Genomic DNA, 72089 nt, shown 5'->3' on the forward strand with positions numbered 1-72089 from the left:
GATAAAGATGCTACAAGATATGAAAATTACAGACCAATCTCTCTAATGAACATAGATGCAAAAATTCTCAATAAACTATTTGCAAATCAAATCTAATAGCATATCAAAAGACTTAAATATCATGACCAAGTGGGATTTATTCCTGGTATGCAAGGTTGGTTCAACATAAGAAAAATCAATCAACTTAATACGACACATTAACAAATTGAAGGGAAAAAACCATATGATCATCTCAATAGATGCAGAAAAAGCACTCAGCAAAATCCAGCATCCTTTCTTAAAAAAAAAAACACTTCAAAAGATAAAATAATGCATTTACAGCAATATCAATGAATATAAATGGGTTAAACTCCCCAGTCAAAAGATAGCTGACAAAATGGGTTTAAAAAAAAGATGAGACATCCATATGCTGCCTACAAGAGACTCTCCTTAGACCCATGGATACAAATCAGCTGATAGTGAAAAATTGGAAAAAAGATACTCCATGCAAACAATAACCAAAAAAGAGCAAGCATAGCTATACTAATATTGGACAAAGCAGACTTTAAATAAAAAATGTTACAAGGGATACAGAGGGCCTTCATATATTAATAAAAGGGACAATCCACCAGGAAGAAATAATAGTCATAAATATCTAAGCAACTAACCAGGGGCTCCAAAATACATGAGACAAACTTTGGCAAAACTGAAGGGAGAAATAGACATCTCTACAATAATAGCTGGAAACTTAAACACACCACCCACACCATTAGATAAAACAACTCGACAGAAGATCAACAAGGAAACAACAAGGAAAAACAAGCTAGATCTAACAGACATACACAGAATGTTGCATCCCAAACTCAGTGGGTTATACATTCTTCTCAAGTGCTTATGGATCTTTCTCCAGGATAGACCACATGTTAGGTCACAAGGCAGTTCTCAATAAATATAAAAAGATCGAAATTATACAAAGAATCTTCTCAGATCATAATGGAATGAAACTGGAGATCAATAATAGACAGGAAAGGAGGAAATTCACAAATGTGGAGGCTGAACAACATACTCCTAAACAATCAGTGGGCCAAAGAAGAAACTGTAAGAGAAATCAGTAAATATATTGAGATGAATGAAAACAAGAACACAACTTATCAAACACATGGGATGCAGCGAAGGCAGTGCTGAGAGGGAAATTTATATCCCTAAACGTCTGTATTAAAAAAGAAGAAAGAGCTAAAATCAAAGATTTAATTAAACAAAGGGACAAACTAGTTAAAGCACAGCAAACCATTCCCAAAGCAAGGAGCAGGAATTAATAATAATGATTAGAGCAGAAATAAATGAAATTGGGAACAAAAACAAACAAAAACAATAGAGAAAACCCACAAAACCAAAATCTGGTTCTTTGAGAACATCAATAAAATTGAAAATGCTTAGCTAGACTAACAAAGAAAAAAGGAGAGAAGATACAAATAAATAAAATCAGAAGTGAAAGAGGTCCTGACAGAAATAAAAAGGTCATAAGAGGATATTTGAAAAAGTGTATGCCAACAAACTAGACAACCTAGATGAAATGGTCAAATTCCTAAAAATGCAGAAACAACCTATCCTGACTCTACAAGAAATACAAGAACTTAACAAACCACATTTAAAGAGATCGAATCTGTCATCAAAAATATCCCAACAAAGAAAAATACAGGACCAGATGGCTTCACAGGGGAATTCTACCAAGCATTTTGAGAAGAATTAACACCAATCCTGTTTAAACTCTTCCAAACATTGAAGAGAAGGGGGAAGCAGATGTGGCTCAGGCAACTGGGCTCCTGCCTACCACACAGGAGGTTGCTGATTTGGATCCTGGTGCCCCCTAAAGAAGACAGCGAGCTGGTGCAACAGGCAGGTGTGGCAAGCCAACACAACAAGAGACACAAGAAGAAAAAAAGCATGGTGAGAGACACAACAAAGCAGGGAGCAGAGGTTCCTGGTGCCTCCGAAAGAAGACAGCAGGCAGACATGGTGAGCTAACACAACAAGATGATTCAACAAAAGACCTAGGGAGGAAAAACAGAATAAGAGACACAACAAAGCAGGGGGCACAGATATCTCAAATGGTTAGGCATCTCTCTCCCACATCAGAGGTCCTGGGTTGGGCTCCTGGTGCCTCCTAAAGAAGCAAGGAAGACAAACAGACACAGCACGTGAAAAACAACAAGGGGGTGGGGAGAAATAAATAAAATAAATCTTTTAAAAATTTGAAGAGAAGGGAAATTACCAAACGTGTTTTATGAAGCCAACATCACTCTAATACCAAAGCCAGATAGATACTACAAGAAAAGAAAATCACAGACCAACCTCTCTAATGAACACAGATGCAAAATTTCTCAACAAAATACTTGCAAATAGAGTTCAACAGCATATCAGGGTAGTGGACTTGGCCCAGTGGTTAGGGCGTCCGTCTACCACATGGGAGGTCTGTGGTTCAAACCCTGGGCCTCCTTGACCCGTGTGGAGCTGGCCCATGCGCAGCGCTGATGGACGCAAAGAGTGCCGTGCCACGCAACCGTGTCCCCCGCATAGGGAAGCCCCACGCGCAAGGAGTGCGCCCCGTAAGGAGAGCCGCCCAGCGTGAAAGAAAGTGCAGCCTGCCGAGGAATGGTGCCGCACACACGGAGAGCTGACACAACAAGATGACACAACAAAAAGAAACACAGATTCCTGTGCTGCTGACAACAACAGAAGCGGACAAAGAATAAGACGCAGCAAATAGACACAGAAAACAGACAACTAGGGTGGGGGTGAAGGGGAGAGAAATAAATAAATAAATCTTTTAAAAACAAACAAAACAAAAACAAAAACAAAAAATAAAAAAACCCCAGCATATCAAAGGAATTATACACTAGGATGAAGTGGGATTTACTTGAAATACCTGCAAGGGTATTTCAACATAAAAAAATCAATTAAAGTAATACAAAGTAACACAAATTGAAGGGAAAAAAAAAACCCCACATGATCATCTCAATTGATGCAGAAAAGGCTTTTGACAATATCCAGCATTATTTCTCAATACCACTGGGCCAAGTCCGCTTCCTGGTGTGATATATTTATTAAATAATACACAGTATAGTGTATTACTAGTAACGGGTCTGTGGTTTTCACCTGCCTGGCAAAGGGGCCCATAAAAAAAAAAAGGTTGGTGGTGGACTTGGTCCAGTGGTTAGGGCGTCCGTCTACCACATGGGAGGTCCGCGGTTCAAACCCCGGGCCTCCTTGACCCGTGTGGAGCTGGCCCATGCGCAGTGCTGATGCGCGCAAGGAGTGCCCTGCCACGCAGGGGTGTCCCCTGCATGGGGGAGCCCCACGCGCAAGGAGTGCGCCCCGTAAGGAGAGCCGCCCAGCGGGAAAGAAAGTGAAGCCTGCCCAGGAATGGTGTCACACACACGGAGAACTGACACAAGATGATGTAACAAAAAGAAACACAGATTCCCGTGCCGCTGACAACAGAAGCGCACAAAGAACACCCAGCAAAGAGACACAGAGAACAGACAACCTGGGTGAGTGGGGGGGAGGGGAAATAAATAAATAAATAAATCTTAAAAAAAAAAAAAGGTTAAGAACCCCTGGTTTAGAGGCATCTTCATTACCACCTCTATGACTTTAGGTGAGTTTTTAAAATTTCCTCACCTGGAAATGGTGATGATACTAACATTTTATTTTTAAAAAGTTCATGGGAATCATCTTGAATGACATTACAACAGATACAGGTCATTATATATCCTGCCATATCCTACAGAATCGAATGGGGGAAGAGTGTAAACTACAATCCATGCTTAGTGGCAATGCTTCAAAATGGATTTATCAATTGTAGTGCATGTACCACACTGACGCTAATGTGGGGAAATGTGGGAGGTGTGGGGAGCGAGGCATATGGAAATCCTCTATATACTCTCTGTACCATTTATGTAATTGAAATATGTTTTAAAACATTTTTTAAAAGTGAAAAGATTCATCCATGTTTAAAAAAAGTTTACAGGTTAAAACGTGAACTACTGAACTCAGAACAGTTCTTTCCTCCCTTGATTTTATAAATTTGATACAACTCGATGAGCCAGTACCCCACCACCACCACCACCACAAGTCTATGCTTAGCATAAACAATTTAATTTCCAAACCAGGACCATTTAGAGTGAGAGGGGGTCTATTAATAATTATACCAAGGCAAGGCACATAAACAGGGGCAATCACAGGTAAATGGGTATTCATGCTGTATAGATGTAGAATTATGCTGTACAGTCTGTAAATTTACAGAGCCTGCAAATTTGCCTTCCCCTGCTGAGCCTCTGAGACTAGATAAGATGATCATCTGGTGTGTCTTGGGCTGGCCGGCCCCCACTCCCTCCTGGGTGCATATTTTTACTTCAAGTCACATGTTTCTGCTTTTTGGCTGAGATCTACAAAAACCAGGTTATCCTTTGGTAGAAAAGATGTGTTTCCCAAAACCATATTTTGAGGGGTGGGATAAATCGTTACTCTCCTGGGCAGAGTGTCTTCTATCTAATGGCGACTTGCCCTGCTCCCAATTGGATTCCGATCTAGAGGAAAGAAAATGGCTTTGAGAGAAGTGTTGGATTCTGCTCAACTTGCTTTCTACCCAGCTAGGACTCCTCTCTTCTTATGTGGTTGGCTCAGACTCTCCCTATGCCCATTACTGAGGCTCTGTGTGTCTCCTGAGGATCTGTATTGTTCTTTGCACTCTTGTTCCCAAACAGGGGACTCACTTAATATCACCCCACATTTTCTTGACCACATCCTCCTGGCCAGTGCCTGAGGAAAATCATAAATTACATCATCTCTTATTTCCTTTTCTGCTTATTGATGTAGGAAATCTACATGGAAGTATTAAATGTTCAAGGAGTACAAATTGTGCAAACTGCTCTCAAATGTTCAGAAGATAGATAAATATATAATAGATGAATGGTGGGATTATTTCAAAATAAAATGTTAAAAATAAATAGGTAGAATAATGCATTAAAACCATTAAAAATAGGAATCTGTGAGTCCTTACTGATACTAAATAAAGGAGGGGAGGGATAGAGGAAGGAAGGGGAGGGAGGGAAGAACATTGGTGGAGAAGGGAGGACTTTTGCCCAGAATAGAATGCTGAATGCTGACCTGTAAATGTGAAAGGACTGTTTCCTCTTTTGGAAAATAATCATTTTGCAACTACTATGATAAATATCAGATCAGGCAAGAATTATCAATGGATCCTAAGTCTTGGGGGGAAATTTGATAAGGAGAATATGTGCATGGTCTTAAAATTTCCACCCACAGGCTTTATTTGTTGCAAGGGAAAAAAAGTAGTAATTAGACAGTGGAGAAATACACATTGATGTCTTTAGCATAAAGTTGCATGGAACTTACCCTTGAATGATTTGGGATAGATATATAATAGGTAAATAGGTAGACAGATAGATAGGTATGTAAATAGAACAACTGATAAAGTAAGTGAGGTAAAATGTTCACAATAGGTGAATCTGATTAAAGGGTATGTGGCATTCCTTGTATTATTCTTATTCCTGCAACTTTTCTGTAAAATTGGAACGACTCGTAAATAAAAAGTTAAAATGTTGCCCAAATCTCTGGAAACAGAATCTTGACACTTAATGCAAGCTATACATTCAAATTAATTTGAGGTGGACAATAGTTTAAATGTAAAATCTAAAACATTAAAGCTTCTACAAAAAAATGGAAAATCAATTTATAATCTTGGGGCAAAAATGATTTTGTAGACAGGACCCAAAAGGCAGTAATAGTTTTTAAAAATTGATGTACTAGACTTTATCAAAATGAAAAAAAAAGCCTTATAGACAAGTAAAAAGGAGAACCACAGACTGTGAGGAAATATCCAGAAAGCATATTTCTGAAAAGGACTTGTATCTAGCATATGTAAAGAGCTTTTTTACATAAATATAAACTGCAAAAAATAGAATGAAATACTTGAACAGACACATTAGAAGATGTGTTTACGTCATTATCTCTTTGGTTGTTCTCTTTTTAAATTGTGGAAACATATACACATTTTCCCATACCTCTAGGGAATTTTTCTGTGGTTGTGGTTTTCAACTCTGTTTGGTTCATTTTCGTAATTTCCATATTTCAGTTGATCTTCTCTTTTTGTTCATGTATCATTTTTCTGATTTCTTTTAGCTCTTTATGCATATTCAGGGCCATTTTTAAAAAAGCCTTTGTCTGGAATGGGCTGGGTCTTATCCTCCTCACTGAAGGTTTCTAATGCTTTAATCTTCTCCTATGCCTTGGCCATTGCCTCATGTCTTTGTAGGTTTTGTAATCTTTTTTTGAAACTGGATATTCTGATGTTTTAGTGTATCATTGAAATTTAGAATCTGAGGTGTGTGCCCCTTAAGATCATACCCAGCTAGTATTATGACCAAGATTTCCTTGACTGCCAGGAGCTAACAAAAGGAAAAGAAAAAATAAATAACCTTTCCCAGTCTTTGTAGATAGACTTATATGTAAGTGTTCTCCTTCAGGGAATATTCATACAATGGGTGGTATGAGAACAGATCCAGGCCAAAGTATAGGGGCTTCCCTGATTCTTTCTGTACAGGTCTGGGTCATGTGCATTTAGCCCTTGTTACAAATATCTCCTCTCCCTGGGAAAGTTTTTTCAGGGTCCTGGGCTCTGCACTTTATGTTCAACAGCCAGCAATCCCTTTCCCCAGGCATCCACTTGACTTCTCTCCCACAGCGTTCTATAGGAGAGCTCTGTGAGCTGCCTCCTATATACAGGGCAAGGTCTGGGATGGCAAGTCCCTCAGGCCACCACCTGACAAACTGGGCCAGACACCAGCTCTGCCCGAAGCTGGTGTGAGGTCAGGGAAGGGTCAGCCAGGGCGTTATGAGATCCTATCACTTTTAAGAAGACTTTTCTTGATTTGGCTCTTGCCCTGTTACTGCAGTCCTTTAACTATTTTCTGGAGCCTTGAAAGATATTTCTGCCAGTTCTGGCTGGTTGCTCAAAGCTTCTGTTGGGGCAGAGAACCTTGAAGCTTCTCACTCACCATTTTTGTTGGGGTAGAACCTCTCTCCCTGTCACTATAGCTTTAAATAACATATGTAGAGGTATTTGAAACTTCTAAATCATTTTGGCTAAGTTTCAGAAAGTGATGTTTATTAAGGATTTTTCCCTTTTCATCTAACTGGCAATTTTGTTGCCATAAAGTTGTTCATGATATCCCATCAACATTTTAATGATTGTAGAGTTTACAGTGATGTGCCCTCTTTCATTCCTGATGTTGGTCATTTGTGTTATCTCTTATTTATATTAATCAGTTTTGTTAGGTTTTATTAATTTTATTAATCTTTTCAATGTTTAAATTTTGCTTTGTTGATATTGTTTCTCTGTTCTTTGTTCTTTTTATTATTACTATTATCTCCTTCATTGACTATTTAACTATACCACTTTTTAAAAAATTAGCGTTTACTCTGGGATGATATGTACTCTAATTATCACATTCTACCTTAATATTACTCAACATCATCTGCGTAAACATTATAGCAGACAAAATTCCATTTACTCCCTCTAGTTCCATATGCCATTGTTTTGATGTATTTTACTTCTAAATATACATTAATATCCAAATTTATGTATTTCTTAAAGCATGTCCTGGATTTTTTGTTCTTTTATTATTGAATACTTTCACCAAGGTTTTTTTTAAAGATTTATTTTTCCCTCCTCCTCATTGTTTCGCACTGCTTGCTCTCTGTGTCCATCTGCTGCATGTTCTTCTGTGTCCGCTTGTCTTTTCTCTAGGCAGCACTCGGAAATGATCCTGGGACGTTTTGGAGTAGGAAAGAGGCGCTCACTCTCTTGCGCCACCTCAGCTCCCTGGTCTGCTGTGTCTTGTCTTTCTTCTGGGTCTCTTTTTGTTGCATCATCTTGCTGTGCCAGCTCTCATGTGGGCCAGCATTCCACATGGGCCAGCACACTACATGGGCCAGCTCTCCATTCAGGCCAGCTTGCCTTCACCAGGAGGCCCTGGGAATCAAACCCTGGGCTCCCATATGGTAGACAGGAGCCCAATCACTGCTTCCCTCACCAAGATTTTGAAAGTGAATTTTGTGAGGTGAACTCTGAAAAAATACCTGCCTGAAAAATATATTATGTTCCACTCCTATTTAAAATAAAATTTTGTTTAGACATAAGATTCTATATTTCACACTTGCTCTTTAATTTTTAAAAAATTAATCCTTTGAGGGTTTTTTGGTGTCATTGCTGTTTTTCTTTTTTTATTCATTCATACATTCATTCATTTACTTTAGAGAAATAGGTTTACGGAAGGATCATGCAGAAAATACAGTTCCCATCTGCCCCCATTTTTTTTTTTTATCCTTTTATTATTATTTTTTAACAAACGGCCCCAGGGAGAGGGGACCAGGAGAAGGGAGAGGAGGGGAAGCAAGGCCCCAGCCCCACAACCCCTCCCTACCCACCCCTTTCCCCCTTATATATTTATAGTCTATATACAAGCCCCGGGGGAGGGGGCAAGGGATCTCCCTCAGCGGGGCGGGGGCAGCCCAGGTTCCTTGTCCCCTCGGGATCCAGGCTCCTCTGCCCGTCGAGAGGATCCTTCTCGAGAGGGTGGCCCTGCCCACTCCCAAGGCTTCGGTATACAGCGCAGAGCATCTGGTGGGGAGGCCTGGTGGCAGGTACATGCCAAAGAGTAAGTCATATCAGAAGAACGGGGATGGAGGACTCGGGGCAAACAACTTCAGGCAGCAACTCTTGGATTTAGACTTGGGGCCACAGGGATTTCTCCTTCACCTGTTGGCAGAGGTCAATGCGCTGAGGATGGAAGACTCCGCCATAGGTGGAAGGTGGGGCCTTGAGACGAGAACTGAGGCCAGACAAGGACCTTCCAGCTGGGGGAGTACGCGATGACCCAGGCCCCCCAAGGTTGCTGCTCAGTTTTCGATAATCCTGGAACGGCTTTAGTTCCACCGGGTGCAACTCTGCTCGCCCCAAGCTAGGGGGGAAGGGCCTGGCGGGTGAAGGCAGCACCCGAGTAGCAGCAGCAGGTGGGGGTCGCACTGCCAGGCTGGGGGGCTGCAGAGCAGGGCCCACAGGTAACAGAGAGGGGGGGGTGGGGCAGGAGGCGGTGCTGGAGGCAGGGAGCCAAAGTTCACCATGGGCAGCTGTGAGTCCACCATGGGTAGAAGCATCTGCTGGCATCTGCCCCCATTATTAACATTATCATTATTAACATTTTGTACTAGTGTGGTTTCTTTTATTTTACAATTGATGAGAGAATATTATTATAATTGCACTGTTAACTATAGTCCATATTTTCCATTAGGCTTCACTGTGCTGTGCAGTCCTATCTTAGTTTGCCACAGGACTGCCAATGCAATATACCAGAAATGTGTTAGCTTTTATAAAGGGAATTTATTTGGGAAAAATCTTACAGTTCTGAGGCCATGGAATGCCCAAATGAAGGCATCATCAGTGATACTGTATTAGTCAGTCAAAGGGGTGCTGATGCAAAATATCAGAAATCTGTTGGCTTTTATAAAGGGCTTTTTTTCTTTTTTTTTGGTAGAAGCCCACAGTTACTGGGCCATAAAGCATAAGTTACTTCCCTCAGCAAAGTCTGTTGCTACGTGTTGGAGCAAGATGGCTGCCAATGTCTGCAAGGGTTCAGGCTTCCTGGGTGCCTCTCTTCCCTGGCCCTCTGCTGTATCCAATCGAGCCCTCTCTTCTTCCTCATACATCTGCTTCTCTAGGTGTTTACTTCCCATGCTCCAAGATAAAAAATCCAAACTCCCTTCTCTGTGGTGTGGTTTCACTGGGAGTCCCCTCCCCCTTGGTGGCCCAATCAAAGCCTCAATCATTATAGAAGTGAAACCTCTGAATCCAATATAATCTAATATGCCTAGAGGAACAAACCAGTTTAGAAACATAATCCAGTATCTATTTCTGGAATTCGTAAACGATATCAAACTGCTACACTCCACTCTCTGAATTCCAAAAAGACAATAAAATATTTAAAAAAACCAAAACCCTTAAATCAGTACAATGCTAAATACAGAATCATATCTCAATCAGTTTAAAGAAATACAGTTTGTCTTGAGGCAAAGTCCCATCTGGCTGTAGACTTCTGAAACTTACAGAACAATTTATCTGCTTCCAATACACAAATGGTCAAAGGAAAAATATTTTCATTAAAATAAGGAGAAACTGGGAGGGAAATATGAGTCATGAGTCCTCTACAGTTCCATAAACCCACAGGGCATCCTCCTTCATAAACAATATCAAACTGCTACAGATGCCTTCTCACCAAAGTCTGTTGATCCTGGTTTCCTGTCATGTGGTAAGGCGAGATGACGGCAGCTAATCTCTGCTGAGGTTCCTGCCTTCCCCTCCAGGCCCACCATCTCCCAGAGCTCAGCTGTAGGTTTTCAGGCATAGGGCTTGCCCTTTCCAAGCCTCTTCTCTTAACTTAGACTGTCCTGCTTTCTGTCCGAGCTCAGCTCTGGGCAATTGGGCAAATGACTTGTGTCTTCCAGGGCCTGTCTCTTTCAGCCTTTCCACTGATTCCAGTCTCTGGCCTCTCTCTCTCAGCCTCCAGGATTTCCCTTCCTCTCACATGACAAGGCCAAATGGTGACTCTTTCTTTGTGTCTCTGCTTTCAGTTCTCAGTTTATAGAAGATCCCAGCAAGAGGGTGGAAACACAACCTGGGTCATGCCTCACCAACACAGTCCAATCAAAGGGCCCCACACCCACAGGAATGTATTAGTGCCAGAACATAATCTTTTCTGGGACTCACCAAATTCAAACTGTCACAAGTCCTGATTAAGAAAAATTTTTTTTTTGTTCTAGTAAAATATATACCCCCTAAAATTTCCCCTTTCAACCACATTCAGATATATAATTCAGTGGTATTAATTACATCCACAATGTTGTGTTACCATTACCAAAACTTTTCTATCACTCCAAACAGGAACTTTACACCAATCAAGAATTAATTCCCCATTCCCTACCTGCCCTCTCCGGCCCTTGGTAGTCATTGTATGCTAGCTTCTGACTCTATGAATTTGCTTATTCTAATTTTTTTTGTATCAGTGAGGGCATACAATATTTGTCCTTTTCTATCTAGCTTATTACATTCACAATGTCATCAAGGTTCATTCATTATGTCACATGTATCGGAACTTTGTTTCTTTTCATGGCTAAATAATATTCCATTATATGTATATACCACAATTCCCATTTATCTGTGATGAACACTTGAGTTACTTCCATCTTTTGGCAATTGTGAATAATGATGCAATGAACATCAGTATGTAAATGTCTGTTCAAATCCCTGCTTTCAATTCTTTCAGTATATACCTAGAAATAGGATTGGCAGGTTATATAATACTTAACTTTCTGAGGAGCCACCAAACTATTTTCCACAGCAGCTGCACCATTTTATTAATATATCCCCACCAACAATGAATAAGTGTTCCTATTTCTCCACATCCTCTTCAACCCTTGTTATTTTTAGTTTTTTAAAAATAGTAGCCACTCTAGTGGGTGCAAAGTGGTATCTCATGGTCATTTTGATTTGCATTTCCCTAGTGGCTAATGATGCTGAGCATCTTTTCATGTGCTTTTTGGTCATTTGCATATCTTCTTTCAAGAAATATCTATTCACGTCTTTTGCCCATTAAAAAATTTTTTTTTTGGCTTTTTGTTCAGTTGAAGTTTTTCTTTATATATTCCAGATATTAAACCTTTATCAGATATGCTTCCCAAATATTAATGATTTCTCCCATTGTGTAGGTTGTCATTTACTTTCAGGATGAAGTCTTTTAATGCACAAAAGTTTTTATGTTGATGAGGTCCCATTAATCCATTTTTTATTTTGTTGCTCATGCTTTTGGTGTAAAGTCTAAGAAACCATTGTCTAACACGAGGTCCTGAAGATGCTTCCCTACATTTTTTTTCCAGGAGTTTTATATTTCTGGCTTTTATTTAGGTCTTTAATCCATTTTGAGTTGAAGGTAGGGGTACAGTTTCATTCTTTTGCATGTGGACATCTGGTTTTACCAGCACAATTTTTTAAAAAAGATTTTATTTATTTCTTCCCACTCTAATTGTTTGCATTTGCTGTGTCTGTTTGTTCTGTGCTGGTCTTCTTTTCAGGAGGCACTGGGAACCAAACCCAAGACTTTCAATGTGGAAGCGCTTAACTACCTGAGCCACCTCCACTCCCTGCTTTCTTGTGAATATGTTTTCCTCATGTCTTTTTTTTTTAAGATTTTAAAATTTATTTCATCCCCTTCCCCCTCCCCATTGTCTGCTCTGTGTCCATTCGCTGTGTGTTCTGTGACCGCTTCTATCCTTATCAGTGGCACCGGGAATCTTGTGTTTTCTTTTTGTTGTGTCATCTTATGTCAGCTCTCCATGTGTGGCGCCATTCCTGGGCAGGTTGCTCTTTCTTTCGTACTGGGTGGCTCTCCCTACGCGGCACACTCCTTGTGCATGGGACTCCTCTATACAGGGGACAAGCCTGTGTGGCACAGCACTCCTTGCGTGCATCAGCACTGCACATGGGCCAGCTCCACACGGGTCAAGGAGGCCCGGGGTTTGAACTGCAGACCTCCCATGTGGTAGGCAGATGCCCTATCCATTGGGCCAAGTCTGCTTCCCTCCTCATGTCTTTTGTTGCATTATCTTGTTGCATCAGCTCGCTGTGCCTGCCCATTGTGTCAACTTGCTGTCTTGCTCATCTTCTCCAGGAGACACTGGGAACCAAACCTGAAACCTCCCATGTGGTAGGTGGGAGCTCAATTGCTTGAGTCACATCTGCTTCCCAATCAGTACCAATTTTTGACAAGACTATTCTTTCACTATTGAATAGACTGGGGAGGAGTGGATGTGGCTCAAGCAGTTGAGTGCCTACTTCCTACATGGGGGGTCCTGGGTTTGGTTCCCACGTGCCTCCTAAAAACAAAACAAAACAAAACAAAAAAACAACAAAAAACCCAAACAAGCAAATGAAAAAACCAACTCAGGGAAGCTGAATGTGGCTCAATGGTTGAGCACTGGTTTCCCACTTATGAGGTGCCAGGTTCAATCCCTGGCCCCAGTATCTAAAAAAAAAAAATCAATTGGTCATAGATGTAAGGATCGTTTCTGAACTCTCAATTTGATTCCATTGATCTATAAGTTTTTCCTTGTGCCAGAATCTTGCTGTTTTGATCACTACAGCTTCATATTAAGTTTTATAATTGGGAAGTTGAGTCCTTCCAAGTCATTCTTTTTTTTTTTTTAACTGTTTGATTTATTTTGAAAATCTAGAGAAACCAAACTTCATTTTAGAGTGACAAGAACAGATCTGTGGTTGCCTAAATCACAAAGGAATATTTTGGGGTAAAGAAAATATTCTAAACCTTGATTGTAGTGGTGTATAAATTTGTCAACTATACACTTAAAATTGATACATTTTATTGCATGTAAAGTGTATCTCACTAAAATTGATTTTCAGATTTCATTATTTTTATTCCCTCATGACACTAGTTAGAACTTTTAAGGCAAAATTTAATATAATATTGAGAGTTATTTCCTTGTTGTTGTTTTTTTTTAAAGATTTATTTATTTATTTAATTTCCCCCCCTCCCCTGGTTGTCTGTTCTCGGTGTCTATTTGTTGCGTCTAGTTTCTTTGTCTGCTTCTTTGTCCGCTTCTGTTGTCGTCAGCGGCACGGGAAGTGTGGGCGGCGCCATTCCTGGGCAGGCTGCACTTTCTTTTCACGCTGGGCGGCTTTCCTCATGGGCGCACTCCTTGCGCGTGGGGGCTCCCCCACGCGGGGGACACCCTTGCGTGGCACGGCTCTCCTTGCGCGCATCAGCACTGCGCATGGCCAGCTCCACACGGGTCGAGGAGGCCCGGGGTTTGAACCGCGGACCTCCCATATTATTTCCTTGTTTTGACTTTCAGAATAATGCTTTTAATATTTTACCAGTATGGATATAATTTACTAAAATTGATTATAACTTTCATTTTTTATTTTTTGTCTTTTTTTAATGTTACATTAAAAAAAATGAGGTACCCATATACCCCCACCCCTTCACCCCCACTCCTCCCATAATAACAACCTCCTCCATCATCATGGGACATTCACTGTGCTTGGTGAATACATCTCTGAGCACTGCTGCATCACATGGTCATCATTTTTCTTTTTGAAGATGGTTTTGGCTATTTGGGACCCCTTACCCTCCATATAAATTTGATGATTGGCTTTTCCATTTCTTCAAAAAGGCTGTTGGAATTTTTATTGGGATTGCATTGACTCTGTAAGTTACTTTGGGTAGAACTGACATCTTGACAATATTTAATCTTCCAATCCACAAGATGGAATTTCCTTCCATTTATTTAGGTCCCCTTTGATTTCTTTTAGCAATGTTTTGTAGTTTTCCATCAATGTTCTTGAGCAATGATGTTCATTGTGATTTCTTCTTTTGTAGCTCAACTTTTTTTTTCCTGGAAAATTTTTGAATTTTCACTTTGGCTTTGGTGTTCTTATATTTTGCCTTAGTATGTTTATGTGCTTTCTTGCTAATTCATCATATTTGACATTTTCTATGGAGTTGCACTAAGAGGTCTTTAATCTTTACTTAATTCTGAAACAATTTTCATCATGATTCTAATATTTTCTCTATTTTATTGTTTCCCCTCTATTTCTGGGAGTGCTGTTATCCATGTTAAACTTTCGCCTTTATAATCCAAATATTTTCACATTTAAAAGTTCATTCTCTTTTCTTTCCTATAATCTTCTGGAAGAATCCTTTAATTTTATCCTGTAGATTATTCAATATGCTTCCTGCTGGTTTCTCCTTTACTGTTATTAACTCTATCTTTCTCATCCTATGTCCTGGTTTGAGTCTTTTGTGGAACGCAAAAAAATTATGTTTGTAAGCTAACCCATTCCTGTATGTATAAGTTTATTATATGTAGGAACTTTTGCTTAGATTCAATTAAGGGTCACTTTTGATTAGCTCATCTTAGTTACCGACCTTTGATTAGATCATGGGGGCTCAGGGTGATGCTAATCCTCTCACTGAAGTCTTACATAAACTGAGAACTGAAAGAAGAAATATGCAGAAAGACACAGAAAGGCAGCTGCCATTTTCACCCTGCCACGTGAGAAAGGACCCAAGGATCTCCTACAGCTGCAGAAAGACAGAGAAACCCTAAGAGGCTGAGAGAAGGCCAGAAACTGGAACAGAGTACATCAACCCGAAGCAAGAAGGAAAAGATGAACCGTACCTAACTGTCCACAGCGAGCTCAGGGAGAAAGTGAGCCTGGAGGGGAAGGCAGGAATCTCAGCAGACTAGCCTCCATTTTGCTTGCCATGTGGCAGGAGTCAAGGATCTGTCAGCAGCTGACCTTTGGTGAGAAAGCATCCCCAGTGATGACCTGATTCAGACTTTTCTCACTTTAGAAATGTAAGCTTTTACCCCAAATAAATTTCCACTATAAAAGCCAACCTGTTCTGGTATTTTGCTCCCAGCAGCTTTAGCAAATTAAAGCATCCTAGTTTTAGCCCTGGTTTTACTTTTACATCTTGTTCCTAATTTATTTCACCAATATCTTATTTGAGGTTATTTATATTGCTAATTATAAAATCTTATAATTTTGTAGATTCCAGTAATATTAATATTCTGTTCTGTTCATTCTCTATTACAGTGGTTGCTCATCATTATGCTAGCTCTTTTGGCTTGTGTGCTTGTATTCTCCATCCCCGACTAGTGATCTATATTATGCAAAGATCAAAATGAGGCTCTAGTTTGTGTTTTTGTTGAATGTATGGAAAGGAGAGGGGAAGAGCTATAGGGTGGAGAGTTTAGGTTCTATAGAACCACTATATATGACTACATTTATTGCCACTCCTTCGGAAAACTACTCTTACCAGTGATTCCACTTTAAAAACTAAGAAAGAAACAGGCATGGGTGGGAAGATTTCTTCTGTAATCTGCTATTCCTGAGGGTTTGGTAGAGGAGAGGAATGAGTTTTTGAGGACAGTTGGTAGTCCTACATCAGTTTTCATCATTTTCTCAACTCAGCAAGGCTTTTTTTTTTTTTTAAGATTTTTTATTTCTCTCCCCTTCCCCCTACCCCCCAGTTGTCTGCTTTCTGTGTCCATTTGCTGTGCATTCCTCCTTGTCCACTTGTATTCTTGTCAATGGCATGGGAAATCTGTCTCTTTTTGTTGCGTTATCTTGCTGCATCAGCTGTCCATGTGTGTGACACTTTTTTCACGCCAGGCGGCTCTCCATACGGGGCACACTCCTTGCACATGGGGCTCCCCTATGCGGGGGACACCCCTGCGTGGCATGGCACTCCTTGCACACATCAGCACTGTGCATGGGCCAGCTCATCACATGGGTCAGGAGGCCCTGGGTTTGAACCTTGGACCTCCCATGTGGTAGGCGGACTCCCTATTGATTGGGCCAAATCTGCTTCCCTCAGCAAGGCTTTTAATCCTCCGGATAATCCTTCCCAATGTCATGCAGGCTGGGCTACTGACTATTTTTACTAAGACTGGGCCAACAAATAACCTGTAAATACCATATAAGGGAGCAGTTAAGTACAGAACATCAGAGTTCTCATTCCAAAAGTATTGCCTTCTGTATTCATCAACAAAAATTTCCCAGGTTTGTACACGTGATTTTCTCTTATATTTAAAGCCTATTTAAAACTATAGTAATGTTCTTTTACCTTTCTAAAGTTGCTGTTTTCCCTTTTTCCTTGATCTTATTTGCCAATATTAGACTCATTTATGTATCTTTATATTTATCAAGTAAAATCTATTTCATTGATTTATTTTTTATATTCAATGTTATTTTCCTTCCACATTCTTAAGCAAAATTTAGCAAAAGCATAGGTTAATTTAGAAATGGTTTCTTATAGTCTTAAATTATTCCCTCAAATCTATTAAAAAGCAGTCTGGTTAATGATGCCATTCATGCTATATTTTATTTATTTTTTGTGAAATGACTGACATCTTAAGAGAAATCTGTTAAGCTCCATGTTGTGTCCATCTGTTACCTGTTTTTTAAGCATTCATGTAGTAAGTTTATTTATAAACACATCCAATATGCTATATGAGTTTAACAGAGGATCATCTGTATTTCAGCAATGAGCTTCTTAAAATTCTTTTCATAGCTGTTACCTGGACAAACTAAAATATCCTTATTTCTTAAGCAGATGATGTCCTACTATAAAGAAAGGTGTAGCAAATCCGGATCTAAAGAACAAAGTCATCATAGCTAGTAAACACTACTTATTTTCCACTGAAAAGGGCAGATTCTTCCCTGGACCCGCCTCATAGTGGCACCTACGGACCACGGAGGTTGTGAACCTTCGGATGCTCTGCCCCAACATACCGCTGTTGGAGGCTCTGCAAAAAGCACAGAGGCCGAGAGCAGAGAAATGGCAACACCAACTCCTTACGCTTTCACAACCTTGTCTCTGGGGTGCAAGCCTGAATTATATATATATATAAAGGTTATTGTCAATTCAAATTCTCATAGGACCAAGCTATTAACGTGAATACATAAAGGTGGTTTGATAGAGACTATAATGAATTAGAGCACGCCTGCCCAGTTAATGGAGGTGACATTATCTAGTTCCATCAATAATTTATCATGAGAGGGCACTAGCCAGGACCGTACCATTTTCTAAAGAAAAACAAAAATCCAAATTGTTTGAAAGTAGGTATATAATCTAAAAGTTTTAAACCACAGACTGGGAAAAAGAAGAGAAATATCAGGACCATAAACTGCCCAATTTTGTCATTGTGCAGTCTTTGCTTTAGACAAATGTCATTCATAGGTAAAACCTTATACTTTTACTCTTTGAATGTAGTTTGATTCAACATTTGTATATTTAAGAATATAAAATAGGACTTTGTAAATATGAATAAAGGTAAAATTTGTTAATATTTAATTTTCTCACTAAGGAAAACAATATATTCTCTCTAGATTCTTCTGGCTTTGAATAAACAAACTTCTTCAGAGAATTGATATTATGGTTCCTGATGAGTTGGTAATAGGAATTCTCTTCCTCTTCCAGACTGGAATTGGACTCCTAGGAAATTCCTTTCACCTTTACCTTTGTATATTGGCTTTCTTCACTAAACACAGTCAGAGACCCACAGACCTAATTCTCAACCATCTTACCATAGCCAACTCCCTGGTCCTTTTATCTAGGGGAATCCCTCAGATACTGGCTGCTTTGAGCATGAAATATTTCCTGGGAGATGTTGAATGTAAACTTAGCTTTTACATTCACAGAGTGGCCCGGGACATTTCTCTCTGTACCATCTGCCTCCTGAGTGGCTTCCAGGCTATCACTATCAGCCCTAGTAATTCCAGGTGGATACAACTCAAACTGAAAGCCCCTAAATTTATTAAATCCTCCTGTGTTCTCTGTTGGATTATTCATCTTCTGATAAATATTATCATGCCAATAAGAGTGATTCGCTCAAGGAAGTCTACCAACATCACAGAAAAGAATTTTGGATTGTGTTCTGTAAGAGTATCTGATTCATTTTTCTCTTTACTCTACGCATTCCTGTTTTCTTTCCTTGATCTTCTATGTTTGGGACCCATGGGGTGGGCCAGTGTCTCCATAGTGCTCTTGCTGCAAAGACATAAGCGGAGAGTCCAATACATTCACCACACCAGCCCCTCCTCCAGAGCCTCCCCAGAGGTGACTGCCACTCACACCGTCCTGCTTCTGGTGAGCTCATTTGTTTTCTTTTATTCTCTCTGCTCCATTTTACCACTTTACATGACCCTCTTCAACAACCCAAGTCTGCACCTGGTGAACATCAGTACATTCTTGACGGCTTGTTTTCCAGCTTTCTGTCCCTCTGTGCTTATCATCTGTCATATTCGTATCTTTAGAAACTATGAAGTCAGTTGTGGCAAAGCAAAAATCTCCAAAGTTTTTTTTTAAAAAAAAACACACAAATAACTACCATATTTTCAATAATTTTTAAGTATTTGGTATTTGACCACTATGAGTAGACAAAAGAAAAAATAAAGTATTCAGTAGAATGGCTGGAAGATAACTGTGGTCTAACTGTAGACTCATCAAAAAATTTATGCTGGCTATTGCTCAGTGTGAGATTTGTTATGGGATTTAATTCAATTTTCTAGGTACATCAGTTATTTTCTCTTTGAATACTGCCTTCCATTGCAGCAAATATGAGCTTTACTCCCTAGAGAAAAGTGCAAACCCACCCAAAAAAGGGCCTAGTTATATTGATGTTTGGTGTTACTCTGGGACCCACATAATATCTCTAAAGATTGAAAAAAAAGACAAATATAAATAAATAAAAAAATGTAACACAAGGGAAATAGACCAAACGAAAGAAGGAGAAAAAACTTCAAAAATTATAACTGGGAAGAGGATATGGCTCAACCAGTTGGGCACCTGTCTACCACATAGGAGGTCCTGGTTTCGGGTTTTGGTGCCTCCTAAAGAAGACTAGCAGATGCCGCACCTGTCTCAATGAGCTAGACACCACACTTGCTGCAAAGAACTAGACGCTGCACCCACCACAAGAAACTAGATGCTGAACCGCTGCAACAAGCAGACGCCACAAGCCAGGAGATGCTGCAGCCTGTGGGAAGCGGATGTGGCTCAGGCCATTGGGCACTCACTTCCTATATGGGAGGTCCTGGCTTCAGTTCCTGGTGCTTCCTGAAGAAAGCAAGCAAACAATGAGCAGACAGATGAAAGAACCATCTGGGGGAGAGAGGGATAAAAATAAAAAAATAAAAAAAAAATTTTAATATTGGAGAGATATGAAACTGTTCAATTCATGAAGCAAGTGTAGGATGTTATTGAAACGAATAGTAGAAGAATAAAAATGGCTTTTGGGAATTAGTATCACAAAAACAAGACATAAAAATATAAAGTGGGGAAGCAGATGTGGCTCAAGAAATTGAGCTCCTGCCTATCACATGGGAGGTCCTGGGTTGGGTTCCCAGTGCCTCCCAAAGAAGACGAGCAAGACAGTGAGTTGACGTGATAGGCTGGCGCAGCAAGCTGATGCAATGACACAATAAAGAGATACAAGGAGGAAAACACAATTAGAGACACAACAAAGCAGAGAGGGGAGGTGATTCAAGCAATCAGGCACCTCCTTCCCACATCAGAAGTCCCTGGTTTTATTCCAGAGCCTCCTAAAAAGACATGCACACAAGGAACAGACACAGCAAGTGCAAACAATGAAGGGGTGAGGAATAAATAAATAAATCTTAAAAAAAAAAAAAGAAAAATACATATAAAATGAAAGCACCTGAAATCCCATTACCTTGTGATAATGATTCTTAATAGTTTAGTAATACGCTTCTAACACACACTTAAGTAAAACAGATATATGTATTTTACACTTAACAGGCACTTTTTACATTGTTCACCTATCAGTTTCTCCTCTGTACCCACCCTGAGAAGCCCCCACAGTCCCTTCATGTAGAACAATGTTAAAAACCTGGTGTACAGGGAATGGATGTGGCTCAAACAGTTGAGCATCTGCTTCCCACATGGGAAGTTCCGCTTGCCTCCTAAAATACAATAAACAAACAAGCAAACAAACAAACAAAAGAACCAACTCAGGGGAGCCGATGTGGCTCAGTGGTTGAGTGCCGGCTTCCCACATATGAGGTCCCGGATTCAATCCCTGGCTGGTACCTAAAAAAAAGAAACAAAAAACAAACACACAAAAATTTAGTGTACAGATCCCAAAACTTTCTCCATGCTTATACAATCATACATAAATACATACCAACAATTTTATTTTTTATTAAAACAATTCTTTTTATTAAGAAATTATCACAAAGTATTTCTAACTATTGAAGATATCAAAATAACAGCATACAAATATGTAACTATTACTACGATCCAATTTAATTGAATCACGCAATAATTTTGAATCCCTTTGCAAACTTATATTTTCTCCTCCCTAGTTATTACATTCCCCAATTTCAATTTACCATATCCTTATTTTTCATTACGAACCACTTATACACAAAGCATCATTTGGCTTTGCTTCTTCTAAAAATTTTATGGATTTGTAATATGTCTTTATTTCTGACATTTTGTACATCATATTAGTTAGATCTAGTAATTTCCACTGCTGAATAGTATTCAACTGTATAGATACTCTACACCTCATTTATCCATGCTACTTTTTAAAAAAATTATTTTTTATTGAAGTGTGTCATTCATACATGAACACGCATCAATAATAAGTGTATAGTAAAGATTGTGAACTTACAAAATAAACATACATAATATCACACAGGGGTCTCATACATCACCCCTCCACCAACTCTTCGCATTGCTGTGAAACATTTGTTACAAACTATGCAAGAGCATCATCAAAATATTACTACCAAATATAGTCGTGATCTTATATTTGGTGTATTTTCCCCCAAACCCACACTATTTTTGAAAAATTTATTTTTGTTACAGATACTGTGAATTTGCAAAACAATCATACAGTTGTGAAGATTTCCCATACAACTCCACACTCTGGTGGAACATTTGTTACAGATTATGAGACAATATCATCAGACGATTACCACCAATCATGGTCCATACCATGCATTTGGCACACTTTTTCCATACACTTTCATTATCAACACAGTACAGCTTGGCATTGATGCAAGAATATTATAGTATCGCTGTTAAACACACTCATCCTTTTGACAGACTTGTTTTACTTCCACATTTCTTTGCCATGGCAGTGAGATTAGTGAAAGCAATACTAGTGAGTTAAATGACAAAGTGTTTTAAGCATTTTTAGCTGTGATGAAGCTGGTTATAGAAAAATGAAAGAGAGAATTTTGAAGGAGAACCAACAAAAAATGGTCAGAAAAGTATTTATTTTAAGGAATATTTAGGGCTTTCTTCTGAAATTGTAATAGGAAAATAATTTATCTTCTTCCCTAGTATCAAATCCATTCATTGTTCTACTGTTCTAGATGGGGAAAGTATGTAAGATATGTCAGAAAAAACTACAAATTTTTAAATTCAAAATTGCCAGTTGCAACAGAGAAGTCAGGCCCAGCCTAGAAAACGGAAACCGGTTTTGTACATCTAGAACATAACAAAATATGTTCACTATCATATTATGAAGTAGTTTTCTGATGGACTAATTTATGTAGTTTCAAATAGCTTCCTTGGCCTTACTTCATCTATACTCCAGAACATTTAATGACCCAAGTCTGGTGTCTGTTCTAATTCACCTACCTCTGCAAAGGGAAAACTATTTCCTTAATCCAGAACTTTTAAAAATTATCAGCTCAAGTTCTGTTAACATCATTTTACAGAGGAACCCTACCTCAGACACTACATTACTGGATATTATTTTGATTTCTTCTTTTTGAAATATGTTGATTTTTATTCTATTCTATATTTTTGACCCAATATAAAATCCAAAATCACTGGAGAGATAAACTGCAAATATTTTTTGGCATCTTAAGTACATTTGATGCTCCTAGAAGATGTAACACTAACCTATTTTATAGATAACGAAACTTAGGCTTATGGTCACTCATAATCATAACGCACAATTTCCCAAGCACACACGGTGTTCAGTATCCTGATAAACAAACTATACCTAGCTAGACAGCACTGCACTTTATTGTTTGTCACTAATAATCCCAGTTGCACAGTGATGCGCTTTCAGAATCATCGCGGTAGGCTCACAACGAAAAGCCGATCAAAAAACCAACTCGCAAATATTAAGTCATCTTCGGTTACAAATATTACACAAACATAAAACCTCATAGACCTCCTCACGACTCTCCGTCCCACACAGACCCAAGTCCCTAAAGTCACAATATCTTTTCACGACCACTTACTGTTGCCTTCCAACAGAAAAATATAATCTCTAACGCGAAAACCATTTCACACGCAAGGAAGCAAAGACTCACATTGGCAAAAACTATCCCATGGACATAACTCCAGAAGGGGTCCGACGCACAAAATCGGGCCCACAACCCCCCTCAAAACAAGACACACACCCACCAAAGCACTGCTCCAGGAGCTCGTACCCAGTGAAGCTCCTAGTCCGCTCAGGGTCATTCCCACGGACTGTACCCAGGAAGCCGCCGCTCACCCAGGACTAAGGCTCCAGGCATCTCCATTCCCACCCCCGCCCTCTCTGAACTCCAAAATCCGTCCTTGAGCCTTCGTTGCGGACCTTTAACTCGCCCCCAGCCACACCAAACACAAACATGCCGCCACAGTCGCCCAAACCAGTTACTACCCGCTCCAGCACGTTACAGAGCTCCCAGGAGCCTTCGGAAAACCGAGTTGCATGCTGGGAGCATTCTAAACGATCTAGTTCCTGCTTCCGCGGATTCGTCCGTTTTGGAACACATTTCCCAGAAATCCCCGGGGCACAGGTCCGTTAGGGGCGGGGCGAGTTTGCGGAAAGCAATTTGAATGGCCGGGCTCCGCTCCTCCGTGGAGTCTCAAGCTCTGGACTACGTTTCCCACAAGACTATGGGACTGCACTAATTTAGGTTTCTGGGTCCCTTTCCGGTGTCCCCAAGGTTCATGGGCTCTGCGCCTTGAGTTGGTCACGTCCGAGGAAGAAACCAGCGCAGGGCGAGGCGGGGAGAGCGGGACGGACAGTGCCCGAGCTCTGAGAGACGCAGTGAGCGTGGGGATGAGAGCGGTGCTTGAAATGAGGAGGTCCGGTTCGCGGACCGGGCGTGATGTGTCCGGAGCCTCGAGCCAGTGTGTGCGCTAGGAGATGAGCATGGTGTGTGACATTTGGCTTGACAGGGCCGCGATGTGAGTCCGTGATGGTAGGTGCGGTTGTGAATGTGTGACGAGTGTTGGGTGCGTGGCCTTTTTTGTAAGTGTGGTTTCCTTCGGCTGCGTGTGCTCAGTCACTCTTAAGTTCCCTGCAGGTTCTCGATGGGCCTGCCACGTTAAATGACCACAAGAAAGAAGTCCTATATGATACCTTAGAATGAAAGTTTCAAGCAAGAAGGCACAAGTCTGGTCTTGGGATGAAAATTTTAGATCTGGAAATGTTCTCAGGACAGTCTCCTGGGAAGATGTGGTGGGAAGGTTCTTGGGGTAGAATTCCTAGGGCTCTGTCCCCAAGAACTGCTGTCAACTCAGAGATAGAATCCAAACTCCCGTTTAATTCCCATTGGTTGTGTGTGGTTGAAGGCAGATGTTATCCTAGAGGGTATTTTTTGTTTGTTTGTTTCTAATTAAGCCTTCCTATGCTCCAAGAAATGCCGGTTGCTGTCTCATGATTCCTTTCTTCTCCAGTGCAGCCAGGTTTTGTAAGAAAGACCCCGAGGAGGAGGAAAGAATTGTTGCAGATTTAGAAAGCAGGGTTCAGGTGAGTTTGTACTTCTTTTTATTTATACAGTTACTTTTTCTTTTTAGGTTTTGAGAACATTGCTTCCCTCAGCCTGAAATAAGCTAATTAGTAGTGCCTATCCTTGCTCTTCCTATCTGTGAATGAGCCTTCATACTAGTGCATCCCCCTTCCCAGGGATCCCCTTGTGTCCTTCTTCTCATTAGTTAATAGCTGCATACCATGTGCAAGTTGTTCTAATTCTCCTGTGTGCACTAATTTTCTGAGTATAGAAATCCTAGAGATTAAAGATAGGGCTTTATTTTTAACTATAATTACTAAGGAGGAGGTTAGTGTTGAGGTGATATCCTGTACAAGTTACTTTTGATCTTCTGCACAATCATGATTTTTAAAATAAAGCAAGATAGAAGTGGATTACTGTTTCAGTCCATCCATGACAAAGTTTTCTGCTTTGTGGGACTTTTAGGCGTGGGAATGTGATTGGGCTTTTATCATAGGGGTCTGCATTGACAAGGTCAGGGACTTGCAGATCATCTTTAGCTAGAAATCTGTAAGGTTGCCAAGTCTTGTTTGAGGTTTCTTTTAGTTCCAACCTTGTATGGACTGTGAGAGAGTACAGTGTCATGGCTCTAGATCTACAGTATCTGGGTTCAAATCCTGGCTCTGCCTATTAATATATTAACTATGTGCGCTTAGCTGATTCAGGTTCTCTGTACCACATCTATAAAATGTGGTATAAAATCAGGACAAAATAATAATGGGGTTGCAATGAGGTAAGATGAATTACTATGTCTAAAGTGCCTTAGAACAGTGCCTGCTCTCTGATACAGGCTTAATAAATATTAGAAGTTGCTGTTACATGGTGACGGTGGCTTTTTCCCCCTTAATTTTTTATAAATCAGAAGCACCAGAAATATGAAAGTGATTGTGACAGGATAAAAAGTATAAACAAACAAAAAATTGAACTAGATGATCAAATGGTCTAGGGCTGAAAATCCTATTCTGAGGTCTTTTTATTCCATTTATGAACTTCCAGGTTTCCACAAATCCCTTGAAATTGAGATAATTTTTGTAAATAATAGTAAATGTGCAATTTCCCTCCAATAAGGAAAATGTCTATAATTTCATGGATTTATCAAAAGTGTCTATGACCCCAAAAGATCTAGCCCCATAGGTCAAGAATAAAGACTCTAATAGCTTGGGAATGAATTGTTCAAAATTAGCATCCAACAATTGGAATGGTTAAGTAAATTGCAGTATATCCTGGGATGGAATATTGTAGCGCTAATAAAAATTATGCTTATAAAGAGTGTAATGGTTTGGAGCTATGAACCCCAGAAGAACATGTTTTTAGACTTAATCCATTCCTGTGGGTGTAAAGTCTTTTAAACAGGATATTTTGATGAGGTTACTTCAGTTAGCGGCTGAATCAGGATGGGTCTTAATCCTGTTTCTGGAGGCGGTATAGGGAAGGTCACAGAAAGAGAGAAAGCCGCATAGAGAGGAGCCAGAAGCTGGAAGTCATCAGAACTGGGAAGAGAAGGGAGAAGCCAGGAGAGGCTGACATGTGCCATGTGATGGAAAAGCTAAGAACCAAGGATTACTGGCAGCCAGAATGCCGCAGTTTTCTGAGAGAAGGCATCACCTTGCTGACACCTAGATTTTGAACTCCCATTGTTTAAGCCCATCCATTGCATTGTGCTTGCTGTAGCAGCCAGGAAACTAAACAATGAGTTAGTCAAAGGAGGGAAAATTTAAGTGCTGTAACATTAAGCAATAGTTAAATTTATGAATAACACTGAAAATTATTGTTATATATGAAGCCAATTTAATAAAACAGGCTTTGTAAAGACATTTTTCAAGGATAATTTCCAAAAGGTTCTTTTAATTGGCCGTTCAGTGAAGAAGGGGAGAGCTTTAGTCAGATTCATCTAGCATGTACTCTGTGCCCAATGCTATTCTGCCCACACGCATGTATTTTCTTTTTCAGACTTCAAAAGTGACTTCCCTATCTCATATTCATTCACAGGTGAATCTTGACAGTTAAAGTATCTCATGGTATCAATAAGCTGCAGCTACAGGATGTTCAAGAGCTGTAGGTGTAATTTGTTTTAGGGCCACTGATTTTTCAGTGTTGGGCCTGTTTGTTTAATTTTCTTGGTGACTGAAATGTACCCCCCTCCCCATTACTCAATTTTTTACATTTAGATGTAAATATATTCAAATAAATATCTTTGTCTTTCTGATTATGGAATTAATACAGGCTTGTTGCAAAAAAACCCAGCAATCCAGGATACTTATAAAGAAGGTAGTTAACATTCCATTCTCTAGAGTAATCATTCTTAATAGTTTGGTATATTTTTATCCAGTTTTTTTTTCCTGTGAGCTTATGTCTGTGGTTTTATTTCTGCAAAATAAAATTACTCTATTTGATCATATAAATGTGAAGAAGACTCTCTAGATCTTAGTTTGAAAAAAGAAATCGAACTTAAATATAGGTTTTATTTTACTCTTGCATGGATAGGAAGCAGAAGTGCCAATTATCCCCTTCTTACTTGAAAACCTTAAATTATTCACAGCTTTTAGGATCATAAAAATTCCATTCAAAATTTAATTAGTAGGGCAAGAACAACTTTCAGAATCATGTTTTTTAAAGATTACTTTTCACAGAGAATAGTAGTAATCGTCAATGTACAGCTGTCTTATAAAAATTGATTTTACAAATATATTTTCAAGGACAGATATTAATATTGGAAAGTAGAATAAGAAGGCTATAGCTAGAAATATTCACATAAACCATCAATTTGCACAGAAAAACAAGCCGAGTCTTTGGTTAATGTTCTCAGCTTGACACCTAATCAGATCATATTCTCTGAGCCAGCTTTGTGATGTCAAATTTTCTCTCCATCTGTGTTTCCCCTTTGAGAGGAGGGGATATTTCCTCTGTATCTTTCTGAGAACTGTTTTTGCACATGTTATTTAGTAAGAATGGTGTGCTCAAGGCTGGGCTCTGACATTACAGATATTGTGATAAGAAAGCAGGTCTGAGAAGCACAAATTTCATTATGAGAAAAAGTCTTAATCTCCAACATAACCATCTGTGGTGGGCACTGTTCTTATCAGCTTTTATTGATATGGAAATAAATTTGAGAAATTGGTAGCCATCAAGTTCAGATTTATGCCCTGAAAGTCTGACACCAGATTCAGATTTATGCCCTGAAAGTCTGACACCAGAGCCTTTTTTTTTTTAGATTTATTTTTTATTTATTTCTCTCCCCTTCCTTCTCCCCTTCCTCCCCCCCCCCCCCAGTAGTCTTCTCTCTGTGTCCATTCGCTGTGTGTTGTTCTGTGTCCGCTTGGATTCTTGTCAGCAGCACCAGGAATCTGTCTCTTTTTGTTGCGTCATCTTGCTGCGTGTGCACGGTGCCACCCTGGGCAGGCTGCACTTTCTCACACTGGGCGACTCTCCTTTCAGGGTGCACTCCTTGCGCATGGGGCTCCCCTATGCGGGGGACACCCTTGCGTGGCACGGCACTCCTTGTGTGTATCAGCACTGCGCATGGGCCACCTCATCACATGGATCAGGAGGCCCTGGGTTTGAACCCTGGACCTCCCATATGGTAGATGTATGCGCTATCCATTGAGCCAAAACTGCTTCCCACCAGAGCCTTCTTTTTAGCAGAATACACCTCCCATATTATGCATCCTTTACCAACCTGCCTCCCTCACTTAAGAAATTGATCATGCATGTCTTTTTCCATCGTTTAAATGGATCAATACCATCATTACCTAATGAGGGTATAGTGGATCATAATTTATTAATCCTTTTGCCTACTACCATTACATAGCTTCTAATTCTTAGTTATCAAAAATTATTTTTGTTGAATATCTTTGTACATACATTTGTATACTTCTCTAGCTGTTCCTTAAGAGTACATTCCTAGAAGTAGAATTATGGTAAAATTTTGCCCCAAATGCATTGAGACACCCTGAGATAGTAATACTGGGAGTGGGGGTTGGTAGCAATACAGACTAAGAGACATACTTGCTTCCTTTAAGATGAGGAAGACAAAATATGAATAGGAGTAAGTGTAAGGCAGCAGCAATAAAGGCCATTAGAGCCATGTAGGTGTCCTGCCTTGGGAGCTTACAGGAAGGTAATACTGTTGGGTCATGACCAAATTATACTTAACCTATGGGAACTCTGTGGAGGCAAATAGAATTTAGTCTGTAACTTTTTTTTTCTTTTTCTTTTTTTATTTTTTATTTTTTTTATTGGCTTTGTAATAATATTACATTAAAAATATATATGTGAGGTCCCATTCAACCCCACCCCCCCACCCCCTCTCTCCCCCCCCCCAACAACACTCGTTCCCATCATCATGACACATCCATTGGATTTGGTAAGTACATCTTTGGGCACCTCTGCACCTCATAGACAATGGTTCACATCATGGCCCATACTCTCCTCCATTCCATCCAGTGGGCCCTGTGAGGATTTACAATGTCCGGTGATTACCTCTGAAGCACCATCCATGGCAGCTCCATGTCCCAAAGACGCCTCCACCTCTCATCTCTTCCTGCCTTTCCCCATACCCATTGTCCACCATGTCCACTTTTCCCAATCCAATGCCACCTCTTCTATGTGGACATTGGATTGGTTGTGTTTTTTTTTCTTTTTAAAGATTTATTTTATTTCTCCTCCCTGCCCCTGTTCCCCCTGTTGTCTTCTCTCTGTGTCCATTCACTGTATGTTCTTCTGTGTCTGCTTGTATTTTCATTAGGCAGCTCTGGGAGCCAATCCTGGGACCTTCCGGACCTATTCCCTTGTGCCAGCTCAACTCCCTGTTCTATGTCTTCTTATTTTCTTTTCTCTGTGTATCTTGTTGCATCATCTTGCCGCGCCAGCTCTCCGCGTCGGCTGGCTCTCCTGTGCAGAGCAGCTTTCCTGTGCTGGGCAGCATTCCCACACAGGGTGGCACACCTGCGCGGACTCTGTATGGGCCAGCTCACCACATGGGCCAGCTTGCCCTCATCAAGAGGCCCTGGGCATCAAACACTAGACCTCCTATTTGGTAGATGGGAGCGCAATTGGTTGAGCCACATCCATTTCCTAGTCAGTAACTTTTATAACTTATAGGTTTTTTTCCTATAAAAAGAGACTAATAGGATCAGGTGAGTCAGCAGTTTTCTGGAGGGCATTCTGTTTAAAGAGGCAGGTTCAGAAGCAAAATATACTTCTGTCAAGAAGAAATGAAATGAAGCAGGATCAAGACTTCAATATATGTATGACATTTCTTGGGTAATTGCAGCCATTTTTTCTAGGCAGGACATGGGCATACTTACAAATCATAGGGTTGGTATAATGCATGGCTGCGGTTACAATGATTATGCAGAATATGTAAATAAAAAGAAAAAAGATAAACAGTTTTAATATATAGATGTATAGCTTTCCAACATTTTTTCACTTGAAATATACTTACATACATATATTTTTCATCTACTCATATATACATATATTTTAAAAATTTAATTATATATCCCATAATCTATTTATCCCATTGACAATCTATCTTGAGTATTTTACCAAACTTAGCATGTACTATGGTATTCTGTTCCATGGATATTCTGATATGCATTTAAGCAGCTAGTTTTTGGAGTCATGCAATTGCCTGAGAAATTCCTTGTACATACTGTCCTACTTCCATGTCTTGACCAACTTTATTCAGTTTTCAGGCCATGAAGGAGGTTCTAGTTCGACAATGTGGCCCCTTCTCAGCAATAAGAGGAGGACCTGATCTGGGCAAGACTGAATAGCCCAATCTTAGGTACAGATCAGCATCCCTAGAATTGGACAATGGCCAGAAACCTCCCTGCTGAAATACCCTGGGGTTTTGGCTGAGAATTTAGATCCCATAAATGCTGTGGGGGGTAAGAGGGGGGGTGGGTGGGAGTAGAAGCTGGATTGGAGGAGATAAAAGCTTATATTATTAATAGCTTTTTTTAAAAAAATTATTTATTTATTTATTTTTTTAAATTACATTATGAAAAATATGAGGTCCCATTCAACCCCACCGCCCCCGCCCCCCACTCCCCCCACAGCAACACTCTCTCCCATCATCATGACACATCCATTGCACCTGGTAAGTTCATCTCTGAGCATCACTGCACCCCATAGTCAATGGTCCACATCATAGCCCAGACTCTCTCACGTTCCATCCAGTGGGCCCTGGGGGGATCTACAATGTCCCGTAATTGTCCGTGAAGCACTATCCAGGACAACTCCATGTCCCGAAAACGCCTCCACATCTCATCTCTTCCTCCCGTTCCCCACACCCAGCAGCCACCATGGCTACCGTTCCCACACCCATTCCACATTTTCTCTGTGGACATTGGATTGGTTGTGTCCATTGCACATCTATGTCAAGTGAGGGCTTAGATTCCATATGGGTACTGGATGCACTCCTCCCGCTTCCAGTTGTAGACACTCTAGGCTTTTTAATAGCTTAAGTCAGGATGAAATCACTTAAGCATACCTGTCTAAAGCTTCTTTATTTTTTCCCAGCTCTGGTTTCTCTGGACTCTGTGCTTTACCAGTTGAAGAAACCCATGGAGGATTAGTTAGTTCTTTCGGTTCTAGAAAATGACTGAAGTAAGTTGGTATTTTTCTCTCCTTGAAATATTGTGACTTTTAAGTCATGAATATTTTCATTCATTATCCTGAAGGTTTCTATCTCACAGAACCTCATTCCTGAACCTGCTCCTCAGTTCCTCCTCTTCTAGTGAAGATTGATGCCAGATAGGGCCTCTCTGTGTATCCCTCCTTTTTCAGCCAGTATTGCCATATTCATTAAACACTATTCAGCATTTCTTGGTGGTCTGTCTTCTATCAAGAGCAGTGAAGGACCAGTGAAGGAGTGGAGTCCTCTGAGGGAGTGTCTGTCAAAAAGTAATATAGTTAATTATTAGCACATTTTTACTTGTAAACAAAGTAACCCAATACTAGATTAATTTCATCTATCAAGAGCACAAAGAGGATTCATAGAAAAGAAAAAGGAGAGAACTGAAGACTGCAGACATTTTGAAAACATAAACAATGCTGATAAGTGGGAAGGTTTCGAAAAGGCCAGTCAGGGTATTCTACCCTTAAACAGTTGGATGGTCAACCAGGAGAACAGTCTCAGTTTATGGATTCTCCAGAAGACCTTGGGTGTTTGTGACATTTCTGTGGCAGGGTGTCTCCAACAGTGCCATTTGTTAGCACTTTGGTTCAGCTAGGTCTGCACCATTTCCCTCATCAGAATTTCTCATTCCCACCTCAAGTCTGTGGTGTGTTGACTTAGTGGTGAGGATCCCATTGGATTACATACACACAAAAAACTTGGAATTTTTCTATGGACTAGAATTTTCTGGAGAGATAAGATGGAATTTGGGATTGCTTGGTCTTAGTTTCAGTTTATGGGAAACCTCAAGCTTTGCCAGGCTTTAGGAGAAGGGAGTGAGTGATTCTTTGCAGAGATTCCCTAAGAGATGGATACCTGTGTCAAAATCCATTTTGTCAATGTCCAGGATGTATGGGTCTTGAGTGACATCTGTGTGATGTACAACATCCTTCCTCGGTATCCTCTTAACTCAGACACAAGGAGGATGTTAATGGAGGGATGATCAGTGGTAACAAGTAAGAAGATGAACCAGATGCATGAGTACTAGGTGATAACAGATTCCCAGAATGGAGAAAATCTTTAGAAGTTTTGTTCCACCTAAATATATAAATATAATAAACAATCTGATCTAGCCATATGATGAACTGATTTACAACTAATTAAAAAAATGATTCTTCATAGGAAAAACTCTTATGATGTAATCTAACATAATGGTGGACTTGAGGCTTGAAGAGATTCCTTAATTTAATGGAAATAATTTTTCTAACATAGAGATTTTATAATAGTTTTGGAAAATAATTTTCATGCTTTCTTACTCCTTAAAGGGAAAGGATGATGTAGCCATTTACATTTATATTGAATTTATCAGGTTGCTAGCAGATTGTGTACTTATAGACATATTTTATTTAATAGAGAAACTGGGATTATTTTATATATTACCAGATAAGTTTGGATAGCTGGGTTATCTTACAGTATCCAGTAAGTTTCTTCTGCTGTAACAGGATTCTTCTAGAACATGTAGGCACTTCGGTTTAGTTGCACTAATTTCCTTATTTTTCTCTACTTGAATCACGAGCTTCCAGCCTACTTGATTGTTTTATTTCCTCCTTCTTTCAATGTTATCCTTCATACCCTCGTCTTTCCTCTTGAAATCTTTAGGGATCAGTGACATTCAGGGACGTGGCCATAGACTTTACTCAGGAGGAGTGGGAGTGCCTGGACCCTGCTCAGAGGGACTTGTACGTGGAGGTGATGTTGGAGAACTACAGCAATTTGGTCTCACTGGGTAAGGTCATCTGTCTGAAATAATTTAGAATCTGCTCTCTGAAGCATGAGCTTTGTCCCCTAAGAATTTCAGGGCTGTCTTTCATGAAATCCGCTGAATTTCTTCTGCTTTTCCCCAAGAGAATGTTTTGATATTTGTTGGGTTACAAATGGGTCCATTAAGCACCTTGTTCTTCCCCCATCCTTCGGTGACCTTCACACTTTCCTTCCATTACCTAACTTCTTTAATGACCAAGGGCTGGATTTGTATCGGGACATTTATTTTATAACCACTGTCAAAAAAGCCAGGTTTCATATTGTGCTTAGCATCAAAATATCTATAGATGCTCGTGTCCTTGCTAACCAAAGTGTGGTTCTTTTCTTTGAGGAATTATAAGAAGTCCAGAGCAGAGCTAGTGAAAGAGAGGGTACCAAGAAATTAGGGAGATAGGCAGGAGCCAGATAGAGGTTCTGTTGGTTTTTGAGAGGAATATGGACTTTTTCCCTCAGTGATTTGGTTTATGTGTGTGTATGTGGTTGTTGTTTTTTTTTTTTAAGTTTTTTAAAGAGGTAGTACCAGGGACCTCACACATAGGAAGCAGGAGCTCAACCACTGAGCTACATTTACTCCCCAATGCAAGCTGGTTTTTTTGTTTCTTTCTTTTTAGGAAGTATGGGGATCCAACTCGGGACCTCATACATGGGAAGCAGGTGCTCAACCACTTGAGCTACATGTTTGTTTTCTGTTTTTTTTTAATTTAACTTTTTGTTGTTAAGTATTATACCAATACCTAATGTCAACTTCTGGGACTGGTTAAAAACACAGAAGCTCAGGTCATTCCCCAGACCTGGTGAAAAGACTGCATTTACACAGGAACCCTGGGTGATTCTTAAGCACGTTAGAGTGAGAAGCACTGGTCTTTATTTTCTGACCCACATGCAGGGAGAACAGCTAGAAATGAGGTCTTGATACACTCTGACTTTCAAAAGACCCTGGATTGAATGAACCAAATTCGTTTAATATTAAAGTGAACACATTCCATTATAATAATGTTTAAAGTTGAAAGTTAGAATCTGTGAACTTTGTATTTACGATTGAGTGATTATCTTGAAAATGCCTCATGAAACTTGTTTTCCTCTTAGCAAAATAACAACATTAACGATGATAATAGCAGATTTAACATTGTGCTTACTATATACCAGGCTCTGCTCTAAATACTGAAAATACATTAACTTATTTAACCTTCACACCCCTTGAGGTACGTACTGTTTTATCCCCCTTTTACAGATGAGAATATTGAAGCACATAAAGTTTAAGTGACTTAACTTGCCATGTCACACAGCTGGTGGGAGGTGGTGGCAGGGATTGAACCTAAGAAGTCTGACTCCAGAGTGCATATTCTCAACCACTGTGTTCTATTTACTCTCAAGAGTTGGAGCCCGGATGAATTTTGAACACGGTTGTTTTCCTTCCTATGCGATCTCATGTTCTTCCTTTCCATCCTCCTTCTCTTCTCTGAAGTTTTTATTTTCTCTGAGGAATATTATTTTTACCTCTAGCTTATTATAAATTAAACCAAGGCTGAATCAAAATGTTTTAAGTTTATAATTTTTAAAAAAATTTTATGCCATTTGGTATTTATTTTTTTGTAAGAAGACACTCCATTTCTAAGCCAGATGTGAGTACCTAATTGGAGCAAGGGGAAGAGCCCTGGATGGTTGTGGGGGAAGGAATAAGACATTGGAACCTGCATGAGGGAAGGCTAAGCAAATGCAGGAGGAAACTATCATTGCAGGGAACAACCTTACGAGTGGCAGAGGAGGAGGAGGAACCCCTGGAGACCAAGGCTGGGGGTGGAGTGGTTACAGAGAGTTGAAGGCCTGACACCTGGGAGGAAATGGAGGTTTCAGTTTGAGCTACTGAAGGAACTTCTTGATTCCATTTAACATTCTCCTTACTTTTCTTCTCATATTTCCCGCTCATTTCAGTAAGATGGTGTCCTCTTTCTTTTCCAGTGCAACCATTTTACCTATATTTTGGATTCATCTGCTTTCTAGCCCTTCTTTGGCAGAAAGACAGACATATACACACACACAAATCTACATTATTCATCGACATATTCTGCAAATATGTATCAAGTGCCTACTTTTAGTGAAGCACTGTGCTGGACAGTAGCAATACAATCATGAACAAGATTGCTAACTTGCTCATTCTTGTGATGTTTATGTTGTTATAGGGGAGAAACAAAATAAGTAAGTGGATAAACAATCTCATGATTGAAACATGTTTTGCAGGAAAGATAAGCAGCTTAATGGAGTAGAAAAACATGGAGATTGACAAGGCTAATTTAGGAAAGATGGCCAGAGAAGGCTTTCTTGAACAGAGATGTAGAATTTGGGATCAAGCTGTGTGAATACCTGGGGGAGTAGTATGTGAATCACAGTGAAGAGCAAATGCAAAGGCCTTGTGGTTGGAAAGGAGTGCTATTGGAGGAAATGTGAGGAGGCCAGGGCAGAGTTAAGTAAAGGAGCATGTACTAAGGAATTAGGTCAGGGAGATAGGCAAGGGCCAGATGTATACAGTTATGTATTAGCTTTTTAAAAAAATTTGGATTGTTTAGCCTCTTTCAGTCTGAAAGAATTCATGAGTCTTTCCTTAACTTTCATGTCTTTGATGCTTTTGAAGATTATTGGTCAGTTATTTTGTACAGTGTCATTCACTTTGGCTGTTTCCTCATGATTAGATTTAGATTGTGGATCTTTGGCAGGACTAGCACAGAATCGATGCTGTGTCCTTGTATTCTGTGATGTAATATCATTACTGACTATACTCAGTTTGATCCCTACATTATGGTAGTTGCTGCCAGGCTTCTTCACTGTAAAATTACTCTTTTTTTTTTATCTTTAGTAAGTATTTTGTGGGGAGGAATTTTGAGACTATTAAGTAGCACATTCCTCTTCAAACTTTCAACTTATTCATATATTGGAATTCTGTTCAGTGGGTTGTCATCAGCTCTTCTCATTATTTATTTTGATGCTTGAAATATTTTCATGTCCCAGATTTTGCCAGTGAGATCCCCTTCATAGTGACTTTTGTGTCCTTCTGGCATGTCCCCATAACTTCTTGGACACCTCCTTGTTTTCTTTTTTTAAAATATTTTCATTTATTTTTTCCCCTTCCCCTCCCCTGCCCCACTGTGTGATCTTCTGTATCTATTTCTCTTTTTGTCTTCTCATCTTTCTCCTCCAGGATTCAGAGGAATTCGATCCTGGGGACCTCTGATGTGGAGAGAGGTTCCCTGTCAATTGTGCCATCTCAGTTCCTGGTCTCTGCTGTGCTTTACCTTGACTTTCCCCTTCGTCTCTCTTTTGTTGCATCATCATCTTCCTGTGTGACTCACTTGCATGGGCACTGGCTCACTGCATGGGCACTTGGCTTGCTGTGCAGGCGCTTGGCTTACCACATAGGCACTCAGCTCACCACGAGGGCACTGGCTCACTGCGCAGGCACTGGCTAACCACGTGGGCACTCATGTGGGCACTCAGCTCGCCATGCGGGCGCTTGGCTTGCCACTTGGGCACTTGGCTCACCACATGGGCACTTGCGTGAGTACTTGGCACACCATGTGGGCACTTGGCTTGCCACGTGGGCACGTGGGATCAAACCCGGGTCCTCCCATTTGGTAAGTGGAGGCCTTATCACTTGAGCCACATCCACTTCCCCCTCCTTGTTTTCTGACAAGATATTCCAGGCTCATCTTGTACTTTCTCTCCTCTAGTCCTAAAATTAGCTGTTTCTCCAAGGTGCCCTGATTCTTTTTAATGGAGAATGGTAGTTAGATACCAAGATATAGATACTAGGTTTGCTCATTGTTGCTGTGGTGGAGATTGCTGCTCCCAGGCCCTCTTAGTGGACAGAGCTAAGGAATATTCTCATATACATACACATTTATATGTGTGTATGTGTGTGTGTGTGTTTATGTATAATTCTATATTTGTATGTATTGAACCATGAGTTCACATGGATGTTTCCAATTCTAATCCAACAGTACAAGTTACATTTAGTTTATTCACTTTCTATATCTCTAACTCTCTTCTCTGACTATGAAAAACCTGGCGTCCATTATCCCTAATGTATTTACTAATTTGTTCAGTCTCACGATGAGTAACCAATCTCCTGTGACCAACCCCACCACGTTGATCGAACGATTGCCCTCCTCATCCCACTTGGGCTGTGACACCTGGGCCAGGTCACTCACACACAGACACCTGTCCTTACCCTGCTTGTGTTCTGCCTGTCCACATGGGACAACCCCTTTACTTGGACCCTCCTCACCCTGCTTGACTTTCAGTACCCTGCTCTGGGCTTCTGTATCTCCCTCATGCCATGCTATGAATGGCTACCTTCCTCTGCCCGATCTGATTTCTAATTTCTATTATTATCAGATAACATCTTCTGCATGATTTCATTCTTTTGAAATTTATTGAGATTTGTTTTATGCCCCAGTTTATGGTCATCTGGTCTAACTTGGTGAATGTTCCATATGTACTTGGAAAGAATGTGTTCTGCAGTTGTTGGATATAGTATTCAATAAATGTAAATTCTATCAAGTTGGTTGATAGTGTTCAATGTTCTTACTGATTCTTTGGCTACTTCTTCCTAAGGGTTCTGTCTTATTCTGTGATTGCTGAGAGGGGGTTAAAGTTTAAACTATGATAGTGGATTTGTCTGTTTCTCCCTTTAGGAGAAGCCTGCTGTTGGATACATGTACCCTTTAGAATCATTATGCTTTCTTGATGAATTGACCCTCTCTCATCATGAAATGTCTCTGTTTAGACCTGGTAATACTCCTTGACTTTGAATATTTAATTTGATATTTTTAATAATATAGCCATACCAGTTTTCAAGATAATTCTTTTTTCATTCTTTTACTTTCAACCTATCCATGTCTTTACATTTAAAAATGCATCTCTTGTAATAAAAAATAGATTTTGGTTTATATCTAGTGTAACAATTTCTGCTTTCTAATGGGAAGGTTACATATATATTTAATGTAAATATAGGTATGGTTGGGTTTAAGTCCACTGTTTTGCTATTTTTTTTTATTTTTCCCTCCAGTTGTTTGTTCTTTTGTTGCTCTTTTCCTGCCGTCTTTTGGATTAATCAAGTATTTTTCAATATTCCATTTTTAGCTGTGCTTCATTCTATGATTAGTGGTTACTTTTAGGATTACAATATGCATTCTTAAGTTATCACAGCCTACTTAAAATTAATATCATACCATTGTATTGTATAATGTAAAAATTTTACTACCCTGTAAATGCCATTTAATTGCCTCCTGACCTTTGTGTTTTTTGTCATGTTTTACTTCTACATGTTATAAATCCCACAAAATTACTGTTTTTGTTTAAAGAATAAATTTTCTATTTAAATAAGGAAACCAAAATAGTATTTTATATTTATCCTCCTACTTATCACTTCTGATGTTCTTTCTTCCTTCTCATTGACCTGAGTCCATTCAACCTGAAAAACTTTAGCATTTCTTAGATTATGGGGCTGCTAACAATAAATTCTCTCATCTTTAATTTTTCTGAAAACATTTTTATTTCATCTTTATTTTTGAAGGTTGTTTTCATTGAATATGGACTTCCAAGTTGATAGCTTTTTTCTTTCATTCTGTGGGCTTTAAAGACGTTATTCCATTGTCTTCTGACCTCGCTTGTGTATGATGATATGACGCTATTGTTGTTATTAATTTTATATACTCTTTATTCCCTTTATGTTTTTAAGTTTTCTCTATTTTTGGTCTGTAACAGTATGATGATAAAATTCTTGGATATGGTATTCCTTATATTTATCATGCTTGAGGTTCTCTTACCTTCTTTTGATCTGTGGGTTGATATCTTTCACCAAATTTGGAGAAATTCCAGCCATCTTCAAATACTTTTTTTCTGCTGCTTTTTCTTTCTCTCTTCTCCTGACACTCAAGTTACATGCATGGTAGATCACTTGACATTGTCCTAAAAATCACTCAGGTGCTGTTTATATTTTCCCTTCAATCTTTTTTTTTTCTGTGTACTTCAATTTGGGTAATGTCTGTTAACCTGGCTTCAAGTCACTGATTTTCCCCTCATTGTATCCAAATGCTGTTAAACCCATCCAGTGACTGTTTCATTCCATATAATTCATTTTTCAGTTCTAGACTTTACATTTGGTTTGCTTCTATTTTCTATATTTTCTCCTGATCATGTGTCAAATTTTCTTGTTTCTTCACTTGCCTAGTAATTTTCAATTATATATTAGACATTATAGATGATATGTTATAGCAACTTGGGAATTTAATTATCTTCCTAACCATTATTAACTCTTACTGGCAGATCACAGTGATCTTTATGAGGATTAATTTTGGGTTTTTTGAGGGCAAATATATTTTGGTTATGTTCTTAATTATATGATATAGTCCTTACTCTTGTGCAGCAGTTCTCAGAGTAGGATCTGAATACCCTTGGGGGTCCGGAGTCCCCAGGATCCTTTTAGTGGTTTTACAAGGTAAAAACTACTCTCACAACAATACTAAGATGTCATTTGCCATTTTCACTGTGGTAATATTTGCATTGATAAGCAATGGTGAGTAAATCTTTTCACTTTAGCGTGGATCAAGGCAGTGTATTAGTACATGGATCAAGCTGTATTAGTAATTACTGTATTCTTTGCTGCCACAAACTTGCAGTAAGAAAAATGCCAGTTTCATTTATGAATGTCTCAAGAAAGCAGTGAAATCTATTCATTTTATTAAATCTTCACCCTTGAGTATGCATTTTTAAAAATATTCTTTGTGATGAAATGGGAAATATGTATTAAGTTCTTCTGCTATACAAAAGTTTGATGGTTGTCTTGAGGGAAACCTCTTATGCAGTTATTTCAGTTGTGAATAAAGCTAGTTGCTTTTTTCATTTGATTTCATTTTTTACTTGAAAGAATGGCTGACAGACAAACTATTGAGACTTGGGTAGTTGGTAGACATTTTCTCATAAGCAAGCCTGTTAATTCAAGAACAACTAAGGGTACTTGTTGTCAATGATAAGAATTAAAACTTTCAGGTAAAAATTAAGATTTTGGAAAACAAAATGTATTATAGCTTCCCAATACATGAAGATATTTCTGATGAGATAGATGGTAATATTAAGTTATTATTTTTTGATGTTGCATAATGACGTACTGAAATATGTCATCATTTCAAAGATCTGTATAACTGTGAACCAGTATTTTTTAGATGGCCAATGCCCAATGTTACAAAATTATGCAAGAGTAAACAGCCCATCCAAAGTGTAAGATAGATCAATAAATTATAATGTAACTGTATTAGTCAGGATTCTCTAGAGAAACAGAATCAACAGGAGATATCTGTCAATAGTAAGATATTTTATAAGTCTCTCATGTGACCCTGGGGATGCACAAGTCCAGGTTCTGCAGGCAGGCTGCAAATCAGGGGCTGTGATGAAAGTCCAGTGAAGGTTCTTGATGAGTTTCTGGAAGACTAACTGTCCACACGCGAGCTGGGAAATTCTCCCTAAATGCTGAAATCACTTCTCCTTTTAAGGTATTTAACTGATGGGATAGAACATCACTCATTGCTGATGGCAATCTCCCTGATTGATGTAATTGTAATCAGCTATCTATGCAGTAAAGTCACTGATGACTAAAGTCCATAAATGTCCTTGTATTACAACTAGCCCAGTGCTTGCTTGCCCAAACAACGAGGCACAATTACCTGGCCGAGTCAACACATTAGCCTAACCATCACAGTAACAGTATGAAAAATTCATTCTTATAGTTTCAGATGCTTCATTGCAGCTAACCTTTAAGAAACTACTACTTCTCAAGTTTTTTTACAGTATTAAAGAATAATATCCATAATTATCTGAGCAGGCTAGTAAAATACTCTGCCATTTTCTAACCACATGTCTATGAAAAGCTGGATATCCTTCATATACTTAAATCAAAGTAACATATTGCTACAGATTGAATTCAGAAGCAGATATGAAAATCTAGTTGTCTTCTGTTATGCTAGATGTTAGATTTGCATACAATTTAAAAATACCTCTCTTCCCATTATTTTTGATTTTGAAAATATACTTACTTTTCATAAAAATGTTTATCAACAATTAATGATTTATTGTTATTTTAAATGAATTAATAAATAACTTAAATTTCTCACTTTTAATTTCTACTATTGTAAATATCAGTTGATATAACTACATTAGCAGAAGCACTTTGGGCCCTCAATAATTTTTTTTTAATATTTAAAAAGAAATTACTCATATTTATATACTAACATTCTTAAACATCACACAAAACATTCAAGTGGCAAGTAATTATAATGCAAACCCTTACATGTCAATTCAGACTTATTGAACTACTGTTGCTAAGTTATACAAAATTGTACCCCTTTTAGTTTATATTTAGCCACCTCAAATTAGTTGTAACATTAGGTTGGTCAATTTAAATACTGTGATTTCCCATTGGATATACACATAATCTTTACATCCAGATGTTAATTCACACAAAGCAACAAGGCATTGTTAAAAAAAACAGCCATGGTAGCTGCAATTTAGGCCTTATGGCTAATTATACATGACTAAAATTACTTCCCACACTCACATCCATAGTATTCAACCACCACTTAGTAGCTCAACTAAAGTGTTATATATGTGAAAAATACCAAACCTGTTTCTTTGGTATTGCAAATATCATGAGCAAGCAAGGGATTCACCAATAATTGTTGAGGATAAGGGGTACTGAGACCTAAAAGTTTGAGAACTCCTACTCCAGAGTGTGGTTTTTACTTTAAACATGTAGACTTCTTGAGGCCTCAGCTGAATGCTTGAGGTGTTCAATGAGATATTCCCACTCTGGCTGGGGCACTCCAAGGTATAATTTCTAGAATATCAGATCAGCATCAATTCCCCAGCCACCTTGTCGAGAGTCACACACTGTGTGCACAGCTTAATAATTGGTTACAGACCCAAGGTAGAATCCCTGCATAGATTTCTGGGTCTCTTTTGCATGACTTTTTCTCTACTGAACCCTGACCCACAAATTCCAGCTACTTTCACATCCCTGATCCCAGATCCCTTTTTCCTTTGCCCGGTTAGATCACTGTTCTCTATTTGGACTCCATTTTCCTATATCTTGATTTGGAGAATGCACCCAGATAGAGAAAGTAGAGTGAATATGAAGTTCAGCTGATAGATTTCTCTTCTCTAAAAGTTTTTAACCCTGTGCCTGGTATCCAGCTTTATGGTTTATAGTTGTTTATAGCGAGAAAATAAGTCCAGTACCAGCTTATCCTTCATGGTTGGGACCAGATTTCTCTTACCTTCATTTTGAAGTATATTTTTGCTGTATATAGAATTCTAGGTTGGAACCTTTTTTTCATTCAGTCCTTGATGATGTCATTTTGTGTCTAGTGGCTTGTATGGTTTCTGATGTGAAGCCAGACATCTTTGTTATTGATGTCTCCTTGAATATAATATGGTTTTTCACTGAGTACTTTTTCAGTATTTTCATTTATCCATGGTTTTCAAAAGTTTTATTATGATGTACTCAGGAATTTCTTTTTTTTTGTATTTATTCTGCTTGCAGTTTGCTGAAAATAGGTTGATATCATTCATCCATTTTGTGAAAATTTTAACCGTTCCCCAAGTCTATCTTTGGTTCTTCCCTCTCTGATACTACATGACTTAACACTGTATTGTTTGATATTTTTGCACAGATCTAACACTCTGTTTACATTTTTTCAGTATTTTTTTCTCTTTGTATTTCAGTTTGGGGTTTTCAATTGTAGAATTTCCATTTGGTTCTATTTTAGAGTTTTCATTTCTCTGCTGAAATTCTCCATTTTCTCATTCATTCTCTCTCTCTTTTCCTCCTGATTCTGTACATGTAGTTGCTTCTTGTCTGCTGATTATAATATCTGTACCGCCTATTCGCTCTCTTTTGACTGTGCATTTTCATGATTATAGGTCACATTTGCATGTTCCTCACCTGGCTTCATAATTTTTTATTGTGTGCCATACATATTATATAAAAGAACAGTAAAGAATTAAGCAGGTAATTACCCCCTCCCTGCGAGTATATTGAGAGTATCTGCCCCTTTCTCAGTCAATCATCTAACGTTAACTCAAATCCCACCAAACATGGAGCTGGGTTAGGACTGGGCCGTAGCTTTCATTAGTTTCAGTTCACTTTTGGTTTCAAATTAGATTTAAAAAATCCTTCTTTGCCTTAAACTTTCCACATGGCCATGAGATTTGAACTGGGTTGTATTACAGCTTTAGTTAGTTTGGTCCACTTCTTGTTTGAACTCCAGCAGGGCCTTTGAACTTAATAACTGCAAGGTCTTTTCCTGCTTTCTGCCAGACCCCAAACACTTAGCAAAATTATTGTGAGGGAGAATTGCCTGCTTAAATGATTTATTTTTGAGTTTGGGGATTTTCTGGATTCTAGCTCATTGTTCTAGATTCTAGTTCAGCTTTTAATGACAGCCTACGGACTCATTAAAAGTTCAGTTGGATTCTCCTTGTCCCAACAAAGTCTTTGCCTGTGGTGGGCTTACTCCTCTGTCTGTCTGTATCCATATTTGCTCCTTTTCCCCAAGTGGAAGCTACATTTAAACCAGTGGTTCTCAAGTTTGGGCAATTTGGTGCCCCAGGGGACATTTGGCAGTGTCTGGAGCCATTTTTGCTTGTCACCACTAGGGGGTGCTACTGGCTTTAGTGGGTAGAGGCCAGAGATGCTCTTTTTTTCCTTTTAACACATCAGTTTTATTGGTACATATTAGTAAATCCATCCAAAGTGTACAATCAGTGGTATTTGGTATAATCACATATTTGTGTGTTCATCATGTCAGTCATTCTTAGAACACTTTCATTATTCCAATAATAATAAACAAAAAAACAAAACTCATCACTTCTCAATCTCTCTGTGCTTCCCCTGCAATACATAGCTGCTATTCTTTTTCCTTCACTCTAGTATATTTGTATTTATATTTTGTAAAAAACAGTGTTATATATGCAATATCACCCATATTTGTGCTTACATGAGGTTTTGTTGTCATATACAGTACCGTGTTACAGTTTTTAGCTTTCCTTCTAGTAATATACATGATCTTAGGTTTTCCCTTTCAACCACTGTCATACCCATATGATAGCACTGCTAGTTACAAACACCATGATATGCTTTCAACATTTTTGTTCATTTCCAAAGATTTACAATTTGCTGAATTCTCTTACAATTTCTTCTTTGACCCACTGATTATTTAAGAGAGTATTGTTTCATCTCCATATATTTATGAATTTTCCCTTTTTCCATCATTATTCATTTCCAGCTTAATTCTGAAATGATCAGAGAAAGTGTTTTGTATAATTTCAATCTTTTTAAATTTATTGAGACTTGTCTTGTGACCCAGCATATAGTCTATCTTGGAGAAGGATCCATGAGCACTGGAAAAGAAAGTATATCCTGCTGTTTTGGGATGCAATGCTCTATAGATTTCTGTTAGGTCTAGTTCATTTATCATATTATTCAAGTTCTCTGTTTCTTTCTTTATCCTCTGTCCAGATATTCTATCCAAACTGAGAGTGGTATATTGAATCTTCAACTACTATTGTAGAGACATCTGTTTCTCCCTTTAGTTTTGCCTGTGTGTACCTCATGTATCTTGGGGCCCTCAGTTTAGGTATATTTAGTATAGTTATTACTTCTTGGTGAATTGGCCCTATTATAAATATATAATGACCATCTTCATCCCTTTTAACTGGTTTGCATTTGAAATCTGTTTTGTCCAGTATTAGTATCACTACTCTAGCTCTGTTTTTATTACGATTTGTGTGGAATAACTTTCTCCAACCTTTCACTTTTAACCTAGTTGTACCCTTACGTCTGAGGTGTGTCTTACAGACAGTATAGAAATGGCTCGTAGTTTTTTATCCATTCTGTCTTTGTCCTTTTTTTTAAAGATGTATTTTATTTATTTATTTCTTCTGTTCCCCCCCCCCCCATTGTTTGTGCTTGCTGTCTGCTTTCTGTGTTCCTTTCATTGTGTGCTCGTTGCATTTTTTTTTTTTTAGGAGGCACCAGGAACCAAACCCAGGACTTCCCATGTGGTAGGCAGGCATCCAATTGCTTGAGCCACTTCTCCTTCCCCAGTCTATGTCTTTTGATTGGGGAGTCCAATCCATTAACATTCTAATTATTACTGTAAAAGCATTACTTCATCCATTTTGTCTCTGGCTTTCTGTTGTCATATCGTTCTATTGTCTTTCTTCTTACTCTTTAGTTTACCCTTCCTAATAATCTTCATTTCTAAACTCTTCTCTAAATATTTTGTCCTTGTTTTTTCCTTTCAGGCTGCAGGACTCCCTTTATTTTTATTTTTATTTTTTTTTAAAGATTTATTTTTATTTAATTCCCCCCCTCCCCCGGTTGTCTGTTCTCTGTGTCTATTTGCTGCATCTTGTTTCTTTGTCCGCTTCTGTTGTTGTCAGCGGCATGGACAGTGTGGGCGGCGCCATTCCTGGGCAGGCTGCACTTTCTTTCGCGCTGGGCGGCTCTCCTTATGGGGCGCACTCCTTGCGCGTGGGGCTCCCCTACGCGGGGGACACCCCTGCGTGGCAGAGGCACTCCTTGCGCGCATCAGCACTGTGCATGGGCCAGCTGCACACGGGTCAAGGAGGCCCGGGGTTTGAACTGCGGACCTCCCATGTGGTAGACGGATGGACGCCCTAACCACTGGGCCAAGTCCGTTTCCCCAGGACTCCCTTTAGTATCTCTTGTAATTTTTGTTAGATCGTCTGTAAACGCTTTGAACTCACGTTCATTTTCGAAGGACCATTTTCCCGGATACAGAATTGTTGACTGGCAGTTTTTCTCTTTCAGTACCTTAAATACATTATACCACTTTCTTCTTGCCTCCATGGTTTCTGATGAGAGGTTTGCTTTAGATCTTACCGAGTTTCCCTTGTAAGTGATGTTTTGTTTTTCTCTCCCTGCTTTCAGAATCCTCTCTTTATGTCTGATATTTGACATTCTGAATAGTAGGTATCTTGGGGTAGGTCTATTTGGATTTATTCTGTTTGGGGTATGGTGTCCTTCTTGGATATTGATACTTACGTCTTTCATAAGGGTTGGGAAGTTTTTGATCATTATTTCCTCAAATATTCTTTCTGCCTCTTTTCCATTCTCCTCTCCTTTGGGGACACCAATAATGCGAAAGTTTGTGTGTTTCATGTTGTCATTCAATACCCTGAGACTATTTCATTTTTCCCATTCTCTTCTCTTTCTGTTCTTCTGTCTTTTCCAGTTCAGATGTTCTGTCTTCAAAATTACTGATTCTGTCTTCAAGCATTTCAAATCTGTTCTTATGTGCCTATAATGTATTTTGAATCTCATCCATCATCATTCCGGTAAGGTCTGTTACTTTTCTTTGCAGGCTTTCAAATTGTTCTTTATGCTCCTCCATTGTCTTCTTTTTTTTTTTTTAAAGATTTATTTTTATTTATTTAATTCCCTTCCCCTCCCCTGGTTGTCTGTTTTCTGTGTCTTTTTTTTTTTTTTTTTTTGCTGCGTCTTGTTTCTTTGTCCGCTTCTGTTGTCGTCAGCGGCACAGGAAGTGTGGGCGGCGCCATTACTGGGCAGGCTGCACTTTCTTTTGTGCTAGGCGGCTCTCCTACGGGGTGCACTCCTTGCACGTGGGGCTCCCCTACGCGGGGGACACCCCTGCGTGGTGCAGCACTCCTTGCGCGCATCAGCACTGCGCATGGGCCAGCTCCACACAGGTCAAGGAGGCCCGGGGTTTGAACCGTGGACCTCCCATGTGGTAGACGGACGCCCTAACCACTGGGCCAAAGTCCGTTTCCCACATTGTCTTCTTAATAGCCCTTGTTTCTTTAGTCATATTTTTAAAAAATTCTTTGATGTGCTTTAGGAGAGTCGCGTGATTATCACTGATTGTCTTAAATCCTGTATCTCTTCAAGATATTTAGTTAGTTCTTTTTGCTGGGCCATCTCTTCCTCTTCTTAGTATGGACTGTAATTTTTTGCTAATGTCTAGGCATCTGAATATGGTTGGTGAATTTAGTCTGGTGGCTAATTTCTCTCTCTCGCCAATTTTTTTTTTCACAGCTCTTCTTTGATATTTAGGTAAGCTTATTCTAAGTTTTTAAAATTGCCCAGCTTATGTTATCAGAATGTGGCCAGGGAGTCACAAGTGGTTTGCACGTTCTCTCCTGGGAGTTAGGATACAGATAGAACAGAGAACAGTTTTGTCTGTGCAATTTCCAGACTGGCCAGCAGATGGCGCTTGCCAGTGCACCGTTCCACAGAGGTGTTTCAGTCTGGGCTTTCCTTTGTTCTAGTACTGAATTTCCAGTGTGGAGATTCAAAGCAGGCTCTGCTCACTGAGTTCACTGAAGAAAGACCCCCCACTTCCCCTCCCCTTTCCCTTGAAACAGCTGACAGGGAGGAAGATCTCTGTTCCCCTCTCAGTGGGCTGCCGTGAGCCAGCTTACTATCTTGGGGTGGGGGAAGGGAGGCCTTCCCAGCTGCTGCTGGGACTTGGTAATTCATATTTATTATTTAGCTTCCTGTCTCTCTGTCCCTCACCCTCCTGGGAGTTGTATGGCACTGTCCTGGTCTGCTGACCCCCAAAGCAGGTCCCTTGGATAGCTTTTGGTTCTTTCTCCTTTGCTTTTGTGAGAGCATTGAGCTCCGCCTATTACTGCAACAGCATTTTCCCACAATTCTCCAGGGATGTTCTTAAACATCCTTCATTGCACAGTACAGTTACCAACAACAAAGAATTTTCTGGCCCCAAATCTCAATAGTGCTGAGGTTAGGAAACCCTGCCGAAAGTGTTAAGACTTAATGGCTCTCGTTAATTTAACATAATAACTAACTATATCAGAATGGAGAAAAATTGAATTCTTCATTGAAATACAAAACCTGGGAAACGGACTTTGGCCCAGTGGTTAGGGCGTCCGTCTACCACATGGGAGGTCTGCGGTTCAAGCCCCGGGCCTCCTTGACCCGTGTGGAGCTGGCCCATGTGCAGTGCTGATGCGCGCAAGGAGTGCCGTGCCACACAGGGGTGTCCCCCGCGTAGGGGAGCCCCACGCGCAAGGAGTGCACCCATAAGGAGAGCCGCCCAGTGCGAAGGAGGGAGCAGCCTGCTGAGGAATGGCGCCACCCACACTTCCTGTGCCGCTGATGACAACAGAAGCGGACAAAGAAACAGATGCAGCAAAAAGACACAGAAAACAGACAACCGGGGGAGGGGAGGGGAATTAAATAAATAAAAATAAATCTTTAAAAAAAAAAAAAAAATACAAAACCTAATTAATTCATAAAGATTAAGTAAATGCTTACCTTGAAGTCAAAACATGTGGACAGTGAAGGAATGTTTTGATTGACAAGGGTATTTAAACCTAGAAACACAATCTTTCATAAAAATTAGTTTATAGATAGTTATGTCTTTCTATATGAAAATAAGTCTACATCTTCTCTACCTGACATGTACATAATCACTGTAACACGTAACTTTTAATAACAAATTATTTGTATAGAATTAACCCAGGAAGGCTGAGCTTCTCTTTTTATTGACAGGGTTTTTTTGTTTTTTGTTTTTTTAATGTATCTTGAACTATATAAACAAAAATGTTCTCACATTAGTTTTGAGCTAATTAAATTCTGGTTAAAAATAATCCAGTTATTTCTAGTACTTCTCTTTTATAAGGTGAAGGAACAAATCTTTGCTTGCCCATAGGCCATCTAGGAAACCCCCACAGTATAGTATATGTAAAAAAATACTCTTTTTCATTATTCTGAATTTGAAAAAGGTATTGTCAAAAAGAGTTGTCAGAGAGGCTTGTGGACAAGAACAGTAGTGCCTTGATACCTAATTAATCAGAATGTCAACACAATATTTAAAATAAACAGTGAAAAGGTAACAATAATAATGAAGAATTTGGGTTCTTATTGAAATTTTAAAATCCTGTTATATTTTTAAAATTATTTAGATGTGTGATAAGGAAACATGAAAATTAGAGTCTTCAAAATTGAAGTATAGTAGAGGGGTGACAAAATAAGCCTTTTGTTTTGTGCATATAAAGATAAAGGATAACACTTTAACTGTAGAATACATTGTAAAAATACTAACACATCAAGTCATAGACATTCAGTGACTTTGATAGATATAAGGTATAGAAATTGACAGAATGACATCCTGATGAAATCAGCAATGTTGATCTCTGTGACTCTTTGTTCAGATAAGCTAATAAAAAGGTGGGGATATTTTCTCCCAACAAATCAAACATGAATAACCAAACAGATAATATATTAAGGTTGAAAATTCAGATAAGAAACTCTGGAGTTAAAGTCTTATAGGACACTTTTGGTTAGAGGTTTGAAAGTAAGCCATGTTGCAGAAAACTTAGAAAAAATGGGTTAGACAAAATGAAATCAGCAAAAGTTCATTAAGAAAGTAGAATTGCTTACTGTTAAGAGACACACTTAGCAGGGAACATTGGATGACCACACCTGGGCACATAAGAGCTCAATTGGTGGAACTCACATTTTGGTTTGAGGAAAAGCTGAAAAAAAAAAATGATTTTATTGTTTAACAGGGAAGGGAAAGCCTTGATGTTCAGTAATGAGTTCAGTAAGTGTCCTAATCCTATTCACTACTGTTTTAGTTTCCTGGCTGCTAAAGCAAATACCATGCAATAGATTGGTTTAAACAACAAGAATTGAATGGCTCATGACTCATGGGTTTGAGACTAGGAAAAGTCTAAAATTAAGTCATCAGTCAGGTAATGCTTTCTGCCAAAAGACTATGGCATTCTGGGGCTGGCTGCCAGCAATCCTTAGACCTTGGCTTTTTGTCACATGGCAACCTACACATGTCAGCCTCTCCTGGCTTCTCCTTTCTCTTCTGGGTGCCATTGACTTCTAGCATCTGGCTGCTTCCTGTGTGACTCTCTCTCTCTCTCTTTGTGGCCTTCCCTATAAGTCCTTCACTAACAAGTTTAAGACACATCCTGATTCATTTGAGCCATACCTTAACTGAAATAATTTCTTCAAAAGTTTCTATTTACAAAGGGTTCACATGCACAGGAATGGGTTAAGACATGTTTTTCTGTGGTACATAGCTCCAAGCCACCACAACTACTAATAGGTCTTGTTTCTAATTTGTCTTTTATTTCTACTTCAGAGATTTTGTTTTCTGGTAAAGGAAATAAAGTGTGTGGTTTTCTTGTTTTCTTTCAGATTTGGAATCAACATATGAGACCAAAGATATATTTTCAGAAAAGGACATTTTTGAAATAAATTTTTCCCAGTGGGAGATAAAGGAAAAAAGTAAAACCTTTGGCCTTGAGGCATCCGTTTTCAGAAATGACTGGAAGTGCAAAAGTGAATTTGAGCGACTACAGGGACATCAAGAGGGATATTTCAGTCAAATGATAATCAGCTATGAAAATATTCCCAATTACAGTAACTGTAAATCAATTATTTCAAATCAAAGCATTCATCATATAGAGAAACCTTATATTTGCAAGGGACGTGGGAAGGCCTTTAGACATGGGTCAAAACTTGTTCAGCACGAGAGAACTCATACTACTGAAAAACCCTTTGAATGTAAAGAATGTGGTAAGGCCTTCTTTAGTGCCTATCAACTTACTGTGCATCAGAGATTTCATACTGGTGAAAAACCTTATGAGTGTAAGGAATGTGGTAAGACCTTTAGTTGGGGATCAAGCCTTGTTAAACATGAGAGACTTCACACTGGTGAGAAACCCTATGAATGTAAAGAATGTGGGAAGGCCTTTAGTCGTGGCTATCAACTTACTCAACATCAGAAAATTCATATTGGTGTGAAATCTTATGAATGTAAGAAATGTGGAAAGGCCTTTTTTTGGGGCTCAAGCCTTGTTAAACATGAGATAATTCATACTGGTGAGAAACCTTATGAATGTAAAGAATGTGGAAAGGCCTTCAGTCGTGGCTATCAACTTACTCAGCATCAGAAAATTCATACTGGTAAGAAGCCTTATGAATGTAAAGTATGTGGAAAGGCTTTTTGTTGGGGCTATCAACTTACTCGTCATCAGATATTTCATACTGGTGAGAAACCCTACAAATGTAAGGAATGTGGGAAGTCCTTTAATTGTGGGTCAAGTCTTGTTCAACATGAAAGAATTCATACTGGTGAGAAACCCTATGAATGTAAAGTCTGTGGAAAGGCCTTTAGTCGTGGCTATCACCTTACTCAACATCAGAAAATTCACACTGGTGAGAAACCTTTTAAATGTAAAGAATGTGGGAAGGACTTTAGTTGGGGTTCGAGCCTTGTTAAACATGAGAGAGTCCATACTGGTGAGAAGTCCTATGAATGTAAAGAATGTGGGAAGGCCTTTTGTAGTGGGTATCAACTTACTCGACATCAGATATTTCATACTGGTGAGAAACCCTATGAATGTAAGGAATGTGGGAAGGCCTTTAATTGTGGCTCAAGCCTTGTTCAACATGAGAGAATTCATACTGGTGAGAAACCCTATGAATGTAAAGACTGTGGAAAGGCCTTTAGTCGTGGCTATCACCTTACTCAACATCAGAAAATTCACACTGGTGAGAAACCTTTTAAATGTAAAGAATGTGGGAAGGACTTTAGTTGGGGTTCGAGCCTTGTTAAACATGAGAGGGTCCATACTGGTGAGAAGTCCTATGAATGTAAAGAACGTGAGAAGTCCTTTGCCAGTGGCTATCAACTTAGTGTTCACCAGAGATTTCACACTAGTGAGAAACCTTATCAATGTAAGGTGTGTGGAAAGACGTTTACCCATGGCTCAAGCCTTGTTCAACATGAGAGAATTCATAGGAGTGATAACATATATGGGGAGAACTTGATCTGGACAACTTACTCAAATGAGAAAATTTGTACTGATGAAACATAATGAATTTAAGAGATGTGACTTTTTGTGTGTGTAAGAACAACTTGCTCAGCATGAGGAAAGATCTTTCTCTTGAGAAACCCTAAATGTGCAGCAGTTTTTCCTGGGTATGGACAACTTGATATCATTAAATCCACACTAGTGAGAAACCTTTTGAATATAAGGACTATGAAAAGGCCTTTAAACTTTTGTAGAATCTTTTGAACTTCAGTTTATACTGGTTTGAAACTCTTAAATGTAAGGAATGTGGAAAGATGTTTATTCTTGGCATAAAGCTTGATAAACATCAGAGAATTCAGGCTTGTGAGAAACACTTTAAATGTAAGGGATGTGAGAAGGACCGGAATCTAATTCAGTTCCTTCTGCACACCAGAGAATTCATACTGCTGTGAAATTCTATGGGTATAAGGAACGTGAATTTGAGAAGGCCTGTAGATAATGGTAGACATTTAGGATAAATCAGAGAATTCATCCTGATAAGAAACCCTTTGAATTAGGATTGTAAGAAGGCTTTTGGACCAGTATTGTCCATAGACTGGTGCCAGTCCACAAACTTTAATTTGTCCAGCATAAGATAAAGAAACTGAGAGTAAATATTTGGAAATTTTTACAGCAATTTATATGGCAACAACTTTTTTTTTTTGTATTTTACAGAAGTATGAATCCATGAATGGAAATTATAAAGAAAAAACTGATCTTTCACAAATAATTTGAGAGACAACATTCATAGTTTTTGAAACATGAGAGAAATCACAATATGATTTAGTTAGCATAAGAAAGCCTTCATTTGTCACCTGATTAGAATAGTAGAATATACTACAGGAAGATTTAATGAATGTGGTAATCGGTTTTTATTCATGCTCAAAATTTAGTATAAGATAATTTATATTAGGTATGCTCATTTAGTGAATGCGTAGGAGTCTTCCAACACTATTCAATCATTGTTAAACTTCAGTAAATTCATCCTAGAGAATAACACTTTTAATGTAACAGATGTAGGAAAACCCTTATCTGTGGCACAAACTATACTTATTGTCATCACCTTCCACCTCTGCATTATTTGTGGGATGTTGGACAAAATCATTGTTTCCTCTGGGCATCATGTTTAAAATGCTGAAGATAGTACCTATCTAACAGTGCTGTTGGAGAAATTGAATGGATTTAGTACATGTCAGATCCTTGGAAGAGTATCTGGTATGTAGCATATGTGCAATACATATTAGCTCTTGTTCTTATTATCTTCATCATTAGTATTACTACTATTTGATTCTTAGTTAAAGGGGGCCCATTTATTGTAATGAATTTAGAAAACCTTCCCATAACTACACATCTGGTTGAATTTGAGATAGTTCATTCTGGATAAAATCTAGTAGAACTTAAAGAACTTGAGAAAGAACTTTCATTCAAGGCTCATTGCTTAAGCTGCATCAAAAAATTAAGGCTGAATAGTATAATGAGCACCCAATATACTCTCTACAATAATGAACATTTTTTGCTATATTTGCTTTCTTTCTAAATATATGTATGTATATGTATACTCATGCACTATTTAAGATGTAGAAACCATGATGATTCATCTCTGAACACAGCTTGCATCTGCTAACAATTAGAAGTCTTATTAATAATGCTAATACCACACTTAAGAAAATGAACAGTAATTCTGTAATATCCTCTTATATTCAATTCATATTTCCCAGAACTCCCAAGAATTTATTGTATTGCTATTTATTTCCTAACCAGCATCTTGTCTAGATTCATGCATTGCATTTGGTTGTCATGTTCTAGATTTTAGTCTTGAAGAGACTTTTTGAAGAGTTCAGGAAAGCTGTTTCATAGAATGCCACACATTCTAGATTTGTTTCTTTCTTTATTGTGAAATTTAATTTGTGCCCCTTCTTTCATATATCTTGTAAAATGAAATTAGAGCCAGAAGCTTAAACATTTTTGGCCAGAACACTTCCTAGGTGGTGATTTGTGCTTCATATGGCAACACATCCGAAGCATATAATACTCATTTTTCCCACTATCCCTCATGCTAATTTTGACCACTTGATTAAGATAATTACTGTTAGAGCTCCCTGTAATAAAGAACCATTGTACAACTAGTAGTATTGATGAACCTTGGTCACTATTTTAGGAAATTTACAGTTATATATATGTACAAGTTCCTAACTTAAATTGGAACAATTATAGACTCTTCAGAAAGAATGATTGTGTATCAGAACTTATAGGATATAACTGAATGTCTACTGAATGGAAAAGTGGTGCCTATTCATCACCTTTTCCTTAGTATCTACATATTATATTGTCACACTGAACTCAGAAAGCTAGAATTATAACAATTCCTAAACTAGCAATGTAGAAACAACACAACTAAAATTAGAAATTAATGATTAGAAATTAAAACACTAGACTTCAGCCAGTATTTTTCTGTGAAAAGTCCTTTAAGCTCAATCAGACGTCAAGGAAAAAACAAAGATGACAATATTATATAATCGTGATTAAGAAAGGAGATGTAATACCTGTATGAAGGAGATTTTTAAAATCTAAGACAATACAATCTGCAATGTACAAGTACAGTGAGTGTACCAATAAATAAAGGAAAAGACTGAAAATTTGGTCCTGAATCTCCCTTTTAGAAAAAAAAAAATTGTTAGCAACTCCTCAGGTAGAAGTCTCAAGGTGAAAATAATCACTGAAAATTTTACTAGCTCATCTTAAATGAATAACATAATTTCGATAAAACTGGATGGAGACAGCTTCTAAACTCCAAAAGCTAGATGAATTTAGGTAAATGAAAATAATTCTAATTAAAATATCAGTAAACAGAATTCAAAGGTCAGTTGTAAGAATTGTGCAACAGAAAATAATTTGCATGTCTTATCTAGACCCAAACTTTTCTGGTTTAAATATAAATATGTTAACCGACAAGAAGAAAATGGAATCAGTACAAATATCTAGATTCATTCTCACAGTTTTTCTTAGATTTATATGGCTTTTGGTGTAGGATCTTATATATGATGTAATCAATTCTGAAAATACATTTTTCATACCTTAATATTTGGAAATAAGACCCATCTTAAAATTCACAGCTTCTCATAGTCACTTTTAACCAGGTAGCTGTCGTGACTTAGTTCTAGCATCAAAACATATTAGTTATGATGGAATAATATAGTATACTCACACAATTGGAATTCAGTTCTTTAAAAATGATTCCCAGGAAGCAGATTTGGCCCAACTGATAGAGCATCCGCCTGCCACATGGGAGGTCAGCGTTCAAACCCAGGGCCTCCTGACCCGTGTGGTGAGCTGGCCCATGTGCAGCGCTGATGTGTGCAAGGAGTGCTGTATCACGCACAGGTGTCCCCCATGTAGGGGAGCCCCACACACAAGGAGTATGCCCCATAAGGAGAACTGCCCCACGCGAAAAAAGCACAGCCTGCCCAGGAGTGGCGCCACTCACAAGAATGCAAGTGGACACAGAAGAACACACAGTGAAAGAGAAGGCCCCTCAGACTTTGGAAAAATACATACTTAGCAAGGTTTAATTAATAATGTTTCTCCTATTTCCCACGGATACAGAAGAATTATATAATATGCTACATCATTAAAAAAACTCCTGGGAAAATTTAAAAAAGGCTTTTGTTTTTGTTTTTTTTTAATTTAGTAGTAGGTGAGTAGTAATGTATTTGCTCAGTTTTTACTATGTATATGTATTTACTGCTCATCTACTAAATTAAAAAAAAAACAAAAACAAAAGTCTTAGTCTCCTATCCTCAAGATACATGATGATTCTCCACAGAAACAGCCACAATTTCTAGCCTCTTTTGCATCTGCGGACAGCATATGTAAAGAGCATATATTGCCTTAGTGTAGTCATTTAAGATTGAAAAATATTCCTCTAATGTCTCATAATTCAACGTCTGCCCTATACCCCTCTTGCCTAAGAAAGAGCAAGAGCTTCCAGGAAAATGTTGAATAACAGTGTGAGATCATAAAATATTTGTTGTTCTGTGTCTGACTTATTTTATTTATTTCATTTACTTAAGTTTCTGAAGAACCGCCAGTATGTTTTCCACAGTGGCTATACCATTTTGCATTCCCATGAACGATGAATGAGTGCGTCTATTTCTACATATCTAATAGTATCTTCTTGTACTTTGGATTTGCATTTCCCTAATAGCTAATAATGTTGAGCATCTTCTCATGTGCTTTTTGGCCATTGTACATCTTTTTTTGGAGAAAGGTCTATTCAAGTCTTTTGCCCGTTTAAATTAGGTTACCTGCCTTTCTGTTGAGTTATAGGATTTCTTTCTATATTTTAGATATTAAATCTTTATTGGATTTGTGATTTCCCTCCCAGTATGTAGGTTTTCTTTTGCTTTCATAATAAAGCCCTTTAAGGAAAAAAGTTTTGAATGTTGATAAAGTCCTATTTGTCTGTTTTCTGTTGTTGCTTATACTTTTGGTTAGTCTAAGAAACATTGCCCAGCTCAAGGTTCTGAATATGCTTTCCCATATTTTCTTCTAGGAGTTTTATGATTTTGGTTCTTATATTTAGGTCTTTGATGCATTTTGAATTGATTTTTGTATATGCTATGAGGTCTGAGTCCACCTTAATTCTTTTGTATATGTACATCCAGTGTTCCCAGCACCTTTTGTTGAAGAGACTATTCTTTCTCAATTGAATGGACTTGACACTCTTGTCATATATCAGTTGGCCATAAAAGAGAGGGTTGATTTTTGAATTCTCAGTTTTCTTCCATTGTTCTATATGTCTGTTCTTATGCCAGTAGCAAGTTGTTTTGATTACTGTGACTTTGTAATCTGCTTTTTTCTTTGTTTTTAAGATTTATTTATTTCTCCCTGTTCCATTGTTGTTAGCACTTGCTGTGTCTGTTCGTGTTCCTTTTAGGAGGCACCAGGAACCAAACCTAGGACCTCCTGTGTGGGAGGGAGGCACCTAATTGCTTGAGCCACCTCCATTCCCTGCTTTGTTGTGTCTCTCACTATGTTTTCCTTCTTGTATCTCTTTGCGTCATCTTGTTCTGTCAGCTCGCTGTACCAGCCTGTCACCTCAGCTCACTGTCTTGCTCATCTTCTTTAAGAGGCACTGGGAACTGAACCCAGGACCTGCCACGTGGTAAGTGGAAGCTCAATTGTTTGAGCCACATCCACTTCCCTGTAATCAGTTTTAAGACTGGGAAATGTGAGTCTCCCAAATTCATTCTTTTTCAAATGGCTTTGGCTATTTAGGGCCCCTTATCCTTCCATATACATTTGATGATTGGCATTTCCATTTCTGCAAGGAAGGTTGTTAGAATTTTAATTGGTATTGCACTGAATCTGTAAATTGCTTTGCGTAGAATTGACCTCTTAATATTTAGTCTTCTAATTCATGATCGAAGGTTGTCCTTCCCTTTAAGTCTTCTTTGATTTCTTTTAGCAATGTTTAGTAATCGTCTGTGTACAGGTCCTTTACATCTTTGGTTAGATTATTCCTAATTATTTGATTATTTTAGTTGCTATTGTGAATGAAATTCTTTTCTTGATTTCTTCTTCTGATTGTTCATTGCTTGCATGTAGAAACACTACTGATTTTTGAGAATTGATCCTGTACCCTGTCACTTTGCTGAATTCATTAATTAGCTCCAGGAGATTTGTTGTGGCTTTTTCAGGATTTTCTGTGTATAAGATTATATCATCTGCAAATTTCCAATTTGGATGCATTTAATTTTTTTTCTTGCCTAAGAAAATGCAAGAGCTTCCAGGAAAATGTTGAATAACAGTCGTGAGAATGGGCGTTCTTGTCTTGTTCCTGATCTTAGAGGTAAAGCTTTCAATCTTATACCAGTAAGTAGGATGTTAGCTGTGGGCTTTCCTTATATGCCCTTTATTTTATTTAGGGAGTTTCCTTCTATTCCTATTTTTCTAAGTGTTTTTTTTATCTAGAAAGGGTGTTGTATTTTGTCAAATGCCTTTTCTGCATTAATTGAGATGAGGTACTTCCCCCTTCATTCTGTTAATGTGGTGTATTACATTAATTGGTTTTCTTATGTTGAATCAACTTTGCATACTGGGGATAAACCCTGCTTGATCATGATGTATAATTCTTTTAATGTGCCACAGGATTTGGTTTGCTAGTATTTTGTTGAGGTTTTTTGCATTTTTTCATAAGAGATATCAGTCAATATTTTTCTTTTCTTGTGGTATCTTTATCTAGCTACCGTACAAGAGTGATGTTGATCTCATAGAATGAGTTAGGGAGGGTTCCCTCCTCTTTAGTTTTTGTTTTTGAAGAATTTGAGCAAAATTGGGGTTAAGTCTTCTTGGAATGTTTGGTAGAATTCTCTGGGGAGGCCATCTGGTCCTAAGCTTTTCTTTGTTGAGATGTTTTTTATTACTGATTCAATCTCTTCACTAGTAATTGCTTTGTTGAGTCAATATAAGTAGTTTATATGTTTCTAAGAATGTGTCCATTTTGTCTAGGTTATCTAATTTACTGGCATACAGTTGTTCTTAGTATCTTCTTATAGTCCTTTTTATATCAGCAGGGTTGGTAGTAATGCCCCCATTTTCATTTCTTTTTTTTTTTTTAAAGATTTATTTATTTATTTATTTATTTCTCTCCCCTTCCACCCCACCCCGGTTGTCTGCTCTCTGTGTCTATTTGCTGCGTCTTCTTTGTCTGCTTCTGTTGTCAGCGGCACGGGAATCTGTTTCTTTTTGTTGCGTCATCTTGTTGTGTCAGCTCTCCGTGTGTGTGGCACCATTCCCAGGCAGGCTGCACTTTTCTTTGGCACTGGGTGGCTCTCCTTACAGGGCGCACTCCTTGTGCATGGGACTACCCTATGCGGGGGGCACCCCTGCGTGGCAGGTCACTCCTTGCGCGCATCAGCACTGTGCATGGGCCAGCTCCACACGGGTCAAGGAGGCCCAGGGTTTGAACTGCAGACCTCCCATATGGTATAGACAGATGCCCTAACCACTGGGCCAAGTCCGCCGCCCCATTTTCATTTCTGATTTCTGTTATTTGTATCTTCTCTCTTTTTTTTTCCTTTGTCAGTCTAACTAAAGGTTTGTCAATTTTACTGATCTTTTCAAGCAACCAACTTTTGGTTTTGTTGATTCTCACTATTGTTTTTTGTTTGTTTGTTCTCCTTTTCATTTATATCTGCTCTAATCTTTATTTCCTTCGTCCTGCTAACTTTGGGCTTAGTTTGCTCTTTTTCTTGTTCGTCAGTTTTGAGCTAGGTCTCTGATTTGAAAGTCTTCTTTTTTTAAATTATTTTTTATTTATTTCTCTCCCCTTCCCCGTGCTCCCAGATGTCTGCTCTCTGTGTCCATTTGCTGTGTTCTTCTGTGTCTGCTTGTATTCTTGTCAGCAGCACTGGGAATCTGTGTCTCTTTTTGTTGTGTCATCTTGCTGCATCAGCTCTCTGTGTGTTTACTGGGCAGGCTGCACTTTTTTTGCACTGGGTGGTTATCCTTATGGGGTGCACTCCTTGTGCATAGGGCTCCCCCATGTGGGGGACACCCCTGCGTGGCATGGCACTCCTTGTGCACCTCAGCACTGCACGTGGACCAGCTCATCACATGGGTCAGGAGGCCCTGGGTTTGAACCCTGGACCTCCCATGTGGTAGGCAGATGCTCTGTTCATTGAGCCAAATCTGCTTCCCTTTTTTCTTTTTTAATGTTAGCATTTAGAGCTATAAATTTCCCTCTTAGCACTACCTTTGCTACATCCCATACATTTTGGTATGTTGTATTTTCATTTTCCTCAAGATATTTCCTACTTTTGCTTCTAATTTCCTCTTTAACCTATTAGTTGGTTATGTTGTTTAGTTTCCACTTATTTTGAATCTTCCACTTCTCCCTCTGTTATTGATTTCTAGCTTCATTCTCTTGTGGTCAGGAAATATACATTGTAAGATTTCAATTTTTTAAAATTTATTGAGACTTGTTTTGTAACCCAACATTTGGTCTATCCTGGGGAATAATACATGTGCACTCAAGAAAAATGTGTTTTCTGGTTTTGGGGGGTTTAGTGCTCTATATATGTCTTTTTGGTCTAGTTGGTTTAGTGTACCATTCAAGTACTGTACTTCATTATTGCTCTTCTGACTATTATTGAGAGTGGTATATTAAAGTCTGCTATTAATGTAATACCATCAATTTCTCCCTTCAAATCTATCAGTATTTGCTTCATATATTTTGGGACTCTGCTATTAGATGCATATGTATTTGTAATTATTATATCTTCCTTTTGAATTGTCCCCTTTATGAGTTTAAATATCATCTTTGTCCCTTATAACTGTTTTTTACTTTAAGTCTATTTTATCTGATATTATCATAGCCACCCTGGCTCTCTTTTGGTTACTACTTACTTGCATGATATATATTTTTTCATCATTTCACCCTCAACTTACTTGTACCTTTGATTTAAAGTGAGGCTCTTGCAGACAACATATAAGCATATAGATGGGTCATGCTTTTTTATCCATTCTGCCAATCTCTGCTTTTTGCTTGAAGCATTTAATCCATTTGCATTTAAAGTCACTCTCGATAATATGGGACTTTCTTCTGCCATTTATCTATTTAGCCTTTGTAGGTCTTATACCTTTTTTTGTCCCTCACTTCCACTAATACCCACTTTTATATTTATTTGCTTTCTTGTGTTGTACTATATTGAGTGCCTTCTCATTTATATCTTTATATGTTTTTCATATATTTTTCTTGTGGTTACCAATTTAACATCCTAAATACGCAACAATCATATTTGGTTTAATAGCAGCTTAACTTCATAGCAGGTACATAGACTTTTCCTGTACCCCTCTGTCACCCCTGCCATTTTTGTACTTGTTACCACTTACATCTTTTTATATTTATGTCCAAAAACAGATTTATCATTACTTTTTATGCATCCGCATTTTAGCACCTATAGGAAGTAAGAAGTAGCGTTACATACCAAGCAATACATTAATACTGGCATTTATAATTACCCAAATGGTTACCATTACTGCAGGTTTTTATTTATGCTACTTTGAACCACTGTCTAGTGTCTTTCATTTCAGTCTAAAGAACTCGTTTTAGTACATTGCCCTAGCAATGTAGTCCTGCTTGTAGGGTTTGTAAGTGGTGATGAACTCCATTGGTTTTTGTTAATCCAAGAATGTCAATCTCTCCCTTATTTTTGAAAAGGAGTCTCACTGCCTATAAAATTCTTGGCTGGCAGTTGCTTTCTCTCAGCACTTCAATTATTTCAGCCTACAGTTTTCTTTCCTCCATGGGTTCTGCTGAGAAATCAACACTCATTCTAATTGGGACTCCTTGTGTTTAACATGTTGCTTTTCTTTTGCAGCTTTCAGTACTCTTTCCTTGTCCTTTGCATTCGATAGTGTCATCAGTATATGATGGGGTGTACTTTTTTTCATGTTTATCCTGTTTGGTGTTCTCTGAGCTGTTTGTATATGCATAGTTGCATCTTTTGCTAAGTTTGGGAATGTCTCTATCATTATTTCTTTGAATATTCCTTCTGCCCCTTCTCTCTTTCTTCTCATTCTAGGACTTTCATAAGGCCTATTTGGGTACACTTGATGGTTTCCCATGGCTGTCTTAGACTATTTTTGCTTGTAATATTTTGTTTTTCTTTCTTTCTTCTCAGCCTGACTCATTTAAAGTGTCTTGTCTTTGAGCTCACTGATTCTTTCTTGTTTGAGTTCCAGTCTGCTATTGAAATCCTCCTGGACATTTTTCAGTTCAGTTACTGTGGTCTTCAATTCTAGTAGTTTTGTTTGACTCCTTTTTTTTCATTAAAAAAAAATTATTGAAGCATATCATTCACACAAAAACATACATAAACAGTAAGTATATAGTAAAAGTTGTGAACTTACAAAACAAACATGCATAACATCATACAGGGTTTCTATACATCAACCCACCACCCAACACCTTGCGTTATTGTGAGACGTCTGTTTCAAATTATGAAAAATATTGTCAGTCTTACTACTAACTATACTCCGTATCTCACATTTGGTGTATTTTCCCCCCAACCCACCCTATTATTATTTTTTAAATTTATTTTTATTATAGAAGTTGTGAACTTACAAAACAATCATGCACATGTGTAGAATTCCTGTATACCACCTCTTCACCAATACACTACACAGTGGTAGAATATTTGTTACAGATGATGAGATAATAGCATCAGACTATTACCACCAACCATGGTCTATAGTCTATATTTGGCACTCCTTTTCCATAATCCCCCATTATCAACACAGTACATCTTTGGCATGGATGCACGAATATTACAGTATTGCTGTTAACTACAGTCCATAGGTCACTCCAGTTGTACTTTTCCCATGATTCTCCTGTTTGGTTCCTTTTAAAAATTTCTATCTCATAGTCTCTCATATTGCTTATTCATTGTTTTCCTGATATCCTTTGGTTCTTTCTCTGTACTTCCCTTCATCTCCTTTAGCATTTTTAAGATTTTTTTTTTTGAGGTATCAGAGCCAGGGATTGAACCTGGGACCTTGTATGTGGAAAGCCAGCACTCAACCTCTGAGCCGCATTGGCTCCCCTGGGTTTTTTGTTTGTTTGTTATTTATTTTTTTAATTTATTTCTCTCCCCTTTCTCCACCCCCCCCCCAGTTGTCTGCTATCTGTGTCCATTCGCTGTGTGTTCTTTTGTGACCTCTTCTTATCAGTGGTACCAGGAATCTGTGTTGCTTTTGTTGCGCCATCTTGTTGTGTCAGCTCTCCGTGTGTGCAGTGCCATTCTTGCACAGGCTGCATTTTCTTTCTTACTGGGCGGCTCTCCTTATGGGGCGCACTCCTTGTGCATGGGGCTTCCCTATGTGGGGGACACCTCCGCGTGGCACGGCACTCCTTGCATGCATCAGCACTGTGCATGGGCCAGCTCCACACAGGTCAAGGAGGCCTGGGGTTTGAACCGTGGACCTCCCATGTGGTAGGTGGACACCCTATCCATTGGGCCAAGTCTGCTTCCCTGTTTGATTGTATTTGTTTTTGTTTTTAGGAGGCACTGGGGACTGAACCCAGGACTTCCCATGTGGGAAGCAGGGACTCAACTGCCTCAGATATGTCTGCTCCCTAAGATCACTTTTTAAAGTATGTCCACATTCTCATCTTCTTTGGTGTTTTCTATATTTTTAGCCTCCACATTTGGATGGGGCATCATTTCCTGTTTCTTTCTTTGTCTCTTGCTCTTTTTTTGCACACTGTATATTTCATTATTTTAAAATGTTAACCCCTGGATTTATTCTCTGAGATGTCTGTTTCTTGATTTTATAACCAAACTGATGATAAGATAGAGATTTTCTTGAGCTTCAGCCCTCCTATCAGAAAGGTCTGCCCAAGGCAAATGCAGTGTGCAGGGTTTTTCCTGGCTTTCTGTGCCTCTGTCTTGTCCTGGACTTTTTCTTGTTAATTGTTTTGGAGTTCCCCTGTTTACACAAGTTTGGCTGTCCTCTCTGTTTCCCAGGAGACGGACCTCCCTCTCCCAGGCATTTGAAACCAACAGGCCTTTGTCCCAGACTATCCACCTCTATAGTTTTTTACACTCCTTTCATTTCTCAAGTTACTGCTTTTGTGTGGAAGGCAAATTCTGGGAGGGGGGTCACCCTGGAGAGGACTTTCACAGGTCAGTATTTCCCAGCTAAAACAGTGTCAGGGACCCACAAATGGGGTACAGACCAGCTCCAAAGTGCCCTGGGGAGATTAGGAAGGGCATCAAAGGGTTCTCTGATGGCTCCCCAAAGCTGAGCTTTCCTGGCCTGGGCCAGCAAATGCAGCACTTCAGCTCACTGTCCCTTGCAGCCCTAGGAGGTGCTGCATCTTTAAATCTCCACCACTTCTGCCCCTCTCCAGGAAGGGTTAAAACAAGGGCTGCCCTCAGAGCTGGGCCCCCAGCAATCTGAATTTGCTAATCAAAAGCCTTGGTCAGCAGTCGGCCATGCCCATCCTGTTCTTGGGGAAGAGGATTTTTTTGTCCCTTTCTGTCACCAGTGAGCTAGCCAGGGACTGGACCCTAAGAAGGTCTGCCATGGGAATGGGGGTGGGTGCCAGTAGCCCCTGTGTGGAAAGACCAATTTACTGTTCTTTACCAGCCTCTTTCTGCTCTTCCCTGGATGCTATACATGTTACTCCAGCGTTTCAGAATAGTTGTATCAAACGGCTCCACCTGTTTAATAGTTGCTTTGGTCGGAGGACTAAATCTTCAAGCTCTCTACTCCTCATGTTCTCCAGAAGTCAGTCAGATGGGAGTCTCTTTTCCCCTCACTTTCTCCTGCCTCTGCACAACACAGAAGATTTTCTGGCAGTAAAATAAAATATATCCTGAGACTCTTCTTTTCACAGATTTAACTGTGTACCCTGACAAAAAGACTAGCTCTTAATCTGGGTCCCGGTGGGTGTGAAAACATTGTAAGTAGGACCTTTTGAAGATATTATTTTTAGTTAAGGTATGGCCCAACTGAATTAGTGTGGGCCTTAATCCATATTGCTAGAGCCCTTATAAAGAGAAGTCAGAGAATGCCAGAGGGAGCAGCCAACAGCCAGAATTCAGTGGAAATTGAAGGAGAGAGAGATTGCCATATGATGGCAGGCAGAGACACAAGCCAAGCAACCCCAAGGATTGCAGCAAGCCAGCTCTAGAAAACTACAGATTGGGGAGAAAGCATGACCTTGCTGAAGCCTTGATTTTGGACTTCTGGCCTTTAAAACCATGAGCCAATAAATTCCTATTGTTAAACCAACCCATTCTGTGGTATTTGTCATAGCAGCCTGGCAAACCAAGGCACTTCCTGTCTCTATACATTTGCATTCTTATTCCCAATGGAAAAAACAAAATTTTAAAAGGATTGGAACTGTCCCTCTTTATGTCCTTGTTCCCATGTGTTTAGAGAGCAATGGGATGAGGATATAAGAGTTTCGAGTGACAGTGCCCCTCTATTCCTGGAATTCAGGAAACTTATGGAATGGACAGGTTTGCCGAGATAAAGATAAATAGGGACCTGGTAGGCAAATCTTGTGGAATTTGCCATAGCAGTGATGACTTCATTCATTGTATTCCAGAGAAAATGTTAGTGGGTTTTGTTTTCTGGGGCACAAAACTTAGGGGTTTCACATTTCATGATGAGATAGAAGCAAAGATTAATAAGCTGTTTTTACAGCTGTACTTTATCTCTTTAGTTGTTACTTAATATCTCTAGAACTAAGGCCCTCTAATGGTCTCAGATCACATTTAGAATTAAATCCAAATTCATCAAGTCCTACAGGCCCTACATGATATGCCCTTGCCTACATCTCTGACACTGTTCCTGTGGCTCCCCTCACACCCCCCTTTCCCAGGCCACCACATTCTGTTGAGGATGCAGCCTTTCTGTTCCTTCAAAATGGCAAGCCATCTTTCATTTGCTGGTTACTCTGTTGGAATGTACCTCCTCAGTTCTTCACAAGGCTTCCTGTAATTCAGGTCTCTACTTAAATGCCACCTGATTGGAGATGCCTCCCTTGACCTACCCCAGGTTCATGCAGTCACATTTTTTCACATGAAAATTTTTTTCTACATGACACAATGCCATAAGTGACATTCTTTGATTATTTGTCTACGAGGTGATTATCTGTCTTCTCACTCTTGAATATAAGTCCCACAAAATCAGGGAAATGTCTTCTTATTTATGTTCCTAGTATTTGGAGATGTGTATAGTGCAGAGAAGGTGCTCAGTCAATATTTGTGGAATGAATAAGATGGCATATAGATGAATTCATATTGTAGATTTTACATGGAGATAGAATACTTCTGTCATATTTGGAAAACAAAAGTATCCACTCAGAGCTCTGGACAGTATCAAAATGAGTTCCTCATATTTAGGGAAAGAAAAATGTGAGGACTGGGGTGAAGTTAAATGCAGTGAAAAGCATGCTATTTATAAGGTTGCAACTTAAAATAACTATTTCCTGCATTTACTTGGCCTAGATGTCATTGCTAAGATGAGTGTACTATTAGGGAATCAAACCTTATTCTTTGATTTTGGAAATCTCACCACACCAAATAGTGCAGTGATTGAGGGCATTGACTCAGAGACCAAATGGGTTCCTAACGCAGGTAAACTCCAACAATTACGAGTGGTTTAACCATGGGCAAGTCCCTGAATCTCTAGTATCTATAATGGAGAGGTAACAATAGTATAACTATATCATAGGACTTCTAAGAGTAATAAATGAGTCAAAATATGTAGCATGGTTAGTGTACTCTTGACAAAGAAAATTCTATGTATATGCCTTTTTAAAAAAAACTCCAGTTCTTGCTTGCCAGGACCATTTAGAAGATGTGGCAGAAGTCTGAGGGCATAATTGTTGCTTTTTAAAAGTTTTTCTTTTGAAATAATTTCAAACTTACAGGAAGTGGCAAAAATAACACAAACTCAACAATACCTCACCCCACCCCCAGATACCCAGACCCACCAATGTCAACATTTTGCCATCTTTGTTGCATCATTCTCTCTATCCACCTATCTATCCATCCATCCATCTAATCTATCTATATTTCTATCATTTATCTTCTAAACTTTTAGAGCAGATTGTACGTATCATATTCCTTAATACTTCCATGTACATTTCCTACTAACAAGGATGTTCACTTATGTAATTACCTTAAGTGCAGTTATCCAGTTCAAGAAATTTAACATTGATGTAAACCTTTCATTCTATATTCCACTTTTTTGTGTGTCCCAGTCATGTCCTTTTAAGAATTTTCTCCTCGATTGTTAGATCCCATCTGGTATTATGTATTGCATTTAATTGTCATTATCTCTTTAGTTTCTCTTTCTTTTTCTTTTAAATTGTGAAAAAATATTTACAATATAATTTTTTCCATCCCAACCCCTCCCAAGCACACCATTCAGTGGGATTAACAGCATTCCCAATATTGCAGTACTCTCCCCACTATCCATTACTAGAACTTTCCCTTCACCCCAAGAAGAAACTACATTTATTTTGCATTAACTCCCCATTGTCCCTGGTAACTTGTACCCTACTTTCTGTCTCTGTGAGTTTGTATATTATCTGATACTTTCTTTGTGGTTACTGTAAGGCTTAAATTGAACATCCTAAATCTATAAAAATATTGGCATAGCTTTTTTGAATTCTATTAGTGCTAATGATTTGTCTGATGCTTTTGGGGGAAAGGGTTCTTGCTATATTACCTATTAACTGGAAATAATTTTATCACATCCTTTCTATGTCTTATTTTTTTTCTTGCTTTATGGCATTAGGCACTCCAGGTTTACTTTATTTTATTTTTTAAGATTTATTTTTTATTTATTTCTCTCCTCTTCCCCCCATTGTCTGCTCTGTGTCCATTTGCTGTGTGTTCTTCTGTGTCCTCTTGCAATCTTGTTAGTGGCACTGGGAATCTGTGTCTCTTTTTTTGTTGCATCTTCTTACTGTGCCAGTTCTCCATGTGTTGCAGTGCCACTCCTGGGCAGGCTGCGCTTTTTTTGTGTGTGGGGTGGCTCTCCTTGCGGGGGCGCACTCCTTGTGCATGGGCTCCCCTATGTGCAGGACACCCGTGTGGCACAGCACTCCTTGCGCGCATCAGCACTGTGCGTGGGCCAGCTCACTACATGGGTCAGGAGGTCCTGTTTGAACCCTGGACCTCCCATGTGGTAAGTGGACGCTCTATCAGTTGAGCCAAATCCACTTCCCAGGTTTACTTTATTATTATTTTTTTGAGGTACTGGGCCAGGGATTGAACCCCAGACCTCGTATGTGGAAAGTCCTTGCTCAATCACTGAGATACATCAGCTCCTTAGTTGATTTCTTTTTTTTTTTTTTTTCATTTGTTTTGCTTGTTGTTGGTTTTTATTTTTAGGAGGCACGGGGAACTGAATCTGGGACCTCCCATGTAGGAAGCAGGGGCTCAACTGCTTGAGCCACATTCTCTCCACTCCTTTAAATTTTAGCAGTAATGAAGGCATTCTTATATTCTTCCTGGTGTTAAATGAAATGCAAATAAATTTCTCCAATATTCATATTTGCTAAAGGTTTGTATACTATAACCCTTATTCACTTATGGAAATGCTCTTCTGTTTCTGGCTCAATAATATTTTTTATCATAAATAGACAGTGACATATAAAATCATTGAGATAAACATCTGATATTCCACTATCAGACAATTAGTGTAGTGAATTACATTGATAGACTTTTTAATGTACAAGCGTATATTCATTCCTAGGATAACTCTGACTTTAAGGAGGACATGGAAAATCAGCCCACTGGATGAATTCCAACCCTCTTCTAGGGTGCCTTACTGTACTTGAGAAGCTGAATTGTTGGAAAACTAAATTTACCAATTTATCTCTTGCTAGACGGTTGAGTATGAAGCAAGTTTTAAAAATTCTCACACATTTCATCAAAATTTAAAACTTTGTGGTGGTATAAAAAGATACCACCAAAAAGTGAAAAGATAACCCACAGAATGGAAGAAGCCTAGGCCTGGGAGAGTTGCAAGGAAATGGGGCGTGACTGCTGATGAGCACAGCATTTTTGGGGGGTGATGAAAATGTTCTAAAATTGATTGTGGTGAAAGTTGCATGACTCTGAATATACTGAAAGCCCCCCAATTGTACACCTCAAGTGGTTGAATTTTATGGTATGGGAATTACATATCTATAAACCTGTTATATTTTTTAAAGCCTCAAACTTTTTCTGATATTTGGAAGATAGAAGTGATGCAGAGGCCATTTTCCCACTGCTTTTGTTGTTGCTATTTCAAACAAAGTTGTGGAGATAGCTATCTTTTATGTGGCATGTTCCAGTGTCAATCACTAGCTAGGAAAATATTAAAAGTCCAATGCAGTGGCAGTGGCAAAGCCTTCCTGATCACTCAATACAGCTATATTCAATGTTTTAAACATAATGTCTCCAGAGGTGGCCTCATATTGTCCCATCTTCCTGTCTATGGCAGAAATGTTTTACAGAAATAGCACCTCCACTGGTAGGCCAGTTTGAAAGAACTTTTTTTTTTGGAGGCATTCCTAAATGTCCATTTATTATTTCATTTACTCTAGTGCTTTTCCTAATTTTGTAAACTTCAGATTATTTGTATTAATGTGGTTAACCTCAACTAACTAGAAGGGCTTCTGTTTCCTTAATTGAAATCTACATTATACAGAATTTGCTACCAGACATAGTTGCATTCCACAGATAATCAAGGATGGGAAGATGGTATTGAAAATCAGAACTGGTTGGGTTTTTAAAAATAGAGGGAAGCGGACATGACCCAACTGATAGAGCGTCCATCTACCATATGGAGGGCCCAGGGTTCGATCCCCAGGGCCTCCTGACCTATGTGGTAAGCTGGCCTATACGCAGTGCTGTTGCATGCAAGGAGTGCTGTGCCATGCAGGGGCGCCCCCGCGTAGGGGTGCCCCATGTGTAAGGTATGCACCCCGCAAGGAGAGCCACCCCGTGTGAAAAAAGTACAGCATGCCCAGGAGTGGCACTGCACACACTGAGAGCTAACACAGCAAGATGATGCAACAAAAAACAGATGCAGATTCCCAGTGCCACCTGATAACGCCAGCGGACGCAGAAGAACACACAGAGAGCAGACAATGGTGGGGAAGGGGAGAGAAATAATATATACGTAAATATATATATATATATATTTTTAATTTAAAAAGTTGTGAACTTACAAAACAATCATGTATAATGTGCAGAATTCCCATACAACAGCCCTCCACCAACACATTACATTGTTGTGGAACATTTATTACAGGTTATGAGAGAACATCATCAGACTGTTACCACTAACTATGGTCTATATCATACATTTGGTATATTTTTCCATACTCTCTATTATTAACACAGTACCTTCTTTGACAATGATGCAAGAATATTATGATATTGCTGTTACCTATCGTCCATAAGTTATATTAATTGTATTTTCCCCATGCATCTCTGTATTCTTACCACCTTATAATAGTGATGTATATTTGTTCTAGTTCACGGAGGTACACTCTTGTATTTGTTCTATTAACCACAATCCTCATCCACCTCTGGCTTCACTAGGTTTTTCAGTCCCTAGATTATTCTCTAGCTTTCTTTCAATTGATATTTACATCCTTAGACTACCCCTTTCAGGCACAATCCTATTTATAAATCAGCTGTGTTAGTTCTACTCAGTATAATATGTTACCATCAACTTTATCCATTTCTCCACTTTTCCAGTCAGGCTCATTAAAAATTCTACATTCACTAATCATCAGTATCCCTTCTCTGCCCTCATCGTATCTCCTAGTAACCTATACTAGTTGGGTTTTAAGGAAGTTATTTTCACGTTATGATTGGAAAATAAAATACTAATTTTCATAGCACACAGGGACATAACAGTAAAGGAATGAAGTGCAGATTTAGAGAAAGGCTTTTGCAGAATTAGGGATTTCCTATTATGGTGGGAATAAGGACTAATAGGACTGTGGGGGTAGACTGGCCATTTCTGCCTGCGTTGTCTAGCTTAAACAAAAGATACACTCTTTAGCATGATACATAATCAAAAACTCCTACATGATCTGCCCTTTCTATCTCTTTACCTCATCTGCTACCAAATCCTCATGTTACTTAATATTTTAAACTACATTAGCTGTCTTACCAGTCAGAGATACATTTGACCTGAATAACGAATTCTCCTCAGTAGCTTATATGTGCAGATTTTCCCTAAATAGTATTAACATTACTATAAACTATTAACTTCTGAGTGCCATGAGTTATTATGTTGTATTTCCGGTGCCTGACTCACTTTTGTTTCCAAAATTTAAAATGAGCTCATTTTTAATATGGTTTCTTTTATATATAAAAAAGCATTTATTCATTCCTGACCTCTGTTTTGTTTTGTTTTTTTTCTCTCATTAAACTTTGTTTTAATGGGTCTCAAAATTCTGTGACAGATTTTTGGTCACGTTGTTTCCATTTAATAAGTACTGATTTTAAAAACTAATAACTTTAAAACTACCACACAAAAACAAAAGGTCCACAAAGCATCCCTTTCCTTCTGAAGGTTTTACAATGCATTGTTATCATTAACCCATTTTACTGTTAGCGTTAAATGCCTAATTGAGTGTAGGGAGCCACCGGCTGTGAAGCCTATTCTTAGCCCTTCACAACATGGCAGAATTCACAAATCTGCTCTGTCATTTCCTTGTTCTTCTTCCTCCCTGCTCCTTTGTTCTCTGTTTCCCGCCACTGCCCAGTTTCCTGCCACTGCCCAGGCAAATACAGCAATGCGCAGGTGCAAGGCATGAAACTCTGCATACCAGACGAAAGCTTTCAGCCAATCCCCTCCTTGGACGTCTGCCACCCGAGAAACCAGCCTATCACTCCTAAGCACGTCCCCTTTTTTTCTCTATATATTCCCATGTTTTACGTCCAATAAACGCAGCTTGATCAGAATACTGTCTTGCTGTCATTCTTCGTGTCTCTCTTGTCCCATACCATTCTATCCTCTCAGGTCCTGGAGTCTCCGTTGAACGTCCCTCGGGCCGGGACATTTTTGGCGCCCAACGTGGGGCCGAGACCTCTGAAGGATAGAACGCTGCACTAAAGAAGAGAGCTCTCTCACTCACCGCACCCGGGATCACCATGAGGGACTCGCTCGTGAGACAGATCCGTTGAGGAATCACCCAGTGTTGGCGAAAGGAAGAAAGAAAAGAAAAAAGAAAAGTAAAAAGGTTGGCCCCCTCCCCATCATGGGACAAGGAACATCCCAGCATAGTTTGTATATGAAACAATTAAAAGAGGCACTCAAGGCACGAGGAACTAGAGTTAAGAAAAAGGATCTCACACGTTTTTTTGAATTTTTATTAAAAACCTGCCCGTGGTTCCCCAGAGAAGGTACCATAGATCATAAATGTTGGATAAGAGTTGGAGACTGTTTACAAGACTACTATAAAACTTTTGGACCAGAAAAGGTCCCAGTTACTGCCTTTTCTTATTGGAATCTTATTTCTGAAACCCTAAAAGTTCATTTTTCCGCTTCAGACATTCAGGAACTTTGCAAAAAGGGAGAGGAAACTTTGAAAGAGCACTCACGCTCCGCTTCAGCATGCAGCTCAGTAATTATCGATATGCCTGCTGAAAGCCCCCCTGATAAAAACTCCACTGAAAGTAGGCCAAATTCCCCAATCAGTCAAGCTAGCATGCCACCCAATCA

General features: G+C 38.9%; 1 protein-coding gene and 1 long non-coding RNA gene across 8 annotated transcripts; one reads left to right on the plus strand and one right to left on the minus strand.

The window, feature by feature from the left end:
- Positions 1-16117: 16117 nt before the first annotated feature.
- LOC131274363 (uncharacterized) lies at positions 16118-23413 on the minus strand. Its single transcript, XR_009181608.1, has 2 exons — positions 23097-23413; positions 16118-20753 (listed from the first exon to the last, which is right to left on the minus strand). It is a non-coding gene; the product is annotated as an uncharacterized lncRNA (long non-coding RNA).
- A 117-nt stretch (positions 23414-23530) lies between these two features.
- ZNF283 (zinc finger protein 283) lies at positions 23531-54463 on the plus strand. Of its 7 annotated transcripts, none has more exons than XM_071209316.1 (6): positions 23531-23596; positions 24363-24435; positions 30151-30242; positions 30980-31066; positions 32736-32862; positions 50167-54463. In XM_071209316.1, the coding sequence occupies exons 4-6, from the start codon at positions 31058-31060 to the stop codon at positions 51849-51851; spliced, it is 1821 nt and encodes a 606-aa protein (XP_071065417.1). In that variant the 5' UTR covers positions 23531-23596; positions 24363-24435; positions 30151-30242; positions 30980-31057; the 3' UTR covers positions 51852-54463. The 7 variants fall into 7 exon arrangements, with proteins under 7 accessions (XP_071065417.1, XP_023440668.2, XP_071065414.1 ...); XM_071209313.1 differs by lacking the exon at positions 23531-23596 and adding an exon at positions 23603-23730 and having other exon boundaries at positions 30144-30242; XM_071209315.1 differs by lacking the exon at positions 23531-23596 and adding an exon at positions 23603-23730.
- The last annotated feature ends 17626 nt before the right edge of the window (positions 54464-72089 follow it).

The sequence above is a fragment of the Dasypus novemcinctus genome, chromosome 18, assembly GCF_030445035.2.
Source record: "Dasypus novemcinctus isolate mDasNov1 chromosome 18, mDasNov1.1.hap2, whole genome shotgun sequence".
Classification (NCBI taxonomy): Eukaryota; Metazoa; Chordata; class Mammalia; order Cingulata; family Dasypodidae; genus Dasypus; species Dasypus novemcinctus.

Coding starts and splice junctions, on each gene's coding strand:
- ZNF283 (XM_071209316.1), top strand. Junction 32,863..50,166: donor CAGCAATTTGGTCTCACTGG/GTAAGGTCATCT, acceptor GTTTTCTTTCAG/ATTTGGAATCAACATATGAG.